Below are 72,089 nucleotides of genomic sequence, written 5' to 3' on the forward strand. Positions count from 1 at the left end.
CACCTTCACCATAATGTGTTCACCATGATACCTAGAGCATGATAGCCTGAACATGATTCTCACCATGACTCTTTCACCACCATGCGTGTTTTGATCATGATTCCTTCACCATGCTGCCCTCTTGATGATATTTCTCTAAACATACAAATTTATGCCCCTACTTCTTTAAAAAAATGGTTATTTATTTTTACGTGCATGAGTGGCCTGAATGTGTGAGTGTACGCATATTACATGTGTATCTGTAGCCCACAGAGGCCAGAAGAGTGCACCCAAGTCCCTGGAACTAGAATAACAATAATAAATAAGAGAGTTGAGTGTCGTGTGGGTGTTGGGAGCTGAACCAGGGTCCTCTACACAAGCAGCAAATGCTCACCACTGCTGAACAATGCCTCTAGATCTTTCTCTCCATTCTTCATGCATCCTTTGTGTTTTTTGATATTCTCCAAATATAAGAATTTGTATTTGCTTGCTCACTGACATGTTCATAACAACAAAATAGTCCCAGGCGCATATATCAGGCTTATACAATATTTGTTATATCCCTGTTTGGAGCTATTATTATTACAAAAGCCAAGAACAAAACATTGGTCTAGCCTAAGCTATCACAGACATTTGATCAAATATCAATGCTATAAGCTAAGTTGTAGGTTAAAGAATATGATCTTGTATGAAGCCATTTGCTTATTTGGAATTTACTGCTTATTAGTGTTCATGGTCTCTTTCAAATAACATCTGCCAAAATGTTCAACCTCATCCTGCAAGATAACCTACAGGTGGATCTGGGCATTTGTATCTCCTTGTAGTAGTTGTTTTGCATTGTTGTGATCCAACTCCAGACAGAACAACACAAAAGAAGAAAGGCTTCTGTAGTGGATACCTTTCCACCTATGACCTTGAAGTACCAGCCCCTGGGGCATGACCTGGGGACTACCCTTAAGACCTGAGAGGCATATTTGCTGCTCTCTTCTCTCCCTCATGGGCTTGGATGGTGCCAACTGACTCAGGCGACAGAACAGTGTGGGACAGGACCTCAGCTATGGAGGACCCTGCACCGATTTGCTTATTGTCTTTAGTGACTTGTCTTTTCTAATTTATGTCCTAATAAATTCATTATACCCCTTAAGCAGACTCCCTTGGATTTCTTGCTATAGGGTTCTCTCAGAGTTTCAAAGGGCTCAGTCTGTGATCACTTAGCTCCATGTGCTTGGGCACAACATCACGACAATGGAAGTTGGCGACAGAAAGCTTCTGTACCTGCCAGATAGGACGCAAAAAGGATCTGGTGGCCTGCTTTCTCCAGGAAGACCTCATCACCTAAAATTTCCAGAATCCCCCCTGATAGCATTTACAGCTGGAGACCAAATGTTCACAACATGAGCTATTGTGAACATCTCATATTTAAATCACAGCATTACTCATCTGTTCTCGATGTCTCCAAATTTCTCAGTCTTCTCTTACTAAGTCATCCAGCTTATGGAAGAAAAATTCAGCATACTGCATCCTGGAGTATAGGGAGATGCAACCATAAATATAGGAGACCTCATAGCTCATCCACACAATGACCCACTTCCTCTAACAAGGCCACACCTCCTAATAGTGCCACTTCCTTTGGGGGTCATTTTCTTTCAAACCACGGGAAGGACCAGCAGGCCCTTGTCTATTTGATGCTTTCCCTGCACCTGAGGTGAAATGCCAACTAGATACAATTGACCACCTGAGAATATCCCTATCCGAAAAACACTCAACAGAGGTTCAGAGTACTCTGCTAGCTGTGGTGGTAATCTAGCTAGCTTCTGTTCCATAGTGCTTTCTCTCTGTGTTGTCTTTGCGTGGGGTCAACTTAGCTGAGTAAGAACTGTTTCCCCACATGCCTTCTCTTCTGTGCCTCTTGAGTAGGATTGGCCACATGGGATTTGGGGATGAGTTTTAAGAGTATTTAGAAGGAATAAAGCAGCAATCATGTTCTCTGGAAACGGATATAGTCAGGAGTTGCTGTGTCTCTCACACAGTCTTAGACCACATAACCCACTTGCCGGCATGAAGAAGCACCTGACTGTCACCCCCATTAAAATTCTATCAACTCTTTATCAGCTGTTTGATCCCTAGGCCATTGTATATTTAGAAACATAATAACGAATGTCAACTTCTCCTGGAAGTCAGGCTTATCACTGCCCCACAGCTGGGTGGCAGTGAGAAGCCAACATAGCTTCACAGAGGATCTTCTTTGCTTCAACCCACACCTATCTTTCATTTCCAACCATCTACTTGTAGACTTGTTGTGGTGTCACCATTATTGTGATAAAATATCATGACCAAAAGCAACTTGAGGAGGAAAGGATTATCAGCTTATGCTTTTGGATGACAGTCCATCACTTAGAGAAGGCAGGGCAAGAACGAAAGACGAGAATCTTGAGTCAGAAACTGATACAGAAGCCATGGGGGAGTGCCACTAGCTGGCATTCCCTTCATGGCTTGCTTAGTCTGCTTTTTTTTTTTTTTAGAGCTTCCAGGAATCCCAGCCCAGGGTTTGGCATTGCACCCAGTGAAATAGATCTTCCCACATCAATCAGAAATCAAGAAAACGCACCTCAGACTTTCCTGCAAGCCAATCTGGTGGAGGTGTTTTCTTAATTAAATTTCTTTCTTTCCAAACAGCTATGGCTTGTGTCAAGTTGACATAAAACTAGCCACCACACGACTTAAGACCAAGCTTCCAAGGCAGAAACACAAACACATCTAAAGTGTTTGAATGAGGCCAGGTTCTCCAGAAAAACAGAATCAATGTCCATGTGCTTAGACAAATCCTGCGAGCCTGAGAATCAGAAAGCTACACAAGCCCATTGTAATTATCAGTCCAAGTCCCAAATCCTGAGAACCCAGGAGACCACTGCTACTTGTCCTGGATTCCTAAAGCCAGAAGACCTAGAGGACGCATGTCTAAGTGATTCGGAATATGGCACCCTGCCATTGTAAGGAAGAGGGACCACAGACAATACTGTAAATTGCTCACATGTGTTGTAGTGAGAACAGAGGCTGGGATTAAAAAGAAAGATTAAGAAAGATTAAGGCATAACATGGCAAGATCTGAGACTCTGAGAAAAATACCTGGGAAGATGAATAAGATGGCTTGTCATTGGATATGATAGCTGGGCTGACAGATTAGAAAGTAGTAAGGGATCTGAGCTAGTGACAGCAGGCCAGGTCACCCAGTCTACAGCCTTAGAGTAACATATGTGAGGAGTTACTGTCTTTTCATTTATTCTTCCTTCTAATTTAGATTGCTGTTACACCTTGAATTTTAAGTAAAGATGACTGGTAACAAGAAGCTTCCATCCTGGAGACTACCTCAGACCACTGGTAGACATAGAGCTAAATTTGAGATAGCCACAAGAGGTCCCAGCTACAACTCAGCGGCCGGCATAGAGTTCATTCTCTTCCATGATAAGGCTGATAAACTGATCATGTAAATGAATAAGAAACAGTTGTTAGAACACTATTTGTGGCATCTGCAAGGTCAGAATGTGGTCATGATGGCCAAGTGACTAAAAGGTCAGAGTTGGAATCAGAGGTAGACGAAAGGATTCAGCTATCTTTAACTTTGGGCAGGGATAGAACAACACAGCATATGGCCTTCTCCCTCCTTGGGCTAGGGGGAGGCATTCATAATGTGTGTGGGTCCTTCACTGACCCACAGATAATAAGCCCAGGGAAGTAATTAATCTCAATAGCAAGTACTTTAGGGTTGATCCAGTTTCTGTCCCTGTAAATCCCGTAAACAAAGAAAACTCAATGACTTTTTTCTTTTCCTGGAATCCACCCCCCCCACACACACACACACACTCTCAGGGCTTTCACATTTCATTAATTCCTTCAATTTTTCACTTCTCTGTAATAATTCTTTTTTTTTTTTCTTTCAAGACAGGGTTTCTCTGTGTAGCTTTGCGCCTTTCCTGGAGCTCACTTGGTAGCCCAGGCTGGCCTCGAACTCACAGAGATCCGCCTGGCTCTGCCTCCCGAGTGCTGGGATTAAAGGCGTGCGCCACCAACGCCCGGCCTCTTTTTTTTTTTTTTTTTTTTTTTTTTAAATATTTGTTTAGTTTTGTTTTGTGTGGATGAGTATTTTGCCTGCATGTCCGTATGTGTATCGTGTGGTGCCTGGTGACCACAGAGAACAGAAGAAGGCATCATATTCCATGGAACTGCAGTTACAGTTGATTGTGAGCCACCATGTGGGTGGAAACTAAACCCAGGTCCTCTGCAAAAGTAAGGGTTCTTATCCACTGGCCTTTTCAGTCCCTGTAATAATTCTGATTAACGCTTCATTCTCCTTCTCATATGGCTGTGGGAGTCCATGTCATTAATCTTCTCACTAACTCACTGTTGGTAGGCTGACCACTGATAACTGTGTCTGGCATCTTACACCCTTGAGTCATCCACAGCTGTACTGTGAAAGGTCTCATTGTACTAAAAGCTCCTGCATCACAACTGCAGGAGGAACAAAGTGCCGGGCGGTGGGAGGCAGAGCCAGGAGGATCTCTGTGAGTTCGAGGCCAGCCTGGTCTACAGAGAGAGATCCAGGACAGACAAAAGACACACACACACACACACACACACACACACACACACACACACACACACACACACACACACACACAAAGTATTCAGCTCCACAAGAAAGAGAAAGAAAGCAAACTTTTTCTCTCCCTGTTTTTATTCTATTTGGGCCCCAGACCTGTTGGACTGTCTCCCACAACGAGGTCTTGTCTTCCCAACTTTGTCCACTAAAATACAAACCTGTCTTCTCTGAAAAATCCTCCTAGATGATGTGTATCACATTCTGCCAGTTTTTAACAATTCCTTTAATTGAGTAAAGTTGACACTTAAAATTACTCTAAGAATGGCCTCCATAAGCTCATATAGTTGTATGCTTAGTCACCAGGGAGTGGAACTCTCAGACAGGATTTGATAGAATTAGAATGTTTAGGAGGTATGACCTTGTTGGAGGAAGTGTGTCACTGGGGGGTGGGATTTGAGTTTTCAAAAGGCCATGCCAGGTCCAGTAACTGTCCTCCCTGCCCGTGGATCAGGATATAAAACTCTCAGGTACTGCTCCAGCAACTTGCCTGCCTTTTTGATGCCACACTCCCCATTATAATGATATTGTACAAGCCCTCTGAAACCATAAGCAAGCCCCCAGTTAAATACTTCCTTATATAAGGATTGCCTTGGTCATGGTGTCTCTTCACAGCAATAGAAATCTTACCTAAGACAAGGAGTATATGGGAGGGGTTAAAGGGAGGAAAGGGAAGAGCAAATGATGAATTTACATGATAATGTCAACTAATAAAAATAAATATACATATACATGTATTAATAGTAGTTAAAATACTTAGCAAGATTACTTCTAATAGTTTTTTTCTCAATGGGTAGAGCTAGGCTAGGTTCTTCATGATCCTAAACAGGACCACTGAATCAGACAAGTGTGCTGGCTAAAATAATAAATACAATCATGACTTCTTAAAATCAATTTTCTGCTCAGAAATTGTGTAAGAATCTCTTTCCTTCTGTGTCTGGACACTTTCATCACAGCACATTTCTTCACACAGGTCTCTGAAATGTTATCAGTGTCTGAGATGTGCAAACACTCACTTTTTCAGAGATCTAGTCATTACTGAATAAAAGTCATAAATTTATCATCACATTTGAGGTAGCAAGGTAACATGCAAGGTTGAATTAAAAAAATTTTTTTCATTCCATCTTCTCCTGAAGTTAGCAATAATAATTTAGAAAGGAAATGATTTCTTTTCTCTTTTCTTTCTTTCTTCTTTCTTTCTTTCTCTTTCTTTCTTTCTTTCTTTCTTTCTTCTTCCTTCCTTCCTTCCTTCCTTCCTTCCTTCCTTCCTTCCTTCCTTCCTTCCTTCCTTCCTTCTTTCTTTCTTTCTTTCTTTCTTTCTTTCTTTCTTTCTTTCTTTCTTTCTTTCTTTCTTTCTTTCTTTTAAAGAATATTACTCTTGAACATCCAATTTAATTTGCTTCTCAACAATCATGGTACCCGCCACTTATACGATGCCATGAATAAAGTTTTAAGATAAGCAATTGCTCTTTAAGTCCTATTTTATGCTATTACTTCTCATCCTAATAATACACTGATATTATTAACAGCTAAATTAAACATTTTATGATAAAAATAATTCTGCCTACCTACTAAAAATTTGATGATTGATCAAATTCACATACAAATTTTTCTAAAGATATATTTCATAAGAAACTAAGCCAAGCTTTACATTTCTCTGAAGTTATCACCTCAATGTATTACAAAACCCCCTTCTCCATCAGTCAGTGTGACCAGCACCCACATGAAGGGCCCCATGGTTGGCGTCTCTGTTCCCCTGGTGAACCAACTAGATGTAAATACTGCTCTGCTACAAGGCAACAGCTCCTAACTCAAACTCATTGGAAAGAGACTTCTGCAAAGTGCACTTTGAAGAAGAGGTACTTTTTGCTTATGGAAAGAAACCAGTGAATCCTCTAAGAATAATAAAAGGGAGTATTTAACAGTTAAGCACATGATTTGGAGTGAAGAATTCCGATGTTGCTCTGCTGGTCCAGGCTGCTTAATACTCTTCTTGTTCCTCCTGTGGGCCCCCCCATCCCCTGATGTGTTTGTATTGATTTGTTTCTGGTGGTAGCTTGTCTTATGCTGTGTGTAGAAAACAGGTATTTTATGACAGATTGTTATGTAGTGCATGCTGTGTGTGGAATTCAGAGGAAAATCCAGATTTAGTGATTAACTATGCCAAAAAAAAAATGCAAGTAACTAGCTATTGTTCAAACGACAGTGGTGCTATTTCTCCTTTGTGGCCTTTTAGACTTCTGTTGCCCCCAAATTCCATTTTATTGGGAACCCATTTTTCCACCTGGTCTTTCTTGACAGGGTTTTTTCTACTTTAAACAGTTTTTAAATAAAATTCTGTATTTCAAGAGTGAAAAAAAAAAAAAAAAAGAAACTAAGCCAAGCTAAGACTGGGCATTATAATTAAGAATAAGCCTCCATGAGTAATTTATTTGGGAGCTGGGTGGCAGGTACCCCAAAAGAGAAGAAACAATAACAACAATATATTATAATTCCTTTCACAACATTCCTCAGCTCTACCCACTTTCTTAACCTTCCATCTTCAAGAGAGGGAGTTGGAGAGGAGTGGGGCCTGATTTCTTCAGACTTCAAGATCTGGTTGCTTATAGTTACCAGTGTCTTAAAGAGACAGGCCCTTAGCCTAATAACTAGTCATTTGTTTATTAAATGCATATAGGTTAAGAAGAAGACCATTTGTATAGTGCATTGAAAAATAAATTGTACACAGAAGAGTCTGTTTTCTTGTCATTAGAGAAAAATAAATGATATAAATATGTCTTACATATTTATCCTTAGCCAAAGCTTTCTCTACAGAGAAGTCCTAGAAATAATGATATCCCAGAAGATCAAGTTGTCTGAATGTTAAAGATTCTTTAGTTAAAGCATATTGAGCTCTTTGGAGAAGTATTTGATTCCAGGCCAAGGAAAGGAAAACTACAAGATGATTTAGCCGTACTTTTGTTTCAAAAAGGTAATATTGGTTGAAATTATTAAGGCCACTCCATGTAGTTAAAAGGGAGGTTTATTTTTGTGGGGTAACTTACAAGTGAAGGGATAGGTAACAGGGTCTGGGAAAGGTGTAGCGTAGTCCGGCGGCAGTGTTCTCTGGAGAACTCTGTTTGGTCTACATGCAGCGTCCAGGGTCCAAGAACCAAGAGAGCTGGTGCATCCAGATCTCAGGTCTTCAGTGTCCTCCCTCAGTCCCACCTTGTAGGTGTGACCATTACCAAAGCCTCAATGGGGGTTGGAACTTCCAGATCAAAGCTGAAATGGCTACCCACTACAAGGTAAAGAAATCCTTCTAAAAGGGTGATGATGCTTGAAGAGGTCACAGGAAACTGAAAGAGCTCCATTGACCTAATGAAAGCAATTGGTGCAAAAAAGTAAAAGGGTGATAATATATCTAGCATAATGCAGGGAACAAATTTTAAATAGCTGGTACTAGATTATAGTCCAGGGAATGGCATGACTATCCCTGTGTTCAACAGACATGCATGAAAATGAGAAGAAAAAGTGGAAGAAGAGATAGTTCTGCATTAGAGAATAAATACAATTAGAAGAAAAAAGAAATATTTAAATGAAAATTTTCTATTCTAATAGCACAGAAATAATTCTCAGGTTTAAGATATAATACTGTGCTTATGCAAATTTTGAAAAGACACGCTTTACCAGATATGTGTATAGTGCCAAAGCATCTCCTGCCATCTAGTTACAAACACAGAGTACAGAACTAGTAATTTTACAGAGGACAAACCTAGGACACAAGACAGCGACCAATTGATGCTGTTTAGTTTCACATCAGTAACATGCCCCTGGATGAGATGCATGGGAACTGTAGCAAGTGCATAACATCAATGTAGTAATATGAAAATATTAGATGAGATAATCTGGGGAAAAGATGCAATGGTGAAGAGTACAGAGATTGAGCAGCTCAGTGTATGTGTTCTCTTGAAGAGAAAGAATGTACAGGTAGTGTACTGGTGCTATGCAGAAAAATGCATCCCTGAGCTTGGTCGGGATCACTGCACTCAGGAAAGGATGAACAGGTAAGGATGAGAAAAGGGCACATACCTTTAATCCCAGCACTCAGGAGGCAGAGCCAGGTGGATCTCTGTGAGTTTGAGGGCAGCCTTGTCTAAAGAGTGAGATCCAGGACAGGCACGAAAACTACACAGAGAAACCCTGGTTCAAAAAACCAAAAAGAAAAAAAAAGCAGCCATTTTCTCCTCTCACTGGAAAATGCATCAAAAATGATTTTTTGTAGCTTTAGATGTGAACTTTTCCTTTCCACTTTCTTACTTAAAATTATCTTATTTTTCAAGATTACTTAGAATCATTTTTTAAAAACTTATAAAGACTGCCTTTAGATGTTTCAGAGGCAGACAGAGAAATCACCAAACATTAGAGAAAAGCCAGCTCATTTTTCTTTCTTTTCCAACTTCAGAAGGTGAATTGAAAGTTACCTTCAATTGAATATTCACTTTCAACATCAAGGCCCAGCGACAGAATCTGAAACTGGATTAGTTTGTATTTAATTAGAGTTAAGTTCTTCAAGGGCTTCAGATACTTTTGGTAAAGATTTAATGAAAATAGTGTTAGACTGAAGAATTTGGATAGTTTAAGTTTCATAAATAACTTGTTCAATTATTAAGATTTTACAAGAACCTTGAATCAGAATGAAGAATTTCTTCATGTACTAGCTCATGTTCACTTCAGAATATATAATATCACTTGCAATATGGAGTCAAATCCCTATCATTTATGTGGTAAATAAGCCTCATAGCCTTTGCTAGAATTTACTTGCAGATCTAGGTCAGATATACTCATTGAATGAAAAACTCAGAGCCTTGAATGATGCCTTTTTCAACTTTCAAATTAATTTTTAACTGACACACAAACATAAAAATGTGCACATAATGAATGTTATATTTGATGTGCAATGCTTAATTGTTTAAATAAACATGCCTTCTCAAACAGCCAATATTTCATGGGTTTTTTTTTTCTGCTTATTTTGCCTTTTTTTTCCTGCTTATTTGCTTTGTTTTGTTGTTTCCAGAGGCAGAGTCTCTTGTTTCCCAGGCTTACTGTATAGCCAAGGATGACCTTGACCTTCTGATATTCCTATACCTTCCTAGTAACCAGCAACGCCTGGTTCAGGATCATGCTCTGCTGAGAAGCCAATGAGGAGCTTTCTGCATGCTAGGTGAGCAGTCCACCACTTTCCTTTTTCTTTTTTTATTAATTAATTTTATTAATTAATTTTTTCATTTACTTTACATCCAAACTGCAGTTACCCCTCCCTCCTCTCCTCCTGTTCCATCCTCCTGCATTCCCATTTCATCCACTTCTCCTCTGTTTCTGTTCAGCAAGGGGCAGGCTCCCATGGGTGTCAACAAAGCATGGGACCGAACTGGCCTCCTACCCCACTCCTATTCAATACTAAATCATAGGACTAGTTTTCTAGTTCTGAGAAGAATATCATGTTTATTCTTTTTTTTTCCCAGAGGGACCACATTGAATCTGTAGATTATCTTATGTGTTATAGAATTTTAATGACATGGTTCTTCCAGTATGTTATCTTCCAAAGTCACAAAAGAATTGGAGTCATCTTCAATTTCTTTCATTGATGTTTTATAGTTCTTGTCTAGAATTTTTTCGCTTTGGTTTAATTTCTTTACAGTATGACCTCTTTTTGTTCGTTTGTTTTTGTTTTTGTTTCTCTGTGCAACATCTTTGGCTGTCCTAGAACTCTCTTTGTAGACCAGGCTGACCTTGAACTCACAGAGATCTGCCTGCCTCATGAGTTGCTGGGATTAAAGGTGTGTGCCACTACCATCAGGCCATATGTACTTTTGAGCTACTACAAATGAACTATTCTCTTCTCTGAAAACACTACTGGTTTTTTACATATTTACTTATTTTTGTATCTTGGAAATTACTGAATTCACTCAGTAATTCTAGTTTAGGGCATAAACATTTGAATTTTATTCTACATAAGATCATGTCATCCGCAAACATGAATATGACTTTTTTTTCTAGTTTGGATGACTTTTATTTATTTGTCTTGACTGCTGGCTCTGGATAGAACTTCAAGCACTATGTGACAAAGTGGTAAAAGCTGGCATCCCTGTCTTGATTTAGATCTTAGAGAGAAAGCTTTTAGCTTTCCTGTATGCAGTATAATGTTAGCTGCTGGCCTGTCAAAGCACCTTTCATCATGTTGACAAATACTTCTTGTTTGTGATCAATGCCACATACATACATACATACATACATACATACATACATACATACATACATATATATATTTATATGTGTGTGTGTATGTGTGTGTGTATGTAGATGAATTTTTAAACAGTCTTATTAAATAAGAAACACGGAGCCAAATACAGAGATAATAGCCAAAGAGATCAGGGAGCCACGACTACCTTATCTTACCACCTTGCTGTTGTTGCATCCCCAGAGAGAGCTTCTTCCTGTGTGGCTTGTGTTTTTAATGCTTTCCTGTTCTGCCTTCTCATTGACTCTAAGTCCAGCCACATGACTTTCTCATCATTGCCTGTCTATACAGACCTCCAGGTCTCTATGGTTGGTACTGGGATTAAAGGCTCATGTCACCACACTTGACTGTGTCCTTGACCACACAGAGACTCTGCCTGCCATGTGATCAGGGATTAAGGGCATGGGCTACCACTGCCTGATATCTGTTCCTGGCTCGCTATGACCTCTGGTCTCCAGGTAAACTTTATTTATTAATATACAAATAAAATCACATTTCAGCACAATTAAAATATCACCACATATATGCATACATATGTATATATGTGTGTGTATGTATATGTGTGTATGTATATGTATATGTGGAAAACAGAGCTTAGTGAAAAGATGGATTATGATAATTTATTTAGATAAGAGAATTCATAAATCTATCCTTGCACTTTCAACCTTACCATATCTACATCTAATTTATATTACAATGTCTGTCTTTTATATAAATATAGATGTGAATATATAAATAGTTCTTCAAAATGTATAGTTGAAAGAATCCCATACATGGTAACTTCTTAGTTTAGACTGTTTCATCTCTGTGAATACACAGTCCTATATTTGTACCAAAAATCCACCACAATCATAATATATGATTGCTCATGTTTAGAGATTAAATGACAGTATTAATTAAAATGTTTACATCAAGCCATTCTTTCAGGGTAAACCAAGTAAAATATCAGAGGAAACTCGTCTATAATAATCACAAATCAAACACATTTTTCTTTTAGTGAAAATAGGTAGTTTTCTCACATAATATACCAGGACTATAGTTTCTCTCCTCCCTCAACTCCTCCCAGTTCCTCCTTACCTCCCCTTCCCTTCTGGATCCACTCCCTTTTTGTCTCCCATTAGAAAAGAACAGACTTCTAAGAGATAACAGTCAAAAACATAATAAAATATAATGAGATGAAGCAAAATCTTCTGTGTCAAATTTGAAGCAGTCCAACAGGAGGAAAAGAGTCCCAAGAGAAGGCAAAGAGTCAGAGACACACTCATTCTCATAGTCAGGAGTCCCTAAAAAACTACTAAGCTAATATCTATAATATATACAGAGAAGACCTTGCATAGACCCAGGTAGGCCCTGTGCTTGCTGTGTCAGTCTCTGTGAGCTCACATGCACCTGCTGTGTTGATTCAGATGCTCTTGGTATCCTAGTGTCCTCCATCCCCTCTCTTACAATCGTTCTGCCTCCTCTTCCATGGGATTCCTTGAGCTCTAATGGAAGGGATTTGATGAAGACCTCCAATTTAGATTCTTTCTCCAAATAATGTCTGACTGTCAGTCTCTGCATATGTTCCCATCTGCTGCAGAGAAAATCTCTCTGATGATGACTGAATAAGGCACCAACCGATGAGTATAGCAGAATATCACTAGGGATCATTTCATTGATTTTTTTTTGGTCTGTCTTATTTGGTTCTATCCTAGGTCTCTAGGCTATCTATTCTCTGGTTCTCAGTCACCCAAGCAGTGCCAGGTACAGGTCCCTTCTTTAAAGTGGGCCTTAAGTCAAAACAAACATTGATTAGGCACTCCCACAGGGTTCAGTGCCTTCATTGCCCTGGCATGTATTGCAGACAGAATTATAGGTCAAAGGTTTTGTGGCTGGGTCTGTGTCTATGTGCTGTGGGAATTTGCCCACCAATGGCCTTGGGGTATTTGGCCCAATAGAGGTTTTTTTTTTTTTTTTTTTTTCTGGGTAGGTAACTGCTCAAAACTGAGGAAGGAACACACACTCTGTCTCTCTCCCCAGGTGGTCAGAGACCAAAGGGCTGATTCCATTCATACCTCAAGCCCCTACCCCATCACATCCCCACCCCCCAGGCAGAATGGAGGATGACAATGGCTGTTTACTCTGTTCTGTATCCATGAGTGTATTTCTCCTCATTTTGTATCTTAATAAATCCTTGATACCTTTTAACAGACTCTTGTGGATTCACTTAACATCCATGTTTCTCTTTTAGTAGCCTGTAGAGTACCTTCACACACCAAAGAGACTAGAATGCAGTGTTGAGGGTTCCATTTACACACCAGCTTTAATTTTCCATGTTCAATGAGTTGTATAGGAGTTGTCATAAGCAATGCAGCCCCACTGTCAGTTTTCAAAGAGAAACCTGATGAGGGATATCTTTTTGTATGCTGTGAATATACGTTGTTCCCATTGGTTAATAAATAAGTTGCTTTGGCCTATGCCAAGGCAGCTTAGAGGCAGGCTGGAAATCCAAGGAGAGACAGAAAAGAGAAAGGCAGAGTCTGGAGAGATGCCAGCCTGCCACCCAAGGAAAAACATGCCAATAAACTGGTAAACCACAGAACATGTGGCAAAATATATATTAATAGAAATGGGTTAATTTAAGATATAAGAGCTAGCTAGCAAGAGGCCTGCCATAGACCATACAATTTGTTAATAATATTAAACCTCTGAATGATTATTTTATGAGCAGTTGCAGGACCTCAGGGCTAAGTGGGACTGGAGAACTTCAGACCAGAGAAACCTTCTGACTACAGAAACCCTTTGTCTCAGCAACAGCCTGAGTTGTTTAGGAATTTCCATGAGACCTCTTGGCCAACAACTCAATTGAATGCACCCTAGTCCCACCAATGGAAGCCTTGCCTGGCTAGAGGAAATGGCAGGTTGAGACTCCATATCCCTCATTACTATGAGTCTTCGTTATGGTTACCTTCATAGACACCAAGAAGTTTCCACAGAATTAGCTTTCCACACTAAGCCCCCCCCCCAATGCTTCTCAATTACAGTCATCTTTCCCCACATTCTTTTCTTTTACTCCATCCACCCCTCATCTGATCCTCATGCTTTTGTCCCCACCCACCCCAAGTCTGCACTTAAAATCTATTGTTTCCTCCTCACAGGGAGATCTATGCAAAAACCTTTCCCTTTTAACTAACCTTTCTGGGTCTATGAATTGCAGCTTGTTTATCATTTATTTAATGGATATTTATCTACTTACAAATGAATATAAACCACATTTGTTCTTCTGGGTCTGGGTTACTTCACACAGGATGTCTTTTTTTCTAGTTCCATCCATCTCCCTGAAAATTTCATTATGCCACGTTTTTAACAGCTAAGCAATACTCCATTATATAAATGTACCACATTTTTTTGTATCCATTCTTCTGTTGAGGGACATCTAGGTTGTTTCCAGTTTCTGTATATTACAAATAAAACCACCATGAATATGATTAAGCAAGTGTTCTTGTGGTAGGAAGAATCATCCTTTGGATATATGCCCAAGAATAGTATAGATTAATTCTCAATTTTCTGAAGAACCACCATATAGATTTCTATAGTTACTATTCAAGTTTGCATTCCCCCCAGCAATGGAGGAGTGTTCCTCTTGCTCCACATCCTCTCCAACATGAGCTGTCACTTGTGTTATGGGTCTTAACCATTCTGACAGATGTAAGATGGAATCTCAAAGTAGTTTTGATTTGCATTTCCCTGATGGCTAAGGATGTTGTTTCTTTAAGTGTTTCTCAGCCATTTGAGATACCTCTATTAAGAATTCTCTGTTTAGATCTGTACCCCATTTTAAAAATTGCATTATTTGCTTTTTGAGTTTTTGAGTTGAGCTTCTTGAGTTCTTTATATATTTTACATATTACACCTCTATCAGATATGGAGTTTGTAAAAATCTTTGCCCATTCTATAGGCTGACACTTTGTCTGACTGATGGTGTATTTGTCTTACAGAAGCTTTTCAGTTTCATGAGGTCCCTTTTATTAACTTTTGATGTTAATGCCTGAGTTATTGGTACTCTGTTCAAAAGTCTTCTCCTATGCCAATGTGTTCAAGGTTTTTCCCCATTTTCTCTTCTATCAGATTCAGTATATTTGTATTTGTATTTATGTTAAGGTCTTTGATCTACTTGGACCTAAGTCTTGTGCAGGTTGATAAATATGAATCTATCTTCATTCTTCTGCATGCAGGCATCCAATTTGATCACCAACATTTGTTGAAGATGCTGTCTTTTTTTTCCCAGTGAGTATTTTGGGCTTCTTTATAAAAAAAAATCAAGTGTCTGTGAGTGTGTGGATTTATGTCTGTGTCTTTGATTCAATTTGATTGATCAATGTGTCTGTTTTCATGACAATTCCATGCAGTTTTTATTACTATAGCTCTGTAGTTCAACTTGAAATCCAGTATGGTGTGACCTCCAGCAGTTCCTTTGTTATTCAGGATTTTTTCCAGCTATCCTATAGTTTTTCTTACGTATTAAATTGAGACTTGTTCTTTCAAGTTCTGTAAAGAATTGTGTTGGGATTTTGATGGGAGTCATTGAATTTGTAGATTGCTTTTGGTATGATGGACATTTTTACCATGTTAATTCCACTGATCATGAGCATAGGAGATCTTTCCATTTTGTGATACCTTTTTCAATTTCTTCCTTGAAAGACTTGAAGTTTTTATCATATTAGTCTTTTCAGCTGCTTGCTTAGAGTTAACCCAGCATATATCATATTCTTTGAGGTTAATGTGAGGCATGTTGTTTCACTGATTTCTTTCTCAGTCCATTTGTTAGTTGTATATAAGAAGGCTACTGATTTTTTTTTGAGTTAATGTTGTATCCAGTCAGTTTACTGAAATTGTTTCTTAGGTACAGGGTTCCCTGGTGGAATTTTTAGGGTCACTTATATATGCTATTACATCATCTGCAAATAACAATACTTTGACTTCGTACTTTCCAATTTCTATGCTCTTAATCTCTGCCAATTGTCTTATTGCTCTACCTAAAACCTCAAGTACTATATTGAATAGATATGGAGAGAGTGGAGAGCCTTGTCTTATTCCTAATATTATTGGGATTGCTTTGAGTTTCTCTCCATTATGTTTGATGATGGCTATAAGCTTGTTATAAATTGCTTTTTTTATATTTAGGCATGTCCCTTGTATCCCTAACCTAACCTCTCCAAGACTTTTTTTTTTATAATGAGGGGTTATTAGATTTTATCAAAGGCCTTTTCTGCATCTAATGAGATGATCATTTTTTTAAAATTTCAGTTTGTTTATATGATGGATTACATTACTGATAATCATACATTGGCCCACCCCTGCATCTCTTGATAGTTGTAGATTATCTTTTGGATATTTATTAGATCTGATTTCCAAGTATTTTAGTAAGTACCTTTGCATCTATATTTATAAGGTAAATTGGCTGGTAATTCTCTTTCTTTGCTGGGTTTTGATTGTGCTTTTGTGCTGATGTCTTTTAATTTGGGTTTGGCATGGTTGTAGGTCTAGGTCCTGATTTCTGGATTTGCCTTTGTTGAGAGGGTGTTTTCTCACTTGATTATTATTTCCTCTTGGGATTTTCAGAGAGTGATGGCTCAGCATTGCCTGTTTTCCTGGCCTGTTCAGCTGGTAAGTTCACAGGGAATTCCTGCTGTTGGATGCTGGGATACTGGGATAAGTTTGAGCAAGGAAAGTTGGAGAAGAATATCTTTGTGGTCCATTGGAGATTGGTTCAGAGAGGAAAAGGAGGCCACAGCAGGATTCCAGCTACAGAGCTGGGGAGAGTCTTGGGGGATTGGACTTCAGAAGCAATAGGAGAGGTGTGGGTCTGACTTCAACCTGTTTGGTGCCTTAGAAGAAAGGAGATTTCTGCTTATGTTGGTAGCTGGGATACAGTAATGAGTGTGGGGAGGTAAGAAGGGGATGATCTGTGGGATCCACAGGGGATTTGAGCAGGTGGGAAGAGAAGCTGTAGCTGGCATTCTGTTGTAGTCGAGAGAAGAGACTGAAAGAGTTTGGGGTAATAGGGGGACCCAATCACTTTTTTTTATCAAAGGAAAGAAATAGTTACTAGAATGAAATCTCTGGAGGGAAATAATTTCTATGTAAATATTTTGGTCAGGCACCAAAAGATGATTGTCACATAGTTTTTTATATGGTTTGTAAAAACTTTGAATGCACAACTAAGAGTAAAGTGATTACTAAAGGTTGAGGAGGTAGATGGGGAGTAAGAGGAAAGTCTAATCAGTGGTTATTAATTATCACTAGGCAGAAGCAAAACATTGAGTGTACAGGGCCACACTATTGTGACTATTGATGACAATAATTTGTGCATTTCAAAAACCTAGGAGGAAGAGTTTTTGAAGTTTTCACCAAACCAAATAATAAGCTATTTAACTCTACATACACATTATACAGTATATGCATGTCTTACATAACTCATCTACAATAGCTGCATGAATATTTCATAAATTTAACCAAAAGTTTACAATGAACACTATAAAACACCAGTGGGGTGGGGCAGAAGAAAGCATTGCAAAGGAGCAAGGATCCTGTATTCAAGCATTTAACTATGATACAGAATCATATTAAAGTTTCCATAACACCTACTGAAATTTACAGATTTAATACAATCCCTATTAAATGACATGATGTTTCTCACAGCATGTGTGAGTGCATGCATGCACGTGTGTACACACACACACACACACATGCACATACACACAATCTAAAATTTATATGAATCCATAGCCAAAGACAATGCTATGTTTCATTTATTTATCAATTAGAATATATTTTAAGAACAACAAAGAATCCACATTTCTAATACTGTCTGTAAAGTACTTAATGGTTTGCCAGATCTTTATAAATACAACTTGTACTCCAAGAAGAGACATGGACTTACAGTGTTTCTTTAAGCTGATGTTGAGGACAAGAGTTTAGGTAAGCACAGACTTAAACAATGGCAGTAGAATTAAGTTTTAATTGCCCTGTTTTCAAATTAAGCCACTCTTAAGTGCCACTGAAAAGCCATACATGCCCAGATAATAATAAGCTTCCATATGGTGAGACCTGATCACTATTTTAACTTTTTTTTTGTCTAATTGATGATGAGTTCTTAGGTCAGGAATACATGTGATAATATACACAGTCTGTTTTCTCATACACATACCTGGCATTCTTCTTTAACCTGTTGTCCAGAGGTTTGAACAGTTATACAAGATTCAGTTAAACCTTAATTGGTAATTAAATCATGCAATTGGGTTCATTCAAAACTATATTCATACTTGGGATTGTATAAGTAGAAAGGTCCAATCTTTGCCTATTTTTGGCTCAATCTTGGAAGACAAATTTAGGTGACAGAAAACAGTGACAGATCAGTTCAATCTACTAAAACCTCAGTATTATAACTTATAAACTGTGTTTGAATGGACATATTATTATTTTAATTCAGTTGCCCTTACTCTAAAACTAAAACAATGAATTCTACTGCATGGGTTTTCATGTTCTCTGCACAAAACATCTTAATAAGATGATGAATTTCAGTGATAAGAAACATCTTTCATATATGTGGAGAAAATACTAAGGTAAATTGAGTTAAACAAATTTATCTGTGTATTTAAATGCTCATGTGTGTGTCCATGTAAATGCAGGTACCTGCACATATCTGTGAAAGCTAAAGGCTGTGTTTGGTTGTTCTCAAATTGTTCTCCACTGCATTATTTTAGACAGTCTGTCACTGAATCCTGGAGCTCATAAATTTGGCTGCATTGTCTAACCCATGAGCCCCAGAGATTGTTTATGCTCAGCTTTCCAGTGTTAGGATGAAAGGCACTTGCTATGATGCTCAGCCTTTTATACAGATGCCAAGGATTTGAAATTAGATTATCATGGTTATATTGTTGTTGGAGGTTTTTTATCTTTTTTGGGGGGAAGGCACCACCCAGTTACCAAATAAATCACACACTGAGGCTTATTCTTAATTATGAATGCCAGACCTTAGCTTGGCTTAGTTCCTAGCCAGCTTTCCTTAACTAGTCTACCTTTAAACTCTGGGATTTTCCCATTTTCTTACTTCTGTAAATCTTACTCTTACTCCATGGCTTGCTGTGTAGCTGGGTGGCTGGCCCATGGAGTCCTCCTCCTTCTCTAGCTGCTAGATCTCCAACCCCTCTTCCCAGATTTCTCCTTCTATATGTCCTCTCTGCCTGCCAGCCCCGCCCATCCTTTCTCCTGCTTTGCTATTGGCCAGTTCTTTATTAGACCATCAGGTGTTTTTTTACACAGGCACAGTAACAGCTTCACAGAGTTAAACAAATGAAACATAAACAAAAGCAACACACCTTAAAATAATATTCTACTCCATATATGACAAGCATTTTACAACCTGAGAAATCTCCCCAGCCCCCTGAATGAATTTACTTGAGTCTCTTATGCAGTCTTTTAATACACTAAACTGAATTGTGAGTCATGACATCTAAGTGAACATAGAATTTCCTGGAGATGGCTTAGCAGTTAAGAGAACTTGTTGCTTTGACAGAGGGCCTGAGTTAGATTCCCAGCTCCCATGTAGTGCTTTCCAACTAGCTCTAGTTTTGGAGGATCTAATGTCTTCTTTGGCTCCCCACAGGTACCATCTCTGTAGGCACCATCTCGGTATGTGGTGCACATGTGTACATGAAGGCAAGACACTTGAACACATGAAATAAAATAAAATTGAAAATAAAAATTAATGAAAAGTTACAGTGCAAATAATTGTTTCTGGAATATATGCAGTTTTTAAGAGGGTTGTTATACAAGTTGTGGGATTTATAGATAGTAAAGTGTCATTTCAACCAGCTCTAGATGACCTATATGGTGAAGCTATAACAATATCTTTGCTGTGGAATGTCTCCCTGCTCTATCCATGCTCTGGTGTGTGTGTGTGTGTGTGTGTGTGTGTGTGTGTGTGTGTGTGTGTAGGTAAATGAGAACAAGTTTAGGTAATTGTGCTCAACTGTTATTTGTAAGCATATTTCCTCAATAGTGCTTTTGCAACAAAGGAAAAAAAAAGAATTGTAAGAGATGAATACTCTAAATGATGAGATAAATATAATCTTCCATATAACTCATGGAAACTTTAAATACTAGTAATTGAAATAACTCTCAAGTTTTTAATAAACTCTATATGCTAGAATGTCAATTGGCTTGATCGTGCAGCTGTCCAGGATAGGAAGCCACAGCTGCTGTGAATTCAAGTTCAGGATTGACAGATAATTCCTGAAATGTGCTAGGTCTCTTAGGTGAAGATGTTCATCTAACTAAATCAATGTAGCAGTTTTCTAGTCCATCAATCTGCCTTTAGGAATGATTGACTTCCTTAAATGTTTTTACCACACTTTTGATTGTTTGTGCAATTTCCATTCCCCCAATTTCTCTGCTACTCTACTCTACCAGATAGAAATTCTTTACTGCTACTGCACTCCCAGTCTGCTGAGTTTATAGGCTTGGATCTCTTAATCTTGAAGGGCTACAAAATTAAGATTTTTCCTCTTAGTTAACCTCATAAGAAAATTGTTTTGCATTCTAAAGGTCATTACATTTTTTATAGAGACGATAACAGTTTATATCAATTCCATATCATTGTCTATAGATAGTTATCATAAATAGTTATCATCATTTTAAATTATCCCATTTTTGGTGCTCAAATTTGAACTAGAATTACCAGAAACACATTTTTTTTGGTCAGGGTGGGGATAAATTCTATAGACAATGTTTTCTCTATGAAGTGCCTCACATGTGAAACTGAGTGAATTGCTGCCTTTGTGAAGATGGAGTGTTTGAATCTTACTGTGATAGAAGCTGAATAAAGGTATAACAAACACAGTGTTGATAAATAGGGACTGTGGAGGAGAGTAAGTATGTGTGAAGCTGATCACAGGTGAAATGATAAAAACATTTCCTCCCCCATCAGGCACTTTTGAGGATAATTTTTTTCCAACAAACTAATGGGATAATCCACAAGCACCATTGACAACTCCTTAGCACCCAAGGATAAAAACATACTGGGGAATCATGGCATACTGGGGATGAGCCAGAAAGAATGGTTGTCCAGAGAATCAGCCAAGCGTACAGCACCCCAAACACAGTATATCACCATGGTGTTCAAGTCTGGGATATCATAATCCAAGAAAGAGGCAAATAAGACCATGAAAGAATTCAGGCTTGGAAATATTCCTTAAGCCCTAAACTGATCTTGTTCTGAAATCAGGGCTGTAATATTAATTCTAACTCAACTGGCTAAAGACAGACCAAAAATCAACATAAATGGCCTGCTTTGATGAGAATTCGTTCAATAGCTGCAGAGATCTGAGTCTGTGGCCGAGAAAAGCTACTGATGGCTGCAAAATAGCAGGGGGGGGGACAATGGCCTGGAAAAAGTTGAAGTCAATTTATGCAGTAGATTTTGAAAATGTGAGACACATCATTCAGGTTCACATTGGAAGAGTGAATAAATTGATTCCCCCGGATCTCACAATACATTAAATTGATAGTAAGAATAATAGTTTTCTTTTTTTTAATAGTTCATATGTGCAGTCATATATGCTAATATACATCTCTATACACACATATGTCTATATGATGCATATGTAGTAAGATTTCTGAGACAGCTTAAAGACAGAAGGCTGAGAAGGGGCCAGTCTGAACCCAGCAGAAGAGACTGTTCATTTCAAATAGCAAAGAGCAGACATTCTCTCCTGGGGAAAGGAACACCTTGTGAAGCAGGGAGGAGATATAAGGAGGGATTGGAAAATGGGAAATAAAATGCACCTTCAGTGGCTACTTCCAGTCTCCTCTTCCTGGAGTTGTTCATCCAGAGAAAGTTGTTTTATCTTTAAAAGCTACCTGCCTGGTGTTGTCAGGATGCAGAAGATAGTGGCAGACTGAGTTAATCAAAGACAGTCATCTGGGAGAGGCTGGAGTTTCTGACATGGGTGGGGTGGGGTTTCTGCAAGCCTTAGGGGAATGGAAGGTTCCTTGGTCAGGGTCTGGCAGAGTTTGTTCAAGGCTTATTCCAACATTTTAAATTAATGACCAAACTCTCAAGCCACATCCCAGTATCAAGGCACTTTGTATTATTTAGGACAAGTAAAATGCCTGATTACACTCAAAGATTGGGAATTCCAGAAAAGTCTGCATAGGGAGGTGGGGGACGGTAGAGGAGTGTAGAGAGCACCTGCCACTCCGAAACTATATCCCCAGAAGCACTCTAAAACCTCGCTCTTAAATTTAAAATCTCAGTTCTCACGCTTGGAATTTTCTAGCCACATAGTCATGGATGTGTGCCAAGGAGAATACTTAATTTCCTTCTCTTTTGCTTAGTCAATAACTGTCCTTTAGAAAAAGATGAAGAACTCTGCAAAAGCTAGCAAGTTCAATCTTCCCAAAGCATATATTTTTCAGTTTGGAGCAGCTCCCTGCCATTAAGATAAGAAATAAAATGAAACGGAGCTTTCAACCTTGCCTGTGAGGCAAGCTTTTTCCCTCTGATACTCTTTGTGAAATATAGATGTAAGAATAAAATCAATGCTTCTTCCATAACAAAGTCTGAATGAATGCATGGCACCCACTTTCAGAAGCTCCACACATACATTTTCAGCTTCATTCTAGTTTACATCATAATTAAACACAAGAAGATGCTACAATATTGTTTTCCTTTTATATGTTGGATATAACTTAATTTTTCTTAATTAGCTTACCATGCATTTTGATTTAATAACATAAAACTCATTTGTTTTCTGCCAGTTATAGAAAGGGAAAATAACCCTACAAAGTTCATGAAATTTTAATAATTTCTGTTTCAAAACAGTAAATAGAACTCGACTTCATAAATATTTAAATTCTTCTTTCTTTTAAAAAAATGATTGGTTTCAAGCAGTGCTATTCAAGCAGGCTGCTTTATAGCTAACTTTATTTGGTTTATCAAGGATAAAAGTTTTTTTAAGAAGAGAATATTTTCAGTCAATCAACTATCCTTTATCTTGCAAGGATAAGATCGCCAGAATTATATTGCAATGTATAATATATTCATATTTGTAATATTCTAGAAAGAGCATCATAATAGAGAGTTTATGAGGGTCCACACATAAGCATGTGCCAAAATTCATGCTGTCTTTTCAGTTAATTTTTATGCTTATTAAAATATGAAAAAATATCTAAAAAGGCAATTTTCTCATATTTTGTAGCAAGATGTAGCTATCTTGCTCTTCTCTTCTGAACACTCGGTTCTCATCCCCTAACAACTCTTCGTACACTTTTGGCTTTCTCCAGATAATTAGCCTTATTATGCTGCTGTTTTTCCAACTTCTAATTGTAAACAACTAATGCCTTTTGTTTTAATAGAACATGCCTCATTTCATTTACAAATCACACCCACCTCATACACAACACACAGGAGCATATACATATGATGTATACGTTCCTATTGTAGCTGGTATATTTAAGTAAACTAGCGCACAGTGCTTACCTTGTTCTGAAGAAGTTAATAATCACAGAGAAACTCAGTGGTATACCATGTTTAACTGGAACCTTTTGGTTTTTCAAAGATAGTAATTACATCAGTACTTGTCACTTCCTATCTTATAAAACTAGGTACATTTACAGATTGCAGCTAGCCTGTATTAATTTATATAAATGTGTATTTTGTACATTTATTATACTTGTACAATGTAGGCATTTTCTCAAACATTGGCTTCTTCAGGTTATTTCACTTAGACTATTTCTTCCAGGGCAGTTTTCATCTGTAACTTTCAACATTTGACAGGAAAAGATGCTAAGATACAACCCATACTTTATATTCAGATATACCCTGTGGTGGTATTAAAAGCACCACAGGTGCCATAGCCTGAAAACACAGAAAAGCCAGGTCAGAGGAGATGGCTCAGGGGGTAAGAAAGCTTTCTGTAAAAGCACAAAGATCCAAGTTCTGAAACTGAGCACTCAAGTGACCACAAAACATTTCCAAGCTTGGCCTGGCACTGTTGTAACTTCAGAACTATGGGGCACGGAGGCCAGATGACCGCTGGAGCTGGCTGGCTGCCTTCCTGGCTTCAGGTTCAGAAAGAGGGCCTGGCACGAGGGGATAAAGTGGAGAGTGGTAGAGCTAGCAGGACATCTGATGTCCTCCTCTGGCTTCTGCACACAGATACACACAGACCACAGACACAGACACAGACACAGACACACACAGACACACAGACACACACAGACCACAGACACAGACACAGACACAGACACACACACACACACACACACACAGACACAGACACACACAGACACAAACACAGACAGACAGACAGACAGACACACACACACACACAGACCACAGACACAGACATAGACACACACACACACACACACAGACCACAGACACAGACACACAGACACACACAGACCACAGACACAGACACACACACACACAGATACACACACACACACCACAAGGAATGAACATAAATTATATATTTTTAATTGTTGTCAAGAATAAAGTATGATATATATATATATAAAATCTAGTATATTCCTGGTTGCTTTTGTTTATTTTTTTTCTTTCCTTTCTAGGACTTTAAAGAACTAAGTGCCCTGCTCAATATTTGCATTCATTTTATTCCACTCTCGCTATTCTTGTCTCTGCAATTTTACATGCTTTCATTTTTCCTAACCAGATCCTTTGGTGTCAGTCACAGAAGGATGTACTCTTAATATGGTAAATCTCTGCCCACCCTTTCTGATATGGCTAAACCAGGAAAATTTGCACAGTCTTAGGTGAATATTGGATGCCATTCTTACACAAGGACAGCTGGCCAAAATTTAATTACACACGGAAAAATATTTGAGCATCGTGAATGGATCCTTCAACACAACAAAATAATACACATCCAAAATAGCTTTGCCACATCCCACAGACTCCTGAAGCCAGTCTCTCTAGAGTACTTCCAAAAGCAAATGTGACAGCATCTATATAGCGATATGTTCCTGACAACCTTGGCTAATTCACCTGTCACCAGTCTTGCCTCTAGTTCTGACACTAAATGCAGAATGTGCTGAGCATGCAACATCCTTAGATACAGAAGGCCTGTCTGAAGAAGTACTGACTCTGCCCTTGTCCCTTATAGAATAAGCATCCTAAACTCCTTGTTCTTGGTGATCCAATCGGCTCATGGGTCATAAAACTGAAGGAGTACTTCCAGGCTCTCTTAGTTGTGACATAATGTCAGGCTTTCTTAGTTGTGACAGGATGTCATGTATACATACACAAAATTATCTATCTATCCATTTATTGATCCATCTGTCCATCCGTCCATTTGTCCATCCATCCGTCCATCATCTATCTATCTATCTATCTATCTATCTATCTATCTATCTATCTATCTATCTATCTACCTACCTACCTATCTATATATCTATATATCAAATTTAATTCAAATCTTCTTTCTGAACAAATATTTTCTACTTATTCCTTTTTCTTAATTTTACATTCTAGTCCTTTTTACATTATATTTGTATTTAGTAAACTAAATCGAGTACTCTAAATTGTACTTTGTTCATATTGTACTGGTTTGTTGCTATTGTCCATTTCATCTTTTTTCAAAATTCAGCAGCTTGGAAATTTGGGCTAGATTCATTCTGGCAGGCTTGGTTGGTCTTGGCTCAGTGTGCTTGTGTATCTATAATGAGCTCTGGCATGAGAGAAGGGCTCATTTTGGTTTTATGTGTTCTTTTGTCCTCCACCCTGTGAGCCTAAGAAAGTTTACATGAAGCTGGGCATGATGATCATCTTAAATATACACAAGTGCTCATCACTCCATGTTCCCTATAATTCTATCACAGTTTTCTTGTCAAGGTTATTGTTGAGTACATAATCATAACAGTTTTAATAATTATTTGATGAAGAGTTCATCAAGCATTTCTTTTCAAAGATAGTCTTCCACCATCTTATTTCTAGGTCACCATGTTTGTCAACTTTCCCTATTACAATTCTTGTTGATCCTTCTTGATCTTGTCCTATGCTGGTGATCCTCATAGCCACACTGTAGAATATTATTGTCATAAATCACAAGTCTTTGAACTATTAACTTCTTTTCTGTTATTTATTCTCTCTGAGTTTCTTTCTCATTTCACTCAGTCTCAGGATAAAATTTTGGTGGCCTTCATGTTTATGCCTCTAATCTGAGCTCCTCAGCTGATTTCTATGTACACATCCAACTGCCAATCCATTCTTTCAGCTCAGACAGGTAACAGGGATCCTAGATATTTTAGAGGTAGATCTCTTTCAATCCCACAATTTAGATTTGTTGTTCCTGAAGTCTTCTCCATTTTCGTCAAAAGCAACCTCAGCTTTCCATTTCTCAAACCAAAAATATTAGTGTCTACCATGACTTTTCATTTTCCCTCCCAACCTATATCCAGTCCATCACCATAGAGTAGAAAAATAATTGAATGAGAACTAGACACTTACCTGCCTTAACAACAGCAGCAAAATACCGTCTCATGCTGACAGGAACTAAAGTCTTACAGTTCTGTTATAGCTGAGCATACTCGGCTGTAGGCACTCATGTATTTTTGAGAAATGTGAAGTGATGCTGTTTTCCTGTTTGGTGGAAAGCTAGAGAAGAGGTGAGGTTTGCAAATGTTGAGCATCAGTAACCACAGGGGAAGTGTTCAATAGAATACTACTGTTTACACTTGATATGAACCATTTACTGAAGTACTTATATATACTCCATAAATAGTTGACCTCAGTCTTTCAGTGTTTTGGGGATACCTAGATATATTTTGAATATTTGTATAGAATCACAGGTGAAACTAAGGCATTATTTTCTTTTTTTTATTTCATGCTTAATTATAAAATATAATATATATATAATATAATTATAAAATAATAAAATATAAAAAGAAAGCATTAAGTTGAAATGTTTTTCTATTTAAAACTATTGTCACAGAAATATTTATATAACTGTGATGAAAAGCTAAAGGCCTTGAACTGTACCATTAAAATTAAATGACAGTTTTGAAATTAAACTCCCAGTTTCCTTACATTTTTGATACTTATCTTAAGTTGGTTACTTAAACATTATCCAATGACATTTTTAGCAGCACTTCCTATCTGTCCATGTTCAAAGCCACTGAAATTCTGAATGTCCCCATGCTACAGAAGCCTCCACTGCACTTGTGAAATGTGAGCTCCTGCAAGCATATGTGTCCAAAGTCCTTATGCCTCTTTCAAATAGATAACATGGAGAATAATGTAAAGACACGTAGTCAGGAACAAGCTCCTTCGATTCGTAGTGCTTCCACGTAGATGTACCTTTTCCGTGTTCATAGAAGAGTTTTTAATTTTCAGCAGTCTTTGGTGTCATGTTGGCCTCTCTTTGACTCATGCCTTTTAGAACTTCTTGGTATGTGAGACTGAGGTCCAAACAAGTAATCATTAGTCATGCTACATTTTGTTTATTCAAGATATCTCTACATAACTACAATGTGAATGATTGCTGGTTTATTCACAGAGTTAATCAGTTTTCATTATGGTGTTTGAAAATAACATAATCTCAGATGGTGCTGTCCATTGTAAGTAGTACATGATTAAAAATATGGCTTACAGACAGAAAAAGGATTTAGAGATTCTGATGCATGTCGACATTTTTTGTGTTCCTTCCAGAAGGTAACTCCCAGTTATAAAAACAATAAAAAATAATTCTGCTTTTAATATTGCTCTAAGAATTATAGCCTTTGCTGCATATTTAAAAGGGTTGAATTCTAATGTTTATATTTCAAAATGAGTTAACAAATGACAAAGAATTATCTCTGACACTGGCTGCACCAAAATGTTTTCCTAGGCTGTTGACAATATGTTCAGTGAAAAGGCTCATTTGTTTATGCATCAAAGACTTATCAACCGAGTTAATTAAGCATATAGCAGAAAACATCTTTGTGGCAATCGCTAGGTTGAGGATAACTGCATGTGAGAAATTTGATGAGCACCAAGAGGCCAATGTTCCCAGCTCCTACAGTACTTCAGGGTATGTTGGCACAGTGGAAGTGGAAGAGGACAGTACAGAGGAGCAGAGCAAGACAGAGGGAGAACTGGTTTACAGGGCTCTCTATTTTAATTAGAGGATCCATGTAGACCACCATTTCTACTCATTTCTGCTTTTTGTAGAACCTGCTATGGTAACAGACAAGTTGGTCTCTACCAGTGGATTTTGAGATTCTGTGGTTCCAAGGAGAAGCCTTAGAAACTCCAGAAACAATACTATCAACCACCTATGAACAAAAGCACATGCTGCTAGAACCTTTAATTAATTTTATGATATTCACAGGAAGCAGCCATATCTGAAGCTTTGACAAAGTCCTTAAAAGGCTGTAATAATTAAATAATGTGCCTATCATGATTGAACTCTCACATCTTGTCAGCCATAACACTTAGCTTCTAATAAATTTCCTCTATAATTATTTTCTTAAGGAAATGTAATTTATAAAATAATATAGAGACAGATTTTATTCCACAAAGTAATAAATACTTAACTTTAGCTTTAACAATGCCATTATAATATTCTTTCTCCTTTTATAAGTAGTATATAAATATTATTTCTTTTTAGGATACTATTTTTATTAATTATTTGAAAATTTCATGCATGCATACACTGTGTTTTGATTATATTCTCTTCTTACTCTTCCCTAATTTCTCCCATATGCACTCCATCCCACCATACATGTAACTGATAAAATAATTGCAACATTTCTCAGAACACTAAAGCTTTCATGTATAGGAACATGCTTTAATCACATCAGCTAACAGTGTGTGTGTGTGTGTGTGTGTGTGTGTGTGTGTGTGTGTGTGTGTTTATGTCTGCTTCTAGAAAGGCCCTGTGATTCTTATAACCAGCCCTGACATTCATTAGACAAGTCTATATAATTAGAAACAATTACAACATCATTACTGACAGAATTAAAAAAATAGCAAATACATTATTATAGTTTCAAATTATTATACAATATTTATGAAATGTTTAAAAATTATTTTTAGATACCATATTTCTTTAGGTCTAGACACATGTAAAATGTGAAAAAACAAGCTAAGTATGGTGGATCAGGCTTTTAATTTTAACAGAAGACTAAGGGAAGTGGATTGCCCTGAGTTTAAGGAGTTCAAGGACAGCCTGAGCTACAGAGTGAACTTCAAGGACAGCCTGGGCTACTGTGTGAGATCCTGTTTCAAAACTATATAATGAAATGTCCCAAGGACACAAGTGTGTGCAGAATGCTTTTGCATGTGTGTATAGTTATGAGGACTATTAGACAGCTGAAGCCAAGAGAAGAAATCACCGCAACTAGTGAGGAAGCATGAAAGAAAATATAAAAATGAAATGTGGAGTGCTCGGGAGATGTCTGAGTGCATTAGAACACATTTTGTGAAAGCATGTGGTTCTCAGCTCAGATCCCTAGCACCCACATAAAATCTGGGGTATGGGCATGTACCAAAAACATACTTACAACCTCAGCTATAGTAGAAAGGGTGGTTGGTAGAGAGAGGCAGGTTACTGGAGATTGCTGACCAGCAAGCCTAAATAAACAAAACAAGTGAAAAAAACACATAAAAACACATGAACAAATACGAGTTTAATATTCACTGAGAGACCTGGTCTCAAGAGGATAAAGTGAAGAATGAATGACAGAGGTGCTCTGGGATGTTCTGTATGTCAGATGTGTTGCTCTGATTGGTTAATAAATAAAACACTGATTGACCAGTAGCCAGGAAGGAGGAAGTATAGGCAGGACAAGGAGGAGAAGAATTCTGGGAAGTAGAAGGCTGAGTCAGAGAGACACTGCCAGCCATCACCATGACATGTGTAAAATGCTGGTAAGCCAAGAGCCATGTGACAAGGTATAGATTCATAGAAATGGGTTAATTTAAGATATAAGAACTAGATAGCAAGAAGCCTGCCACGGCCAGACAGTTTGTAAGCAATATAAGTCTCTGTGTTTACTTGGTTGGGTCTGAGTGGCTGAGGGACTGGCAGGTGACAGAGATTTGTCCTGACTGTGGACCAGGCAGGAAAACTCAGAGCAGGTCACCTGGCATCCTTATGTGGACTACAACTCCAACCACAAACACACACACACACACACACACACACACACACACACACACACACACACACACACACACACCAAAAAAAAAATATGGAATACCTAGGATGGAAGGGTTTCGGCAGGAATGATAAGCAAGGAAATGGGGAATGGGAAGGGATGTATGAGAAGATATTCCCAAACTAAGAATGTGTGAAAATGCCATAAGGAAACTTGATTCTAGGTAAACATTAAAAATTGAGGGGTGGAGAGACGGCTTGGCAGTTAAGAGCCTTTGCTTAACTTCTGGAGGAATGAAGTTCAGTGGAGTTCAGTCTCCAAGATACACATCATGTGTCTCACAACCAGTTGTAACCTCAGTTTAAAGGAGTATGACACTCTCTTTTGGCCTCTGAAGGAACCTGTACACCCATGACACATGTGTGTGAGTGTACACACACACACACATACACACACACACACACACACACACACACACACACACACACACACACAAATAAATAAATAAAGATGAAGTTTGAAGAAATAAAGATACAGAAAGGAACTTTACAAATAAGGTAAGCACACAAGTAATCTTCAGCCAGTTAGGGGCATAAAGAGGTATATAAATAATCAATGACCACAAAACTCAAATGACATTGACATCTGGAGGCATTATGATCATTAGAAGCCATACTGACTCCAGGAAACGCAGTATTCCGTACAGAGGTGAAGCAGTCATCCCTGGAGATATTCCTTCCATCATCTCAAACCCTGCACTTTGTCATCCACTAGCACGTCTGACCCTGCAGCACTAGCACTATCTGAATGTGAATGTTTAGTCCACCTGTCGTAACTAAGTGGGTCACCATGCAATGACATTTGTGAAGGATTTTCTTTAGGTTCCCTGTTGGCTAGTTCTTTTCCTACATGGTATTCTTCTTGTTGCTATATTAGCTTCTATATCTCAGTATATGATTAAAAGAATGGTTACTAGGCAGTGGTGGCACACGCCTTTAATCCCAGCACTCTGGAGGCAGAGCCAGGCAGATCTCTGTGAGTTCGAGGCCAGCCTGGTCTGCGGAGCGAGATCCAGAACAGGAGCCAAAACTACATGGAGAAACCCTGTCTCAAAAAAACCCAAAACAAAAATACCTCTTAGGGCTGGAGAGATGGCTCGGAGGTTAAGGACACTGCCTGCTCTTCCAAAGGTCCTGAGTTCAATTCCCACCAACCACATGGTGGCTCATAGCCATCTGTAATGAGATCTGGCACCCTCTTCTGGCCAGCAGGCATACATGCAGATAGAACACTGTATACATAATAAATAAATAGAATGGTTACTAAGCTACCATGTTCTTAAATTTAACAACAGTTTACTTCATTACATGGTGTGTGGACACATGGGTACATGAGCATGGAGGCCACAATTTGATGGCCAATGTATTTCTCAACTTCTCTTTATCTAATGTTTTAAGGCAAGGTCTTACTAAACATGGAGTTCACTAATTTGCCTAGATTTGGAGATCAGAAAACTTCAAAGATCTATCTGTCACCAGCACAAGGATTACAAGGGCACATGTCCATCTCTGATTTTTATGCGGGTGCTGGGAATGATGCCAGGTCCTCATAGTTGATAGCAAGGACTTGACAAACTTAGCCATCTCCCCAGTCCCCTGTTTGCTTATATTTGCGACAAGGTCTGGTGCTATAATCCAGGCTATCTTCCAAGTTGCTGATGATGCCCTTGAACTTCAGATCTCTTCCCTCCTCCTCCACAGTGCTGAGATTGCAGATGCACCATGCCTAGTTCTTGACATGTTGATGCATGCTCAGCATTCTGAGTCTCACACTGGTCTTAGCATACAAGAAATATTCATGCAGATAAGCTTCATTTGGGGCAAGTAAGAGACATGTTGAACTTATACTACAAGTGAGTGAGCTTTAAATATTAAAGTATTGTATTTTTCCATACTGTACTTACTTGTTTTAGTTAATAGAAAGTTTCCCATCATTTGTGAGGAAGAGATCTCATATCCCAAGCATTCAAAATGCTATGAAGTATAATGTGGGATTTAATATTAAGCAGCGTTATGTCATTGAGACTGTTTTCAGGCCATGAATCACTCCTATGTGATGTAGAAGGGAGTGATGGCCTTATTTCTTCCTGCCTTCTGTGCATGTTTGTTTAATGCCCTGGAGATTGGTTACCAATGCAGCCATTTATGTACTTTCATTTTCACTTGGTCTATGTTGCTTAAAGCAATGGGGAAGAACAAAGGGTTGAATGATTTGTCTTGAACTCAGACCTTATTGATTGGCCTCAAAAAATACATGGAAATTGAAAATCGTTGTAGCCAAACAGAAAGAGGCTTTGAAAAGACATGAATATGTGTATTGATTTTGTACCTGGAAACTGAACTCTGTGGTCATTTGTCAGTTTCACCTTCTTCTTAGCCCCTGCAGAAGAAGGGAGAGCAACTCAATTCTTAGAATCCAGGATCAGACGATAAATACATTACACAGTGTATGTTCTCATATTTCCATTTCCTGATTTTGAAAAAGAAGGAAGGACCCAAATAGCAATCTAATAAAAGAAAATGGAGACGGAAGTGCAAATTCTGAAGGATTTCATAGATGTTTCCAGTTGACCCGGACATTTTAGGGGAGCTATCATTGCTTCACTCACACTGTTCATTGGAAAAGGCTACAGGAATTGTCTGAATCTGTAGTGTCCCAGAAGCATTTTCAATAGATTCCAAGAGTTTACTTGGAATAGGCTATCTGTATAACTATCTTTACAAATCCATAGGTGATTCTGCCCTGCTGTCAGGATTGGGCAACATTGATGTTAATCAGCGGAGAGTCATCTCAGGGTCTTACAGGCATGTACAGTCTGATTCCACACATCTGGGGAGCCAACAGTCTAATGAGCTCCCAGCTGAGGCCCCTTCCACAGCAGCTGCCACACACCACAGGCCAGGAACCCACAGTGCTGCTCCAGAGGCTTCCTTCTTCCTCCAGGGAAGGCAGTACAACCTGCTGTATCAGCTCTACTGCATTGCTAGGGGCAATTATTAGGTCATATATCTCTCTACCTTCCCTAAAGACAATTTCTATTTTTAAGATCATAAATTGACACAGTCAGTGTTGATCATTTAAAGTAATACTGTATCATTTGGATACAGATTTTTAAAGAATTCATCTATTGATTCATGGTATTGGGTTCCCAGGAAGCATCCGGAAAGTTATAAGGCAATTTTTCTTTTTCACATCAACAGACATGGGAAGGAAGGGAAGTGAAGGGAACGGAGGGAGTGGCAGGGAATTGGCAGTCAGGGATGCAGTCTCATCAAAGGCTAGTCAAGCCCAGACTTCCCAGGAGTTCCAATTTTTTGCCGGGGTTGGGCCCCTAGACCTGGCATTGGACAGTCATTGAGGGGCTGCATGTGACACTCATTTCAGGTTGTAACTGGATGCTCCTGTGTTTATCACTAAGATTGTGTGGAGAGTTTTAACAACCCAAGAAATGGATGAACAGATGCCACACACATTTCTCTCTGCCCTTCCCATGTGGCAGTAGCCATACTTTCTTCTGATCATGAATCACTTGCTTTTTCCCAGAAACTGGCCCCCTCCCATAGTGAGTCCATATTTCTGCAGAGCTCTTGTCTCAATAGTCCACTGAAACTCTTACTGTGTTCTTAATGAACCTATGTGTGCATGTGTTGATAAATTGGACCTTTATTTCTGTAGCATCCAGAACTCACTTGAAAATAATATCTAATTAGCCACTAATAGTGGCAGTTAGTTTTCCTACTTGCACATTTACTTTGTTCTGAAAACAAATGAGGTTCCTGCATCATAGGAGACTATTACTAAAGTAGCAAGAACTCTGGTTCCCACGCATTACTTTCCCCTTCTAAGATAATGTGTGCTGAAACCTAGACAGTGAGGTTTCTAAGTGTACAGAACGGCATTCTTGCACCAACTGTGAATTCTAAAGTTATCATTTGGGAGTTTAATTGGGATACAAACTTCCCAGCCGTTACCCAGCTCTCCAGCAAGGGGAAGCAACTTGATCTTCTTCATTCAACAAACCTTTTCTGTGTAATAGTACTCTACTATGCAGAGAGAGTGGAGCAAATGGAGGGAGGTGAGGAAAGGAAACTCAACAGATAAAATGTTACCTTTGGATAGAAGGAAGATGTTCTGTAATATGGTCAAGTAAATATCATTAACAATAATTCATTCTATATATCTCAGTCGTTATGTATTTAATAGAATAAAAGAATTTTAATATAGTATATATTCAATATAGAGAAATAATTCAGTTTAAGATGATATGCGTGTTAATTGTTCTGATCACTACTCAAAGTACATCAGACTCAAGGTATCACACTGCAGCCAGTGCAGATGAAGGAAGATGGCTGGAGCACAAATGCTGAAGGACAGATGAGAAGCAGAGTAAGAAAAAAGTAATCACACTTTGCCTCGCAGATATGTGTAAATATTATGTGTTGATCAGAGAAAGATTAAAAGTCAAATAGAACATAAAAAGCCTTTGAGAAGAGGGTGTCTCCTAGTTTTCAGGCTTTAAATGTATGGCTGACATCACTTTTTCTTATCCTTGACATAAATGGAATTCTACATAAATCATAGCCAGAACTTTACACAGTTTTAGGTAAGAAACTTTTCAGTCTCTGTGAAATGTCTCTGTCTACTGGGCCCTCTAATTTTACCCTTGATATTGGTCTCATCTCCCCATTTGTCCCCATGTCTATTGTTAACACAGATAATGTGTGTGTGTGTGTATGTGTGTGTGTGTGTGTGTGCACGCACAAACAGAAGAATATTGCAATAGTCCATGAATAGTTTGCCCAGCATTATTCAGAGCTTTCCAAGTGGACATTTCAATATGGAATCCTGAGCTAGGATTTTACATGCATAGTCATAACAAAACAATTACATAAAATATTTACATCTACTAGAAATGCAGCTATTCCAACAATTTCAAGGTCTCCTGCATGATTTCCAATATTTATTTCTTAAAATGAATTATGATTCACATTATAGTAATGAACTAAAATACATTTGCATTTATTATTTTTATAAAGTGGTAGGTAAATATGATACACTAAATACATATTTAAAGAGCTAAGTTATAATAGGATTGATACATTCATTGGCTCAGAACCCAATACATCCATTGTTCTGCTGGAAAAGTGGTGACAAGCCAGTGACACCTGAGCAGTGAAAGAACTCACCAAGAGGTCAAAGGGCAGAAGTAGAGAATTTATTGGCTGTACTAAGATACAACAAAGCGGCATGGAGGTAAAGGAAACCGTGCACACATTCTAACCCTTCTAAAAAGCTGTTTCCACAGGGTGTGGTGGCTTGAATGACAATGGCCCGCAGAGGCCTTTGTGTATAAACACTTGGCCCCTAGTGGGCAGTAGCTGGAACTAGTTTGGGAAGGGTGGCCTTGTTGGAGGAAGTGTGTCACTAGGGGTAAGCTTTGAGATTCCAAAGCCCAAACCATCCCCAGTCCCTATGTGTACCCATTTGTTGCTATGTTCCTTGTCATAACGGTCATGGACTCACCCTCTGAAACACTAAGCCCCAATAAATTTACTTCTTTACATGTCCTTGACCATGTGTCTCATCACAGCAGTGGAAAATTAAGAAAGTGATTTTCTACAGGGGTGTTAAATTGCTCAAAAACTCATAATTCAGTTACCCAAATTCCATACTCCAACAGGGAAGAATCTAATATTTATAGTTTTACGGAATGAAGAAAGTCATGCATCAAAGGAAGTTTAAAATACATTGGTGGGTACACCAGAGAAGCAGTTACAGCAAGATGTGAGAAGGTTTTTTATAAGCCCAATGTGATGACATTCTTAGATTTGGGGTTGATGGACATCAGTGGTCTGCTAAGTTAATAGATTCCAGAAGGTATGTGTTTATTAGTGATAAGTTGTTCATTCAGACACAGAGATGAACAAGTGACAGCTGTTCTGGAGGGCTGGGACTGGCTTGAGGAGAGGTAGTTAGCTTGTGGTCCTGCAACATCTCATTCTCTCTCATTACTGCAGCTTGTGCCACTTATTCAGTCTCTGTAGACACGGCAGGCATCCTCACTCACAATAATTACTTCTAGACACATTTTATGATTAGATTTTGATGTTTTTTTCCTCAAAAACAAATGTCAATAAAAATTAAGGTTATTCAAAATAAATTTGAAAGCAACCCATCATATTACTCAGATCTTTAATTGTCTGAATCTATTTGAGCTGTTATAACCAGGTGACATAGACTTGATGGCTTTTAAGCAGCAGGCATTCATTTCTCACAGTCTGGAAACTGAGAAGTTCAAGAAGAAAAAAAAGGTGCCTGCAGATGATCTGATGATGTTTGCTTCACTGACAGCCATCTAATTGTTGGCTTCACATATTCCAAAGGCTTAGGACTCCAAAGATTCCTGCGTATTGCTTCTGACACCAATTACAAACCTCTAAATAATAGAATCTACCCCATGTTTATTTTCTAGTAAGTATTAATAACATTCCAGCATATAACATTCATACTAAGAACATTTGAGTAAGAAGGCATATTAAAAGATGAAAATATAACAAAACAAACAGAAACAAAATTCAGGTTTCTATAATGTTTTGCGTGGTGATGTAATTTCAGTTGAACTAACCAGACAAAAAATATCATATTTTTTCTTTGCCCTTAGAAATGAATTATCCATTTGTTGACTATGGAATTTAGATGTTCATATATGCTTCCAGTATATCTCAATATGAGGATTCATTTGATTACCACCAAAAAGTTAAAAAAGGCAGCCTTTATTCTTTAAAAGTAGGAAATATCATTTATTAAAAATTATCATTTAATTTAGGCAGATTTTATTATCTGATTTTAATGTGATTAAAATTAAGGTTATTACAAAGTAATAATTTGAATATAATCACATCATATTTAGTAGAGTTTCTAAATAAATGTCTTGGTATATTTGGGCTACTATAGCCATAAGCAAATAATATGGTGCCTTTTAATTCACCAGATACTTAACATTTACACAATGTTAGATATGTAATCCTAAGGAAGTACATTTCTAATGTTGCTGTCTTTATGTTCACAGATAACATGCCTGTATATGTCTGTATGAAGATTCATAAAACATATTGATATAAAAATGGTTAGTTTTTGGGAAACCAAAATGCTGAAAATTTACCATCATGCAATATTGAGAGGATCTAGGACTTTTATGACTTTATATTTGGCATGATCCCACAGTCTATTTTTGTAACAGTGATATTTCAGCTTATATGCAGCCATTTCAAAAGAGTAAGTGTTCAGGAAAGACAAACATTTTCATATATTGAGGTTCTGTAAGGTGATACTTAATTATGACATATTTAAATTTCCATCATTGCACTACAACAGATAACTGAAATGTTCTGAGTTAAATATTAGTTTTGAAATAATGATTGAAAAAGAACTTTCTTCATGCTAGAAGCATGGTTGTTCTGTCTCCCCTTGAGTGATTCTCCCCCCTCCCTCTCTGTCTCTCTGTCTCTCTCTCTCACTCTCTCTCTCTCCCCCTCTCTCTCTCACACACACACACAAAACCTGTTTCATGAATTATATTGACTAAGACACTAAAATAACAGAGAAAGGGTCATTATAGCTAAGCTATAACTTCTATTTTTGTTTAATTTCGTGTCTTACTTATCATAAGGAAACAATAACACTTTCAATTATATCCCTCTAGTGATACTTAACAGAATAATTAATAATTAAGTGATGTTGTAGATTGGAGCAAGAGTCTCGCAAATGGTAGAAAAGCTTTCCACTAAGTTACATCAGTAGCTATAGTAGTGATTTAAATTTTGAAGTAATGATAGTCAACTAAATAAAGCACTAATATACAAAATAGTACATACCAATAGGCCTATGGAACATGAAGGAGTTGTGGCATAGGAAATGAATGAGAGTCCATGGAGTATATTTTAGTCTGGTTGTCACAAGAAATATAACTAATCTCATCCTGAAAAATAAATTATCAGGGTGCCTGGAAAATTAGCATGTAGATATTACTTCTAAAATTAAAGCACCATTATAGTTGGTGATGCAACTTAGTTTTAAGTAGATAGTTAAGAAAACGATTTCTTATAATTTTTCAGACATTTTTGCTGTTTTCTTCCTACCTCTCTCCTTCTGCATGTATCCCCCTAACTAGAACCCGCCCCTCCTCTACATTTCCCTACCCAGATCATGTGTACCCTGCTGTTCTCCTATGTCCTTCTCCTTCCATGTTCAGTATTTACTGCCATTCCCTGCCCTAAAGAGCCATCCCCTTCCCCAAATCCTTCATCAGGTCATCGGTACCTGGTTATTACCTTCTCTATTGCTACCTTACCCCCTAATCTCTCAATGGTCCCTTTTCACTTTCCTAGTTTCTGTGGTACACTGGATCTCTACTATATTGGAAGATTTGAAACTAGGAGCCTCCTAATAGAGAACATGTGATATCTGTTTGGAGGTTAGGATTATCTCACTGAACATGACCTTTTCTAGTTCCATTCCTTTACCTGCAAAGTTTATTATTTCATTTTTCTTTACAGCTGAATAATATTTCATGTCAGGTATGTACCACATTTGCATTATCTGTTCATTTGTTGAAGGGCATTGAGGTTGTTTCCACTTCCTGTCTATTGTGAAAAGGGCAGCAATGAACACAGCTGAGCTAGTATCTGTGGAGTAGGATGTCAAGTCCTGTGGGCATATGCCAAGGAATGGTATAACTAGGTCATATAATAGATTTATCTTTAGCTTTTTGAGAATTCTCCACACTGATTTTCATAGTGGCTGCACCAGTCTGTAACCTCACCAACAGTTACTGAAGGACCCCCTTCCCCACCACCTCCTCCAACATTTACCATCAGTTGTTTTGTTGATGTTCGTCATTCTGACTGAAGTGAGAAAAAAAATCTCTAAGTTGTTTTGATTTGAATTACCCTACCTGGTAGGGATAATGGACTTTTCAAAGATATCTGTTAGTCATGTTTTTTTTTCTTCTTTTGAGAGTTCTATTTGGGTCCCAGGTCCTCTGTTGAGTGGGTATTTGTACTCCTTCTTTTCTTTGGGATGCCAGCTCACAAATAATGACACAGAGACTTATTGTTAATCATGAAAGCTTGGACTTAGATTAGACTTGGTCCTAACTGGTTCTTATAACTTAAATTAACTCATATTTTTAATCTATGTTCTTCTATGAGGCTCATTACCTCATCTCCATACTGTCCATTCTGCTTAATCTGCATCTAGCTGGTGACTCCCCCTTTTTTCTTAGAGTTTTCTCTCTGACCAGAAGTCCCACCTATACCCTTCTGCCTAGCTATAGGCTGTTTAGCTTTTATTACACCAGTCACAGCAATACATTTTCACATAATGTACAAATATCCCACTACATTTCCCTCTTTTTGTCTAGATAAAAAGGAAAGATTTTTAACTTTAACAGATTTAAACTATACAGAATAAGAGTAGTTATAAGGCAAGAATTACATTCAAAATGTTCAATTCATTTGTATTTAATGTATTTGGAGAAAATACTCTATTATTTATCATATCTTTGTAGCTAGAGTTTACCTGCCTTGCCCACAGTCAGGACAAATCTTTGTCACCTGCCAGTCCCACAGACACTCAGACCCAACCAAGTAAACACAGAGACTTATATTGCTTACAAACTGTATGGCCGTGGCAGGCTTCTTGCTTACTGTTCTTATAGCTTAAATTAATCCATTTCTATACCTTGCCATGTGGCTCATGGTTTACCAGCATCTTCACATGCTGCTTGTCATGGCTGTGGCTGGAAGTGACTCCTCCCACCTTCCTGTTCTCTCAATTCTCCTCTCTGTTAGTCCTGCCTATATGTCCTGCCTGGCCACTGGCCAATCAGTGTTTTATTTATTGACCAATCAGAGTATTTGACATACAGACCATCCCACAGCATATCTTGATATATCTAAAGTTTTATTCATAAACCATTTGCTATCATAATTTGTATAATCATCCTAAAATATTTTTTAGAACTCAAAACTTTCTTAGATAAACAACTTAAGCTTATATGTCTCTCAACCTTTATAAACTTGATGTCTCTCATATAAGTTTCTTTTCTGAATTTGGTAACAAAGAAAACTGTAAAACTATAACTATCTACTCTTCAATCCCATCAGAGACCAGAGAAGAATACAGTATTACTTGAGTAAACAAGAAGTGCAGAGCAAGCAACTTCTAAAACTATAGAAATGACAGAAACAACTGGCTGCCTTGATAGTCACCCAAGGTTCCTCTGCAATCCATCTTCAGCCTATAGGTATTTTTTATTCTCTTTCTCTCTCTCTCTCTCTCTCTCTCTCTCTCTCTCTCTCTCTCTCTCTCTTAGTTTTTACTTTATTCTGGATGTTAATCCTCTGTCACATATGTAGCTGGCAAAGATTTTCTCCCATTTTGTAGTTATTCTTTTCATTTGTTTTTTTTTAAGCTGTACAGAAGCTTTTTAGTTTTTGAAGTCCCACTTGTTAATTGTTGACCCGAAGTCTTAGACAAATGGACTCCTATTCATGAAACTCAGTCCTACGCCTGTATCATGCAGTATACTGCCTATGTTTTCTTCTAGAAGTTTCAGGGTTTTAGGTTTCACTACAAGGTCTTTGATTCATTTAGAGTTAGTTTTTGTGCAAGGTGATAGATACAGGTTTAACTTCATTCTTGTGCATATGTGTATCCAGTTTTCTGAGGACCATTTGTTGAAGATGCTTCCATTTCTCCAGCTTATATATTTGGCATCTTTGTCAAATATTTTATGATTGAAGTTGTGTGTACCCATGTTTGGGTCTTTGGTTTTGTACCCTTGGTCTATGTGCTTGCTTTTGTGCCAGGACTATATTGATTTTAGTACTCAGGTTGTATAATGTTTCTTCAGATTAACCATGGTAATTCCTACAGCATTTTTCTTTTTCCCAGGATTAATTTTCCTATCCATGGTCTTTGGCAGTTTCATTTGAGTTTTAGGATAATATTTTTCTATTTCTGTGAAGAAGTGAATGGCAATTATTTTTATTTAGATTACACTGAATATCTGTAAATCGCTTTTGGAAAAATTGACATTTTCATGATGTTAATTCTGCAAATCTATGAGCATAAACTGTCGTTCCATTTTCTAGTGTCTTTCTTCAAAAGTTTATTAAAGTTTTTACTATAGAGGTCTTTCACTTCCAGGGTTTGACTTACTTCTAAATATTTTATTTCTTTGAGGCTATTTTAAATGAGAGTGTGTCCATAGTTTTCCTCTCTGTATGTTTGTTGGTGGTATGTGCAAAACCCATTGATTTGTGCAAGTTAGTTCTGTATATTGTCACATTGTTGAATTTGTTTATAATTTCTAGAAGTTTTTTGGTAGAATTTTTACAATTTTAAGTGTATAGGATCACGTTATCTTCAAACAGGGATTGTTTTATTTCTTTACCTATTTATATTCCTTTAATTACCATTGCTTGCTTTATTACTTCAATAAGTAATTTCAGTGAATATTTAAAAGGAGCAGAGATAATCTCCATGCCTGTCCTGTTCCTAACTTCAATGTGGTTATGATGTACATTTTTAATGTATGTTTGTATTCTGTTTGCAAGTATTTCACTGAGCATTTTCATTTCTATGTTTTCCAGTGACATTGGGCTACAGTTTTATTTTTGTGTGTGTATTTGTGTCTTTACTTGCTTTGATACTAAAGTGATAATGTCTTTGTAGAAGGAGTTTGGATGTTCTCCTGTTTCCTGCTTTTTTTTTAATTAAAGAGGGATTGGCTATAGATCTTCTTTGACCGCCTGTTAGAATCTATCAGTTGTAAATACCTCTGGCTATAGACTATTACTAGCTAGAAGGCTTTTTATTATTATTTCTATCTCCTCATTTGTTATAGGTTTGTTTAGACTGACTTCTTGATTTAGCATGGCACTTTTTATTAATCTAGAAATTCATCTATCTCTTTTTGTTTTTACAGATTAATTGAGTAGAGTTTTTTAAATAGTTTTATAATAATTGGAATTTCTTTTGGTGTCTCTTGTAATGTTTCTCTGTTCATTTCTGATTCTGTTAATTGGGGTCCTCCATTTCTTTCTTTTGCTTAGGTGGGTCAAGGGTCTGTCAGTCTTATTTATCTTATCAAAGAACCAGATCTTATCTTTGTCTATTTTTGTATTGTTTTCTTTGTTGCTATTTCATTGATTTCTGCTCTGAGTTTTGTTATTCTTTGCTTTCCATAGGGTTTGGATTTGATTTGTTCTTGTTTTCCAATGTTTTGAATTTTGTCATTTATTTGTATTCTATTATTTTTTTAATGCAAGCAAATAGAGTTAGAAATTTCCTGTGTAGGGCTGCTTTCAATGTTTCTTGAAGGTTTTTTTGTGTTTCTTTCTTTCCTTTATTTTTTAATAAGTTTTTTTATTAAGAGATTTTTCTACTCATTCTACGCCAACCACAGATTTCCCTGTTCTTCCTCTTCCCATCCCTCAGCCCCCCAACCCACTCCCCCACACCCACCTCCCCCAAAGCAAAGTCTCCCATGGGGAGTCAGCAGAGCCTGGTACACTCAGCTGAGGCAGGTCCAAGGCCCCAAGGCTGCGCAAAGTGTCTCACTATAGACACCAGGCTCCAAAAAGCTGGCTCATGCATTAGGGACAGGTCCTGATCCTACTGCCTGGGGCCCCCACACACAGTTCAAGCCAAACAACTGTCTCACCTATCCAGAGGGCTCAGTCAAGCACCATGAGGGCTCCTCAGCTACTGGTCCACACTTCATGCACCTCTACTAGTTGTCTCTGTACTTTTTCCAATCATGGTCTTGATATCCCTTGCTCATAGAATCCCTCCTCTCTCCCATCGACTGGATCCCTGAGCTCCGCCTGGGACTTGGCCATGGATCTCTGCATTCACCTCCATCAGTCACTGGATGAGGGTTCTATGATGACAGGGTATTCAGCCATCCAGTCACCAGAGTATGCCAGCTCAGGCTCAGGCACCCTTTTGACTATTGCCAGTCATCTATGGTGGAGTCCTGGGACCTTTCCAGAATACCATCCCTCCCCATTGGTGTGTTTCATTTTCATTAGTTTGAACATTTTATTTATTTATTTATTTATTTATTTATTTATTTATTTATTTATTTATTGCTTTCTTATTTAAACTCTCCATCATTCAGTAATAAGTTGTTTAATGAATTAATGTATTCACCAGAGATTTGTTTGCTTCAATTTTAAGTTTTATTGTATTGTGGTCAAATAAGATGCAAGAAGTTTTTCAATTATTTTGAATTTGAAAAGTGTTTTGTGTTCAGAAAAGCTTCTATGTATGGCGGAGTAAAATGTGTATTATTTGGTGTTGAAGTAGGATAGTCTGTAGATATCTGTCAGTCTCATTTGATTTATGATGTCATTTAATTCTTATGATTTTCTGTTTATTTTTTGTCCAGATGATCTGTCTATTGGAGAAAGTGGAGTATTGAAATTGCTTTCTCTTAAATGTTAATGTATGTTTAAAATGTTTCACAATCACAGCTCAGAGAGATATTTTAAGTGAGTCATGAGAATTGATTAGCCATAACCCATTTGTCAGAGCAGTATGTTTTTGTTTGAAGAGACGCATACTAGCTGTTATCCTGTTATGAATCTGAATTTTTTTTCTCTGATTTTCTTAATCTTCTTCTAATACAATATCATGGCAGTCTACTGTGCCCTACCAGTGACTAATCACTCACAACTTAAGATATAGGGAGGGCAGTGTCATGGAACATGATCTTATGAATGACACACCAGCGTGATGTAACTTTAAATGGTCCCTGAAGATTAATGTCTCTAATTTTGACAGGACTAACAAAGTGAATTATCAAGATATTTAAGACATATAAATTAAGATCTTTTTAGTAAAAAAGATGGAATATGAACAAATTCTCTTTTTAAAAAAGTATCAAGATGTTTAGAAACATCTAATATTGTACTCTTGTTTTTAATACCCTGACAAATGATAGTAATTAATAATATAATTGTTAAATTCATGTCATTTTATAGCTTCCTCTTTTTTTTAAATCTGTAATTTCTGAATGCAAGGATTTAATTACTGTCATTTTTGGATATTGTATTTTACTGCCTTGGGTTTATTTCTTAAGCAGTTATGGGGTTCCTCTGAAATATCTTATAAAATATTCTTGATGTGGAAAAAATCTAAATAGAATGTTTTCAAAAGTTAAAAGGAGCTAATTACTTGTCCCTTTGAAGTCTTTTGAAAACAGCTTTTAAAGCTTGCCAGATAAGCCTCAGCTTGCCCAAAAGGGGAATTCAGAAATTATTCACAAAGTGGCATTTCACATCTAGGAATCTTTCCTAGAAATTAGAACCTATTTGGAGAAATTAAAAGGCTCTGGGGAAATGGGCACAGTATTTTAAATGTTTTTAGATTATGGAACAGAGTGTATGATAATTCTCCATTTTAAATGAAGATGCTATTTTGGGAAGGAGTCAGAATGGATCAGCATGTGCTGAACAGGCTGTACCTCAGCTCTTACAGGAAACAGGCACTTATCCTGAAATTAATACTGTGTTTTAAACAGTTTCATAATTGTATATAATGTATATTATCTATATTATGCTTGCACTTGTGTCTATATTTATGCCTATATTCAGTATTTGGTATATAATGTATATTATGCATATTATGCTTGCACTTGTGTCTATATTTATGTCTGTATTCAGTATTTTAGGGTGAAACAGTTTTCCATTCAGAGGAATGCAGGCGAGGTAAACCTGTGGGTCTGGAAACTGTAAGAATTCCTGACTTGCTGCAAGTGATCAGAATGACAAGAGAAGAACCTGCACAGGGAGGAGTGGAAATGAGAGAGGTACAACAGGAAGGCTGTGTGATGGGTCTCCCGGACAGAATGCAAACAGCAGCTGCTCAGTACCCGGAGGACACACAGAAGCAGCAGGCGTTGCTGGGCTGTGAATCTCAGACGCAGAAGAGCAAGATAGCTTTCTGCTTTTCCTCGCTGGAATCTGGGAGGTGTCACAGGACATAATTAGCCAGAGAATGAGAAACAAACAAACAGATTTGATTCTCTTATGAAACAAAATCTTTAATTCACAAGAGAAAGTGGAGTAAAACTTGTTAACTTTAGCATTCTAAGAAAACACGTCCTCAAAAATAAAAGAGAATGAATGAAATGTGGTAATGAGGTGCAGGACAACGTCTTGAGCCTAAAACCACAGCTGAAGTAGGCAGCAGCAGTGAGAAGTTCATGATGCGAAAATTTAGCGACACTGGGACTGTCCAAAATTAAGGCGTAAGGAAACACCATTAGCCTGATATTTATGATGAGGCTAAGGAATGCAAACTACAAGCCATAACTGTGTGCTCCTACAAGAGCAGGAAGAAAGAGGCAGATTTCATGGAGGTCAGATGCAAATGGAAGACTGAAGGTTGGAGGCAGGGTAAGGTAAAATCTAATACTACAGGCCTTTATAAAACCAAGTAGTGATAAAATAACCCTTAGTGACATCCTGCTTTAATTATAGATCAGTGCCTTATTCAGCCATCATCAGAGAAGCTTCCTCCTGCAGCAGATGAGAACAAACACAGAGATCCACAACCAGACATTACACGGATAGTGAGAAACCTTGAAACACTCAGCTCTAAATGGGATGTCTCCATCAAATCCCTCACCCCAGTGTTCAGAGAACTCTGTGGAAGAGGAGGCAGAGAGAATGTAAGAGCCAGAGGATGGAGGACACCAGGAGAGCAAGGCCCTCTAAATAAACTGAGCAAAGCACCCATGACTGAAGACTGAAGCAGCAAGCACAGGCCCCGCACAGTCTACACTAGGTCTTCTGCACACATATCATGGATTCAGTTTAGTATTTTTATGGGAATCCTAAGTGTGTGGAGAAGTGGGTCTCTGATTCTTCTCTTGGGCTCTTATCTGTCTGTAGGTTTGCTTTGTCCAACTTCCACATGATGGTTTTTGTTTTATCTTATATTTTATCTTGTTATGATTTGTTATTAGTTTTTAGATGCCTCTTCTTTTCTAATGAGAGACAGAGAGTGGATCCTGATGGGAGGGGAGGGGAGGAATGACTAGAAGGAGTAGATGGAAAAATTGCAATCAGGATATGCTGTATGAGAAAAACTATTTTCAATAAAAAGGGGAAAGAAATATTAAATGCTATGTCAGGATCCTCTAGAGAACAAACCAACAGAGTATATATATTTTAAAGATTTATTATAGGGAACTGTAACTATGACCCAGAATCAGGCAAGTTCCCAGATTTACATGATGGGTTGACAGGATGAAGAGGCAAGGAAGCTGATGGTATAGCTCCAGCTGGGCTCTGAAAGCCCAAGAAGCAGGAAGATAAAATTCCTGACTAATAGGCTTACAACCCAGGAAGAGGCTTGGGGATGTAGCTCATTTGGTAGAATGCTGGCTTAGCATGTCTGTAGCTCTGGACTTGATCCCCAGTACCACTTAACATTAAGTGTGGTGCAAACACCTGTAATCCTAGCACTCAGGAGGTAAACTCAAGCACGTCATTGGCTACATAATGAGTTGAGATGAGCCTGGGTTACATAGATTCTGTATTTGAAAGAAGGGGGAGAAGGAGGAGGGAGAAGCAGGAGGAGGGAGGAGAAAGAAGAGGAGGGGGAGAGGAGGAGGAGGAAGCCCTGCCCCCCAAAGTGTTTAAGTTTGACTCTGAACACAAGAAAAAAATGTGAAATCCCACCTTGAAGTATCAAACAAAAATAATTGCCTTTTTGCTTGCAAAGGCTTGGCCTTGAACTGTTGAGATGATGCCCATCCATGTAAAGACAAAAAACTTTGCTCAGTCTACTGAAAACAAAACAAAACAAAAAAGAATGGCAGCTTCGTAGCTCTCAAACCAAACTAGTCCCCACTCTCCACTGGGGACACTACTGGGAGACACTGAGGTCTGTGACACACAGACTCACTATAGCAACAGAGGTCTCAGGCCTCATGCAGCTCTTCACAGAACCTGTTCTGAAAGCCTCCAGAAAGTGAGGGATGTCCTGCTTACTATTCCCTACGGAGACACCTTTCATTAAAAAGCAAATAATTTGGTGGGAAAGATAGGCATGTAAGGAAATGTGGGAAGGTAAAACAACCCTTAATCCCAAAGTCTGATTGACTAAAATCTCATGCTAACTAAAAGTGAAGAATTTCAGCACAATTAACAAAACGTTGCCTGTATAGAGGGAAATATATTTTCATATAGGCTTATATCAATGAGAATGTTAAAAATAGCAAGCTGTGTCTAAAAACAACGCATGTATGGCCTTATTTCTTTTCCAGATGTAAGCCTGCATATAGTTTTACTTTACCAGCTATATTCTATTCAATCCACCATTTACTGCCCCCCCAACCTCCCGCTAAATTAAGGTTCCTTAGCAGCCTTTGAGACATAACTTGAGAAGTCACTGTAACTGTACAACTATACGTATAGCTACCATAAGACTCTAAAGTTGGTGCTTACTTGAGAATGCCATGTACACACTTGCACAAAAACCAAGCTTGACCTAATAAGCTCCCTTGTTCTTAATGTCTATGCTTAAACTGATGCTTAAAACTTAAAAATAAACTCCAGATTTGCTTCATACTGATTGCCCTGATATTCTTTTCAGGGCACAGCCACAAATCCCTGCTTCACCTGATTAAGTCTCTAAAGAGATCCTCAGGCTGCTATAGGTAGAAGTATGAAGTTGTGCATGTGGTTCCTAATCCCTTGCCGCTGCTGACAAGATTTTTCTCACCACCATCTCCTCTCCATAAAAAGGTAAGAACTGCATCAAAATGGTTGTCAGAATTACAGCTCGTTATAAAACTACTATTCCAAAAATAATTTTATACTCTATTTTATTTATACCTGCTGAGATGAATGTTTATGTCTGCATCGTAGTTATACTAAAGGCATCTCCACCAATTTGTCAATATATGTGTATGTCTACTACTACAAACATATCAGAAGAACAAAATTGCTACTACCAAAGAAAAGTCATGAGGAATTAAAGACATCTACATTAGAGTTCAAGTTACAGTTTTTAGTAACTTCAGACTTTCAGATTCTGATGTCTTGTATGTTTAATGGGATCAATAGGGAATTAGGGTGTCTATGCTGGGGTGTGTTTTAAAACTCCACTGTGTCATAATCCTTTTACATGCTGTTAATAAGCAGTTTCTGCCGTAGAATCAGGAGGAGGTATTCAGTACTGGTCATTTATCATAAGTTTCAAGATGATGTGGATTCCATTTGAAGTTACAGTAAACTAAAATGTTGTATGTTTGCCAACAGTAAATAAATGTATGAGTAACCTTCTCTACCGGCAGGCCTCACCAGAGAGAATGCTGCTGCATGACATCTGCAGACAAATGAAGTCATCATAAATGCATGAAACCTTAATAGCTTTGCTTTAAATATGCTTCCAAAGAGCCTCCCACTTTGTATCATTACATTTAACAATCATTAATTCCTGTAGAGACAGTTTATTCATGTAGTGTGAAATAATACGAATAAATTTTAGCAAAGTTACTAAAAATTTGGAAAATTAAACACCATACCCAATAAAATTCATATGACTGTGGTCAGATAAGTGATAGATCTGAAACTTCTTTCAGAAACTGTATTAAGCAGGATAATCTTGTTATCAACTTCCCATTATTTCACCTTAGCAAGGAGCATGTGATGCTTAAAAACTTATTTATTTGACAAATATTAGATTTTAAGTGAATGAGTCATTACTAATGAACTTCTCCCTAAAATGTCTACTTCCAAGTTGAGAAAGAAGCTTTCCAGGGATAATTTATCCATTGGTTTTATTGTGTATGCTTTTTAATTCAGAACATAAGATGGTAACTTATCATATCTAAAATTAGAAAAACAACAATTCTTAGTATAATATCCATTCAGGGCATGAAAGAACAAATCACTTACCTGGTCAACATGATTTTCTTTATTCGATCATGAATCAAGATTATTGATCTTGCAATTTTTGATGCTGTAATTGGAGAGTTGCGTTTCTCCACATAAACAGTTTTTTTTCTTTTTTCCTCAAACATTGTTCTTATTCTTCATTACAGTGTGTATATCAATCTTATCTTTAAAATATATTTTTCTTGGAACTTTATCTTTAAATTTTATTTTTATTTGTACTTTAGATATTTTGAAATTTCTTTATTAAAAAAGAAAATTCAAGGTATTTTAAAATAAAATTATTAACTAAAGAAATTGGAATAAATTTCTCAAGGAAGGAAAAATACTAAATAGAAGGTAGAAATGAGTTTTAGTCACTACCGAGGATTTTTGTTCGGGTCTTTGTTCACTAACGACATATATACTTAATACATAAACAAGTACCAAGAACTCATTATGTGTACTTTCTTAGATTTGAACTTAAAAATCATGTATTTCCTCCTTAGGTGATTTAACAATCTAGTCTTCTCAAGCCTCTAATTTGGTCTGAAAATATTTGTAAGTGGAAACTGAATTAAACATTTGCTAAATTATTTAATTGGTTTTAAAAGTAAACATTATAAAATATAAATAAAACAAACACCAAATGATATTACACAAGTATTAACACACTATCATTAAATAGCTAAATCTTATGACTTTGAAACACAGCATTTATATATCTCAATTACAACAATAAGCTATGGCTTATCTACTGTTATATCTTGATATGATTTAATTGTGCACCACAAAGATTCATGTGGGAGACTCTTGGTGCCAATGGTAGCGCTATCAGGAGGTGGTGAAACCTTTAAGGGGTAAGGCCCAGGGAGATCTTAGTCACTGGAGAATGAGAGCAGAAGATATTTCTCTTGGAGCTCCTTGTGGCCTTTGGTGTGCTATTTCAAAATGAGTATGTACGTTTCCATCCACTGTGTTAGTAATTAGAAATTTAAGGATTTTGTTGTTGTTGTTTTTGGTGCTCCTAACATTGCTGTAGGATGGGGTGAGATGCAACCTGGTGTTGGAGCTCACCAAAGAGCCTGGGTTATACTGTTTGGACTTTAAAGTCCCAGAGCTATTAGTTATAAAAGTTCTTTTCTTCATAAATGGTCTCTGCTTGGCATTTCATAACAGTAATGCCATGCTGGCTAATAAAAACCATGTTAGAAGTTAATTCAAAAGGAAGATCATTTGAATATATATATATATATATATATATATATATATATATATATATTACCATGAAATCTCAAAAACATACAAAGACTAAGAAAGAAGTGGTGACTGGTTTCCCCGCCCCATCTCGGCTTATGCTAGTATCTGGATATGTATGTTTGGATTATGCCAAGTGCCATGCAAACACATTTCATCAGTGTGTTCTTTCCATTGCATACTTCATAGCATCACATACACAGGCTGGGCCCATTTGCATAATTACTACACCAACAAAATTACTTTCAGGTAAATATGTACAAACCACTTTTATCCTTCAAGAATAGTGATATTTTCATAAACTGTTTCAAATAACTTCCTAATTTCTAAGGCTCTCTGGATTCTCTATACTATTCATAATGTAAATGAAATTCATTCTTCTGAACTCAGCTACCAACAAATAATGGAATAAAACTCTACCCTTTACTCATATGAATAATTATAATTTACGTATGGTTATTTCTGGGCAGTTTGACATTCAGCTGATATGATTAAATGTCATGTTTATTTCACCTGCAGTGCTTGTAGTATCACATTATACACTGCTAGTATCAAATAAATTACATAACAGAAATTCATTGTTTTCAATACAGCAAATAGTTAAAGTATAAAATGCTTGATTAAGTAAAATTGATTAGTTGTTTTTACCATTGGACCACTAAAAAGCCTGTGATAAGCAAAATTGCACTGTGTCCTCTTAAGGGTGGGGGGACTTCCAGGACTTTCCAATTACTTTTTCAAGGATTAATTTTAATTATGTGTGTGGGGCATTGAATATACATGAGTGAAGGTTCCTACAGAGGCTAGAAGTGTCAGCATTTTGGAATGTGAGGTGCGTGAGATGAATATCAGGAACTGAACTCAGGACCTCTCCAAGAGCAGTACATGCTCTTAACCACTGAGCACTCTTAATCACTCCAACCCAGCTCCCTCACAATTATTTTAAATCATGAAACCTACTGTTTCTTTAGAATATCTCTCAACACTAGAGCAAGGTGGAACATAATTTTGAGAAGATGACAGAGAATATGAGTGAGAAACACACTAGAGGTATTATCAGTCTTTATTCACTTCAATAAATATTTGATTACAAACCCATTAAAGGGAAAATGTGGTGTATTTACACACCATATAAAATAAAATATAATTATTTCTACAATTTGAGATTTCTGAATCCCAGCACACTCTAAGCTATTTGGCAGTACTTATGAATGGCATTGCAATGTAGGCATGTGGACATAGATCTGAAGGATCAAAGCTGTGTCTTGTAAGGCATAGTCATATCTGGAGGACTGAATTCAATTCTGTGTAACATTGTAAGAGCAAACTGTCAACCAATCAGAATAAAGAAGTTAGAACCATTATGTAACCTTGAAAACATGAACTCAAAAGAATTAGAAAAAGTTTTTGGGCTTAGTATCCTACTGGAAAAAAGGTTCAAGACACATTAACATTCTACTTTAGAAAAATTATTAACAAATGAGAAAAAGATTTTTTTATAAATGAATTGGAGATAGGGTAAGATCAATTTCAACTTAATTTGAAATACTAAAATTAATATGCAATGTTAAATCATTCAAATGTATAAGATAGTACTTGGGGAACAGCAGATTTTTGGGTGGTGGGTAAAGGTGCTAGACAGACAAATCTCTACTTCTCTCTTACATGCCTAAAGGTGAAAAAGTACAAGTCCAGTGTGGAAAAATACATGAAATATATTCCAAATTTAACTTTCTGTAATTTCATGCTCAATAGATAAAATGCAAGCTTTCTATTTTTAATTCAAAAAATGGTCATGAATTCTGAGCAGGAGGAAATATAATTAGCTCACAAACTAGCCATATTTGCCCCATATTCATCTAATTTAATTAATGTATAAACTGCAGTGACAATAATCATCAAAGCCCTAAAATCCTCTAAAAGCCCCAAAGCCTCTGAGCTCTTGACCAAGTGATTCCTTCCTTCCTGTGATTTCAACTGACCTTTTGTGAAAGAACAAATCACATTCAAATTGTTAGGCTTGAAGTTACCAATAAATTGAGCATCCTTTGAAAACATGGGTAGTTTTGGTGTATTATAAATCACTGTCTCAAATAACTGGGCACTAGACATTTATATAAACAATGTTTGGGCAAGTCTATAGTCATTCAGAAAACTAGTAAACTCGGTTCTTATGAGAAAACAAGTTCAAAAGGAGAAAATACGCTTGATTTGTCTATTACCTAAATGTATAGGTAATGTAGTGGTCTAAACACAGATACTCTGAATAAAGCAAAATACAGAAAAATAAATGAGTAGATTAATAATTTTTGACTACATATAATATTTAAAAACATATTAACTACATAGATAATACCTCAAGAAAGTCAAACATCAACTTAAAGTTTATATAAATTAGTTGTCAAATGCATAACAGACAAAAGTTTAACATCAGTGAGAAGCAGAAATCATGAACTCAGACTTTCTGTATTTTTGTCCAGATGTGCTGACAAGCACTGGATCTGTTTGCACAATAGTTGGAAACATGACACAAGGCCACTTAGGATACGGGGTATTAGAATAGAAAGATTACTGGCCTCTAGAAACAGGAATGGAATAGAGTGAGCCCTTCCCCTGTCCCAGCACACATCCCAGAGTAAGTCTGCTGAAAATTGGAGGAGAAGTCAAGGCAGAGAACAATGGTCTTTCTATGCCGAAGAATTGAAATCCACAGAAGCCTAGAACATTTCACAAGACAATTTCATATCACATAGTACCAGCAAAAACAGAACATAAAGAGTATGCATCGGTGTGGAGAAGTTCCCCTTAATGTTAAAATGACTATAATAAAAGTATTCCTGGTAAATTAAGGGCAGGTGAAAGTCACTTGAACCAATTATAAGGACAAAAACCAAACAAAAAGGAAAAAAACAACAAAAACCAAATCTAGAACAGTTAAAGTTAAAATGTGCTCTCTCTCTCTCTCTCTCTCTCTCTCTCTCTCTCTCTCTCTCTCTCTCTCTCTCTCTCTCTCTTCTCTCTCTCTCTCTCTCACACACACACACCACACACATATACCACACATATACCCCCCCCACACACACACACTGAGTGTTATTGCCTCCATCTGTATTCAGGTGAATTTGCAGAGGAGGAGTTTATGGCTAAAAATCAGATGTAGTAGAAACAATAAATTGAGTATTACAATGTAACAGCATGCACATATACATCAAAGAAAAGATGGATAATTATATTCACTTAAAAGAATGAAATAGAAGAAATAAAAATGAACATTGTTATGATTATACATTGGTCAATAGAGTAGGAAGACTTAATATGCATGTACCTCTTTAGAGTTTAAATATCTATTAAATAATTAAAATTAGAAGAGATATTAGAGAAATGAACCATTTCAAAAAAGTAGTATTTGATGGAAAAACTGCAAGAATAAGAAAGTTTTGAAAATAATGTCAGTATGCATGACTTCATTGACATAGAATACTTTATTCTACTGCAGAAGTAAATATAACTTAACAAAACTCTACAGAAAAATTACCACTTTTTAAATATACTGCCCTACATACAAGCCTTGGTAAACATGAAAATAAGAACCATTACAAACACTAGCAACATAACTCCAGAAGAATTAAAATGATTTTTACCGTTGTAAGAAGGCTATAGGTAAGAAGATGAATAGATAAAATTGTATTTCATCAAATTGGTTTCTATATGCAAACAAAACAACTAAAATTGAAACAAAAATTTTACTAATAATAGAACAGGTAAGATATCTACATATTTAAGAAAGGATGGATAAGATACTTGCTGACAATGACCAAATGCTACTTCAAGAAATTAAATATCTGTGTTCAGGGAAATTGTTTTGTGGGTAAAAATGCTTATTGTCCAAGTATGTGAACCTCGTTCCAAATCCCCAGAACCTATAGAAAAGCTGGGAGTGGTTGTATACATCTGTAAATCTCAGTCTTCCTACTGTGAGAAAGGAGGTGGATATGGGTCAGCAAGCCAGATATATGAAGTGGTGAGCAGCAATAAAAGAAGGGATATCAATCAATTTGGAAGGTGAGGACTGATAGAAGAGATTATCCTCTGACGTCCACACAGGCACATGTATGCCTGAAATGATACATAGAGGTATACATTCATACCCTCAAACACATACACACAAACAAATATCATACATTCATGCCCAAGTGTATGGACACACAAATGGGCACAGAGGCAGTGCCAGTTGAACTCATTGAGGTATAAAAGACAAGTGGACAGAGAAGCCCTAGAGATGATTCAGAAGTTAAGAGCACTTTCTGCTCCTTCAGTAGACCAGAATTTGATGTTCAGAACTAATGTTGTGTGGGGTGGGGGAGGGAAGACTCACAATCACCAATAATTCCATCTCCTAGGTACACACATCTTTTTCTGGTCTCTGAAGCCACACAAATGTACTTGCAAAGACCTTCACATACATACATACACACACATAGATAAAAAATTTAAAAATATAATTTAAAAAATGAAAGGTGATATGATGTTGGAAGGAAAATATGTAAAGGTGATTGTGTGAAGAGTTGAACAGGTGAAATGAATAGACATGATCAGATTAGCTAGATAGACACACAAAATTTCCAAAGAATAAATAAAGTATTATTAAAAATAAAATAATCGGAGGTGGTAGCACACACATTTCAGGACCTTGAGTTTGAGGTTAGCCAGCAATACATAGCAAGGTCCTATTTCAAAGAATCCAACACATACTCTCAAAGAAGTAAACACACACACACACACACACACACACACACACACACACACACACACACACACACACATTAGAGACATAAATAATTGAAGAGCAATGTTATGAGTAACTGGTAGAGTCAGTAAGTGTTTCGAAGTAAATTTTCTTAAAAATCACTTACAGAATTTATACAGTCCCGGAGAAATTCTGATGGACATTTTCCATGAATCAACAAATTGACTCTAATCTAAAAGTCTCATGGAGATTCTAGGATAGATTATAAATGAAACAATGTGTAAAACAGAGGATTAAATTTGGAAGGTGTGTAATTTGATTCTAATGTACACTGTGAAAAAATCTGAGATGGTACTTCTTCCAGTGAATTAACTGGCATATTTGGAATACATCAACTGGTCTAGTGCAGTTTTCATTTTTAAATTCCATATTGCTGCATTAATACTTGTGCACAGGAAGAAGATTTATGCTTTTATTATTTCAATAAATGAAATGGGAATAACTGAGTTTTTAAGTAAATAAAACAACTATTTTATATTGTGATTTATATTTCCTTAATTTTATTATTTTAATGCACAAAGTGTTAATGCTTTGGGGGTAGAGACATGACTGGTTTAGTGAAAATAATGGAATTAACAACCACCAATTTCTATCCATTATAATAAATATTAATGTAGGCAAGTATCATCAGCTGACTTTGTGGCTAAGGAAGAAAAGAGAAAACTAAAAAAAAAATTAAAAGAATATGTTTTATAAAAATTGGCATGAGTTCCTCACAAATATCATTTAGAGTTGAACAGATAATATTAGATTAAAAAGAAGTAAGAGACATGACAGCTCATTTCAAAGCATGATTATGAAGAGGGTCCTTGGCCCACGGGGAGAAACAATACCATGAAAGAACGAGGCTGTGATGGCTGTAACAGAGACCTGTGAATTATACATTAAAGTACATTTCAATGTGAAATTTAATGAACTTTATAATTGCATTGTGATTATTTAAACATTCACAAGAAGAGCTTAGAAATAGACACAGAAGTATTAAAGGGTAAAGATGAAATGATTAAGCAAATATACCAAAGCATTAACAATTGATGAAACTAAGTGAAGGATACAGTGGGATTTCTATGCATTATTACCTTTATTATACTTTTAACCAGTTTCAAACTGCTTCAAAATTAAAGCTAAAAATATTAATATCTATATATAGATAGCTTAATATTCATGGTATTTAAACAGACTGAGGAGCAAATTTTATTCAAAGAAAATAAATTCATGAAAGAACATACCAAAATTAAATTTTTAAAAATTAATTTAAAAAGTCTTTAGGAAACATTCAATTACAAAAGTAAAAGCATAATTTCTATGTGAAAGAAAACAATCAGTGAAAAGTATTTTTTTCTTTTCATAGGGCTGAGCAATCTGTGGATGGACAGATAAGATAAAATAATTAAGGATCACAGCCAAAGTCATAGGTTTATATTCCATGTGAAATGTGAATTAAAAAAAATAACAGTTAAAAATGAATACAAAGGACTTTCTCATTATAGTTTTCTCAGGAAGAACATTGTATAATTCATAAATTAAAGAACCTGCCTTCTCCCAGTTGGCCTCCAAACCATCTGTTCTAGGATGCTTCAGAATTATGTACAGAAACAATTAGTTTGGGATGAATAATGCATACTGATAGAGACAGTGCTAGTTGAAACCAGGTATTTTAATCTGTTAATCTTTATACTAACTATGGAAAACTTTTGAAACTAGGAGTTAGGGATAACAGAAAAGGTAAGATTCTCAAAATTATAAGACAAAAATGTAATGAAGGACAATATCTCTCTGATCTGTCAATATTTAGAAAGCCTTAACAGTAAGTTTAGATTTAGAACTGCCTTTCTGCAAGCTAATGAGGTTAAATGTTGAAATCAAGTACATTTCCACCAAACAAGGCAACAGGGAAAACAAATGTGTGCCCTATTATGAACTCTCTAACCAATGCTTACTTTTCTTTGCCACACCAAATACAAATATACTCTAATATAAATTTTCAATAAATAAGAGGCCTACGGCAGGACCATAAACCTGTAATCCTAGTGCTTGGGAAACATTAGAATCAGGAAATCACCTTTGGCTATGCCAAGAGTTCAAGGCTAGCCTGGGCTACTTGAGGCAGCACATTAAAACAAAATACTACCAAACACCAAACCAAAAAATATAAACACTTCTGAACTTACTTATTCAAGTTCATTAATATTTGTTACATCATAAATCAAGAAGATATTTTAACTGGATTAAGTACTTATAATAGAATTTTGTGTACACATTTAGGAAAATAAACTTAAATAGTCAAAGCATTCTTAAGAAAATTACTCAAGGTCAAAGCGTTATAGTACTCAGTGTCTGACATCAAAATCTTTTAAAAATGTAGTAAACAAGATGTGAAATTGATGTTTAAATACATACATAATCTAATGGAAACAAAATAGATATTCCAGAAACAAGTCTACATACTTGGAGCCAATTATTATTTGCATATTAAAACTATGTGACAGAGAAGGACAGATTGCAATAAATGGTCCTGAGAAAACTAACCACATGCAGAATGAAACTAGACCCTGTATTGTACTACACACAAACATCAACTCTAAATAGATTATGAACTTAAGTTTCAGAATTTGAAATATGAAATTACTGTGAGAAAATTGGGGAGAAAATTCAACACAAAAGTAGCATGGTCAGTGACTTGTTTAACATGAATCTAACCTAACTGAAATGCACAAATGTGATTACATCACACTAAATAGCTTGAACACAACATGAGAAATGATCAACAGAGGGAGAATATATTTGCAAACCAAACATCTGACAAGGCACTACTATCTAAATTATATATGAAGTGTAAGGGATTTTGTAGTAAGAAAACAAATAACCCAATTTAAAAATTGGCAAGGTTGTAGGATGCATAAACACACAAATATCAGTAGCATTTCTATTAGTGAAATGTCTGAAAAGACATCAAGGAAACAGTTCCATTTATAACAGCTACTAGAATAAATGAAATATCTAGGAATAAATTTAACCATGACAATGAAAGATTCTTACAAGAAAATTATCATATATTTACTAAAGAAACTGTAGAAAATAGTGCCAAGTTATTACACTGAGACAAAAACAGCCTCTTCATTAAACGAAGTTGGATAAGGCAGATAACCCAAGGTAGAAGACTCAAATTGGAGTCCAGTCTCTCACCATGTACTAAAACTAATCGAAAATGAATAAAAATACTTTGATGTAAGATGAGAAACTATGAGACAGCTATCATAAAACACAGGAGAAATATTTCAGGATATTGGCACAGCAGCTGTTTCTTGCTTGGATCTCTGAAGGCATAGAAAACACAAACAAGTATTGACAAATTGAATTTCATCAAATTAAAAAACTTCTGCATAGCAAAGGAAACAGTCAAAGTGAAGGGACAATCTTCAGCAAATGAAGACGTATTCACCAGCTATTCACCTGGCAGAGTATTAATATTCAAAATGAATAGGAAACCCCAGAAATAATAATTGCAAAAAATAATTAATCCAATTAAAAGTGATTAAATAAAATAATATGAATACTCATTTCCCTAAAGAGGAAATCCAAATGCACAAGAAATATATGAAAAAAATTCCCATTACCTATAGTCATCAGGTAATGCAAATAAAGACTATCATGAGTCTCTATCTCACCCTAGTTAGTTAGGTAACTATTTCCAATCACACAATAAAAACAACAAATACTTTTAAGGATGTGAAGAAAAGGAACTCAAACACTGTTGATGGGAATACAAATCAATTCAGACATTATAGAAAATAATATGGATAATTAAATTATATTGTAAAATAAAATAAGAAAATAGTATGAAAGTTCCTCAGCATTCTAAAATAGACTATCATTTGATCAAGCCATATTCTTGGGTATACATTACAGAGGAGATGCCATCAGAATACTAAAGAGATACCTGCATCCTCATCATCACTATGGTATTATTTACAATAGTCAAAATATGGAATCAACCAAGGCGTCCATCATCAGATGAAAGGAAAAAGAGAATATGCTATATATACACATTGAATGCTCATATAGAGCATTCTGAAATAGACTCATGTTCAATTATTTGAAAACTGAATACTTTCTTGAATACTTTTGGTGAGTTATGAATAAGGTCCTTCTTGCTAGTGATTTACATGCAATATCTTTGGTGCATGTCTGTGTGATTCCTCTGCTTGTCATTTAAAGCATCACTGTCAAGCCAAAGCCTATCAGGTCACTTCCCTGTACCCATTCTATTGCACATAGCCCCTCATTCAGAAGTTGGAAGATTTAACTCTATTTTTTTAACCTGCCCTACTATGGTTCACAAAGCCCTATTCATTACTTCTCTTGTGAGTTCTGTTTGGACACAACACCTTGCTTTGTATGGGAAAATGAAAATACTTGCTCAAAAACATAAGATGCTTAGTTTTCAGTCTTTAGCCCTAAATCAAAACTGGGGAAACAGAAGGCAAGCACAGGTTAATATCATATGAGTAGTGAGAAAGAAAGAAGCAACAGCAAAGTTAAAATTTCAGTGAAATGTATCAACTACTGTCCTCTAACACTAACGTTAACAACGCAACCACTTGATGTCTGTCTAGGACCGAGGAGACCAATGGTCAATAAAAGACATAACAAGTGTAGTTCTAGAATCTCTAGAGCATACATTGTCGCTTCAATCTATGTGTTAGTGACTTATGCTTTGCTTAGAATGCTTGTTTATGGTTAATTCATAAAATTCAATTTTCCACTAATATGAGAGTCATAGGATAAAGTGTGATTCCCTTACCACACCACAGATAGCCTTAATATTAGTTTTCCTATTGGATATGCAACAAACATATTCTGGGTGGAAAAAAAAAAACATTAGCCTGGTCATACATTTTATAAATGTTAATGTTCACATACTTGTGGGCAAAAGTTTTACCACTTCATTATACAATTCTGTATTATTTAGGTATATTTCATAAAATTGTAAATATGATTTACATGTTAGCATCAAAGACAGGAAATCTCACAAATCATTTTAATAATTCTCTAAAATAAACTCACTAAACTGACTAAATTTCACATAAGTACCTGCTTATCTTAGCTTTCCAAGATCGGATAAGATTGGGTGCATTCAGGGTGGTATGGCCATAGACACTGATTATCTTTTTTTTTTTTTTTTGGTTTTTTGAGACAGGGTTTCTCTGTGTAGCTTTGCACCTTTTCCTGGAACTCACTTGGTAGCCCAGGCTGGCCTCGAACTCACGGAGATCCGCCTGACTCTGCCTCCCGAGTGCTGGGATTAAAGGCGTGTGCCACCACCACCCGGCCGACACTGATTATCTTTTTCTTGGCAACCTAAGGTTTTATAATTACAGTATTTCAGGTCACATGACCTAACTACAACTTGGAGTGAATGCTAACTGAACTGTGATACATGTTGGTTTTCTCTGAATTTTTCCATTTCTGATAGTGTTTTCTTATAACAACCGGTTAGCAAAATTGGTATATAAATTTCTCATTGATTAAATAAATGCATACTTTTTATTATTTGATAAACTGGCATCAAATGACTGCGAATCACTTTTTTTTTTTTTTTCAGAGCTGAGGACCTAACCCGGGGTGTTGCGCTGTGAATCACTTCTTATCAGTCTATAAATTGTTTCTTAATATAAGCTAATAAAATTCTATATTCTTAGATCTTTGAATTTACAAGAAGCTATAATGAAAACATATTTTTCCTCCAGTCCATGGCTTTTTCTGAAGCTCACATGAACTAATAACTTGCTTAGGTGCCCCCACAAAGTTGTATCAGGGTACTTTATGTTGTTATTCCTGACTTTTCCCTTCCAGTTTTGGATCCAAAATTTACTTTTACCTAAACCCAAAGTTAGTTAATTGTCCAGGCCCATTTCATTCTTAAAATGACTTCCCATACCATGAAATATCTTAGCCAGTTTGTGCACACGGGTCATAGGACCTATCAGTCCACCATCTATGTACCTATCACCTACATGTCTGTTATATAGTGTACCTAAAAATTTCTTCTACCTTGTGCTAACTCCTACACGATACGTCATTATTATTATTATTATTATTATTTTTTGGCTACAAATGCCCTTTGACTTAGGTAGGTTCATTTGGTTAGAATGAGAGGTTTGTTTCTCCACTGTTCCCATTAAAAACATCATTCAAGTATAGAAATATAGAATGATCACCAGAGAAACAAGGTGATATAGACAGAAGAAATTGACAAATCCAACTCCCATGTGTTTTTTTTTTTCTCTTTGACTTTCCCAATATTAAACTTTATAACCACTCTGCCTTTGAGATATTTTTAAGTGTGTGATATTTTTAGGCCTTTCTACTCCTAAATTTGCAGTGGTATTTTCATTTCTTAAGGAAAGGAACATCTCTTAAATATTATTGTACTTCATACAAGTAATATATATAACAAATACTAAATTAATATTTTTAAGTAAATATATTTATTTTTACTTTCATGGATTATAGGTTGGTTGATTAGTTTCATGGATTCTTAACTGTAGACATTACTAAGCATATATATCTGCTCAGTTGGTAGGGGACAAAAAGAATGTAATCAGCCATCAACAACACTGATATATGAAAACACTCATAAAATATCCATTAATAACACAGAATTAGAAGACAACTTTGAAGTATACGTTTGTAATTAATCAATTTAAAAATAAATGAGATTCCATAGATAAAGATTCCAATTAATTTCTATTATTTTTGGCAAATATATATATATATATATATATATATATATATATATATATATATATATTAAGATTTCATTGGGTGATGCTTATTCTACTAGATTTCATTTGAATTTAAAATCAGTGAGGTGTCTCAGTGGGAAAGGTACTTATCAACCTAAGCACCTAAATTCCATCCCTGATATACTTATGAATATGGCATAGGCAAGCTTCAGCAAATTTTCCTCTCATCTTCATGTGCATACCTTAACAGCACACACATACTTACATACACACAAAAATAAATATATAATATACCTAGTTTTTAAAAAATGTTAATTACCATAAAAGTAAGTATTTCTGAAAAGCTAGGAATCAAATCAAGACCAGATGTTGTCAATTTTATTTTGGGGAAATTATTATTGACGGGAGAAGATGTTGCTGCTTCATATGACATGTTTAAATGACATTTCCTTAGTTGGCTCATGTAGTAGGAAATGATTCACAGTTTTAAATAACTCTTCCTTGTTTCCTACATATAAGAATGTGCCAGCCCCCATGAGGAGCTGTAGCAAGAAAGCTCTGAGCTATTTATCTTTTTCAGCCTATGAGCCAGGACTCAAAAAAGATAAATCAGTGTGATTTCAGAAGACAAGCCTTTAATTAAATGATGTCCATAACTCATACTTTCTATTTTCTTGGAGTTCTTCGTGAGAATATCTTTAATTTGGCTTTAGAGCTTGAAGGTATGAACACATTCACTTTAACTCCAAATTACTTCACAATTTCACTCCACCTTTTCCTACTTATTGAAAATGCCACCATTAGGATTTCTAGGGAATCTTATTAGGCATTTTGTTATTACCTAGCTACATCTTCAAAACTTCTCAACTATTTATAATTAAATAAATCAACTCTTTTTAAAATTAGTTCTTTGAGGATGTTGTGCAATGGGTTTCAACTATATTCACCTCTCTCCCAACTTTTCCCAAGTCCACTCTCTTTCCTTACAAAGCCAAGGTACAAGCAATTCTTATTATAAAATAATTTTAAACTATTACAATAGAGAAACAAGCAAGAATGAAACTTTACTAAAGTCATATCAGATTTAGGAGGTTTGGAAAGGATTTTGCTACTGTGCTATGAGAGAGAGTGTCTTTCATGTCAATTTGGGGAGAGGTTTAAATGCCTTTGTTTAGATACTTTTTACTCATCTGGATAACTCTGACAGCAATTCTATGATGAGTCAGTTCTGAAATTAGTGTTAAAAGGAGTCAACACAATAAACACAAATCTCGTACATTGAAAGAGACAAAAATAACAACAAACAAATAAAAAACCCAGTCTACTCACAGGTGTTCAAACCATCTCCTAAGATCAAGCTGACATTAAACTTCTCTTGGATATTAATAGATGACACACGTTGCTGTTTATGTTTGAAGTCAAAAGAAATGAATCTCAGAACTCAAATTAAGATTATATGTCAAATATATTTGCATTGCTATAACTATAGATCTGTGCATCTCTCAACCCTCATCAGAGATGCTTCTTCTTGCAGATGATGGTGACTAACACAAAAACCATAACCAGGCAAAATGGAGAGAGAGAGAGAGAGAGAGAGAGAGAGAGAGAGAGAGAGAGAGAGAGAGAGAGAGACAGAGACAGAGACAGAGAGACAGAGACAGAGACAGAGACAGAGAGACAGAGACAGAGACAGAGACAGAGAGAGACAGAGACACAGAGACACAGAGACACAGAGACACAGAAAGAGACAGAGACACAGAAAGAGACAGAGACACAGAAAGAGACAGAGACACAGAGAGAGACAGAGAGAAAGAGTTAAAAAAAAAACCATCCCTAAATGGGATGTCATTATCAAACCCCTCCATCAAGGCTCAGAGATCTATGCAGAAAAAAAGGTAGATAGGTTGCAAGAGCCAGAGGTGGTGGATGAACCCATGGAAATACCAACTTCCAGATACAACAGTACTAATACACATATGAACTCACAGAGACTGTGGCAGCATGTACGAAAGCTGCAGAGTTCAAACCAGATGAAAGTCACCGAATTGAAAAGGGGAACTGAATGCAAAGTTCCAAACCTAACCAAATGCTATTTGGAATTGCTACTTGCTGGAAAAGGGAAAATTGGTTTTCTACAATGGAGTGACATTGTTTATCCGCACACTCCAAATCTGATTCAGGACCAAGAGACTCCCTGGATTTTTGTGTGTGCTTTTCTTTCATATCGATTTGGTATTTTTGTCTTACTGAAATTTCTGTTTGTTTAGATTTTCATTTCTGGGGATATTTCGTTTTTGAGAGAGAAACAGAAAGAACACAAAGTTGAGTGGGTAGGAAGGAAGGTATCTAAGTGGAGTTGGGAGTGGGGAAAGAATACAATCAAAATATATTATATAAAAAAATTTTAAACTCCTGCTAGGGAACCAGATAGGCTGACAGTAGATCTTCATCTCTCCTTTGGTTCCTCCAGACCCAACTCCTCAGTCTGACCCTCAGCTCTGCATCAGAACACCTACTGCAGCCTTCCCTGTCCCCTGCTCCCATCTCCTGTGGATCACACAGATCCTCCCCTTTTATCCTCCCTCCCAGAACTTACTGCTTTTTTCAAGTTCCCAGTTCCATCAGGCAGCCCCTGCTGACCCACAAGCCACTCTTTCCGGGGACAGATAGACTGGCTGCGGGTCACCTCTCCCTTTGTTCCTCCTGTCCCACTCCCCCAGGCTCACACTGAGCTCCTTAGCAGAACACCTGCTGCAGGCACTATTTCCTCTCTAACCCCATCCCCAATGGATCAGAAAGATCTTCCCCTCCCAGCTTCCTTCTCCCAACACATCTCCTTATTCTAGCCTCCAACACCAGCAGGCATTCCCTGAAAACACACCAACCGAGAAGGTCAAGGAAACATATTCAGTCCTCCAGTCTCACCACGAGCACTACAGCGTATCTTCTGCGGTTACCTGTCTTTTTTTTTTTCCACTGTCCACCTCCATTCCAAGGAGACTAAATAAGGAGATTGTGATTGAACATTTTGCTGTTCTTACTCCCGTCAACCCCTTTGGCCCTTATACTACACTTATTTCTACATGGTAGCTGCCCAAACCCAGAAAAACATTTTACCCAGAATCCTGAAGGGCCACACCTATCAGTTCACAGAAAATTTCCTACCAGGCAACACATAACCATCACATTCTCCTAAAAAACACAGAAAAAAAACCCCAGAAACTAAGGACAAAACACCCACCCAACAAAGACAAAACCAGAAATCAGCATTTAGACCTATGGTCATCCAAATCCCAGATGCCTATATGCCATAGTCATAAAAACAATCAATAATAGCCTGGACAATTCATCTCCACTACAGCCCAGCAATCCTACCACTAAAGATGCAGAATATTCCAACATAGCTAAAGCATAATTAAAATATCATAAAACAGGCCCCATGAAGATGATAAGAGGTCCACAAACAGGAAATGAATAAATCCCTTAAAGAAATGCAGGAAAATGCAAACAGTGCAAGGCAATGAATAAAATTATTCAATACCTGAAGTTGGAAGTAGAATCAATGGAGAAAACCCAAGCTGAGCAAATTCTGGAAACTATAAATTTGGGAATTTGAACAGGAACTATAGAGGCAAGATTCCCCAACAGCATATAAGAGCATATATATAAGAGAGTGAAGAGTCACTCTCAGTTGAGGATACAGAATAAGTAATGGATGCATTGATCAAAGAAAATGTTAAATCTAAAAAAACTCTGACACACAATATTCAGGAAGTCTGGCATAGTATGAAAAGATCCAATCTATGAATAAGAGAAATAGAGAAAGGAGAAGAAAGCAAGTTCAAAGGCCAAGAAAATATTTTTAACAAAATCATAGAGGAAAATATTCCTAACCTAAAAAAGAAGATGCCTATAAAGGTACAAGAAGCATACAGAACAACAACGAGATTGGACCAGAAAAGAAAGTTCCATTTGCACATAATAATGAAAACACTAAATGTACAGATCAAAGAAAGAATATTAAAAGCTGAAAAGATAAAAGGCCAAATAATATATAAAGGCAGGCCTATTAGAATTACACCTGATGTCTCAATGGAAATTCTAAAAGCCAGAAGGACTTAGACAGATGTGTGCAGACTCTAAGAGTTCACAGATGCCAGCTCAGACTACTACATCCAGAAAAACATTCAATCACTATAGATGGTGAAAATAAGATATTCCCTGATAAACTCAAATTTCAAACACATAAGGTGCTAGAAAGAAAACTCCAACCTAAGGAGTTTAACTACAACCAAGAAAACACAGGAAATAAATAATATAGCAGCAAAATCAAAAAAGAGAAGCACAAACACACACACACACACACACACACACACACACACACACACACACCACAAATCACCACTACCACCACCACTTACCACCACCAATATCACCACCGAAAACAACAACAATAAAAAAAAGACAGGAATAAATAATCTTTGGTAATTGATATCTCTCTATATCAATGGTGTCAATTCTCTAATATAAAGATACAGACTAACAAAATGGATGCAAAAAGAGGATCAGTCCTTCTGCTGTATCCAAGAAACACACCTCAACCTCAAGGATAGACTTTACCTCAGGGTAAAGGGTTTAAAAAAAGATATTGCAAGCAAATGAACCTAAGAAGCAAGTTGGTGTAGCCATTTTAATATCTAAAAAAATAAACCTCAAACCAAAATGAATCAAAAGAGATAGGGAAGGTCACTACATACTCATAAAAAGAAAAATCCACCAAGATGACATTTTAATTCTTAATATTCATGCCCCAAATACAAGGGCACTCAAGTTTATAAAAGAAACACTATTACAGCTTACATCATATTCAGATGCTCACACATTGATAGAGGGAGACTCTAATACCCTACTCTCACCAATGGACATGTCATCATGTCATCCATACAAAAACTAAAGAAAGAAAGAAATACTGAAAACAATAGACATCTTAAATCAAATGAACATATCAGATATTTGCAGAGTAAATTTACACAAAAGAATATACCTTCTTCTCAGCACTCCATGGAACCGTCTCCAAAACTAACCACATACACATACACAAAGCAACACTCAACAGATATAAGAAAATTGAAATAAGGCTCTGCATTTTATCAGACCACCATGGATTAAAGCTGGTTATCAACAACAATATAAATAACAGAAAGTTTACCAACCATTGGAAGCTGAACAACTGCCTACTGATTGAAAAATAGGTCAAGTCAGAAATAAAGAAAGTAATTAAAGACTTTCTAGAATTCAATGATAATTAATACACAACATACCAAAAGTTATGGGACATGTTGAAAGCGGTTCTAAGAGGCCAGTTTATATCAGTTAAGTGCCTACCAAAAATATTACAGAGCTCTCACACTAGCAACTTAACAGCATACCTGAAAGCTGAAAGAAGTAAGTATACCTGTGAGGAGTAGACAGCAAGAAAAAAAATCAAACCCGGGGCTGAAATCAATAAAACAGAACCAAAGAAAACAATACAAATTATCAACGAAACAAAGAGTTGATTCTTTGAGAAAATCAACAAAAAGGACTAGTCCTTACTCGATTTAACTAAAAGGTGGAGAGAGAATATCCAAATTAACAAAATCAGAAACAAAAAGGAAGCTAAAAGAAGCGACACTGAGGAAATACAGAGAAACACAAGGACATACCTTAAAAACATGTGCTTCACCGAAATTAACCAATGGATAATTTCCTCAATAGGTACCATTCACCAAAATTAAATCAAGATCAGAACAGCAATTTCAACAGATCTATAACCCCTAGTGAAATAGAAGTCATTAAGAGTTTCCCAACCAAAAAAAAAAAAAAAAAAAAAAAAGCCAGGGCTTGATGATTGTAAGGAAGTTGGGCCTTTAGTTTCAAAACTGTCATCCAGTTTTATCTGTACAGCTTATTGACTGTAGCTATTCATCACAGTGATACAAATATTTCTTAGACAAAACTTTAAATAGAAAAAACCATTCAACTTAATACTTTCTTCATTATATAATTAAGCAAGAAATAAAACAGAAAATGATGCCTTCGCAAATGGTAGGAACTAGAAACAAAATCATCCTGAGAGAGGTAACTCAGATCTAGAAAGATGAATACGGTATGTATTCACTTATATGTAGGTATTAGCCATTAAATAATTGATAATCAGCCTATAATCTGAAGACCCAGACAGACAGGTTAGATACAGAGGAAGGGACTAGGCAGAACACGTGGATCTCCCCAGAAGGGTAAAACAGAATAGATTTAATGGGTGTTCTGGAGACAGTGAAGGGTTGGGAATGGAAGGATCAGGTGTGTGTGTTGGGAGGGGGGATGGGACTGAGAGAATGAATTTGGGGAGAGACAGCTGGAATTGGGGGGCATTTGAAGGATTCTATGGAATGCAGTGCTAACTTCCAAAAATATATGAAGATAATCCTAATGAAGTCTCCAAATAGTGAGGGGGATGAAGTTTTAAAAGGCCATCTCTTGTCACCAAAGGAAGATTCTAGTATTGGGACTGGGTTACATCCAATTGAGGTTTTGGTCAAAGGTGTCCCATGGAAGTCTCCAAACAACCCAGGCCTTTTCTGAGACAGCAAGTTGCTCTCTGTAAACTGACTGCAAAGTCCCTTGTTGAAGACAACACCCACACAACTATTGAACATGGAGAGGTGGAACTAGTGCCTACATAGAGCCTTACTGCCATGTTCTAGGGTCTTTGATATGAAGGTCACCAAGGGAAGGTTAGCAAGCCAGCCGCAAAACATTTTTTTTCTACAATCTGTCCTGCTTGCAAAATATGTTAGTGCAATGGTGGTATAAAGCTTGTGGGAGCAACCAACCAATGTCTGATTTGACTTAAGGCCCATCCATGACATGGAGCCCATACTCAATAGTACTTGGGTGACCAAAAACCAGAGACTAGATAGCCCAGAGACCCATTGTAAAAACCAAATACTACTAGTCTTTAAAAAGTAAAAAGTGAAGCCGGGCGGTGGTGGCACACGCCTTTAATCCCAGCACTTGGGAGGCAGAGGCAGGCGGATCTTCATGAGTTCAAGGCTAGCCTGGTCTCCAAAGCGAGTTCCAGGAAAGGCGCAAAGCTACACAGAGAAACCCTGTCTCAAAAAACCAAAAAAAGTAAGAAGTGGTGATAAAATGACCCCTAAAGATATTCTGCTGTACTCATAGATCAGTGCCTTACTCAGCCATCATCACAGAAGCTTCCTTCTGTAGATAAGAATAAACCCGAGATTCATAGCTAGACCTTACACCAAGTGAGACAGTGGAACATAAAGCTCTAAATATGTGCACATCTCCATATGCCCTCCCCTCAGATTCAGGGGACCCCACAGAAGAGGAGGCAGAGAGAGTGTAAGAGGCAGAAAGGATGGAGGACATCAAGAGAACAAAGCCCTTCTTAATCAACTGATCAAACCTCATGTAAACTCACAGAGTCTGAAGCAGCAAGAACAGGGCCTACATTCACCTGGTCTTTTGCATGTATATTATAGCATTCAGTTTAGTATTGTTATGGGACTCCTGAATGTGTGAATGAGTGTCTCTCTGATTCTTCTGACTTCTCTTGGGGCTCTTTTCCTTTAGTTGGTTAGGTTGCCTTGTACAACTTTGATGTGGGAGGTTTTGTTTTATCTTACTTTATTTTATTTTGTTAAAAAATAAAAAAATTAAAAAGAAACAAATTAAATAATAATTTTAAAGAAAAATTTTTTTTATATACTCAACAGAACACACTTGATTAAACAAGATGATGGTTTTTCCAATGGAAAAGGAAGGTTTGCTGCAGAGCCCTTGCAGAGAGTACTGTTGGACATAGGCTTTAAATAGACACATGTTGAGATCAGTCTATCTAAACACTGTGGCTATAGGTTGACTCAGTCTTTTCTCTGTTATGTATCATTTCCATACTGAGGAGCATCCTGTGATGGGCCATCTTGGTAACAGAAGCCGAGGTGTGTACACATGCATGGTTATTCCCCTAATGTGCTAAAGGGGTACATTTTCACTTGAACAGATTATTTATTATGCATATTGCTCTTCCTGAACTAGCTAAATCATGTGGAATATCTTTTCAAGTGATATGCATATCAAAATAAACTTTGTAGAGGTACACATAAAAATAATCCTAGGAAAGTAAAAGTTTTATAAATAGTATTTACCAAAAGAGAGGTGGTAAGCTACTGACATTTCTGGGTTGTGAGCTGGCTACTTGGCATCACTGGGGTGCATGTGTCAGAATCTGTGTACTTCCTGAAAATCATGAACTAACAATTCTCAGACGCTTTCACTTCCTCAATACAGTAATTATGTCTGTACCTAATTTCGAGCTTGTTACATATAATATTTTGCCAAAGATGATCATTTGGAGTCATTTTGACACTAGCTTAGCATCATAAATATTGACTGTGAAAGAATGTTGACTGCATTTGCCTAAAATATGTGGATTTTGATCCAATTATATGAGAATTTGAAATTGAAAATATGCACAAATCTCTGTCAGTCCAGGATTTGCAGAGGCGGATGTGAGCTGTCATTGCCAACATGCTCAGTGTTGTCTCTGGCTTTTAGTAATGGACTAACATCTACCACATGTACCATTATAGTGAACAACTGAATGGCAATGATCAACATATCAACCCAAACAACAACAACAATAATCCTATACTGCTGGGGTTGCATATCTGATATCCTACATATCAGATATTTATATTACAGTTCATAACAGTAGCAAAATTACAGTTATGACGTAGCAAAGAAATAATTGTATGTTTGGGGGTCACCACATGAAGAACTGTATTAGAGGGTGCAGCATTAGGAAGGTTGAGAACCACTGAAGATGAATGTGAACTTCCAGACTCTCAAAAAGATTTAAACCTTTCTTTTCCAAATATTTTCCAGTTCATTACAAAACTACCACTTTTGTCATAGCCACTGCTTTCTGAAAGCTGAAATTCCATTTTGCATTTGAAGAGTTGAAACAAGTGACATCAACTGGCATCGGAAAGATGCACACAGCAACCTGCACCGGATCATGGCTGTTTTCTCAAAAGCCTCAATTATTCATACAGTTCCCTTCCTGGATGATCTTTCTTTCTATTTTCCAAAATTTCCTTGTTGCTCTACTCACATTTAGTCTGAAAACTCATATGTGGTCTGAGCAAGAGAAGAGTCTATGGTGGACACAAGGCAGTAACATATTTATGATGGCTGGACAGTAACATCTGGGAGGGTACGCATCAGAAAGTGTGTATATGCAGCCAGAGCCTGAGCCAGACAGTGGAGCTAGACAGTGTAGGGTCCCCAAGCCTGAGCAAAGCTCAGACAGAGAAGGAGAGTGATAAGAGTGCATTCTAGTTGGTAGTCCGAACCCAAGTGGAGGAAAGAATTTCCTGTGCAGAGACAATGGCCACAATGACAGTGGAGCATGGCTAAATAAAGAGGGTACTGATCCAATAATAAGGATGGGGAAGGGGGGGATGCTAGTATATTTGCTAGTTGCTATCAAGGGAGGAATTATAAATACAATGAAAAGTAAATTATGAATCAAGTATGCACTGGAAAAGGTATCTGAGATGTTAATGTGAAAAGGAGACATTATATTGGATTCATGACTTTAGAATGGGGGGCGGGTACAGAGGCTTTTGGGAAAATATTAACAAATATAAAAAAGCAATAATGTGAGACAACAAAAGCACATTTAACAACAACCATAGCAAAAAAGTATTTCAGTCAAGAAACAATATGCATACAACTTAGTCATTGAGACTTAAACAGAAAATAGGATATATTCATCTTCTCAAACTTCATCCCCACAAAATACCCATTAAAAAGGAGACAACTGAGTTGGTAATAGAAGAAATAATTACCGATTAAATCAAATAATTGAGAAATGGAAAGCATGTGCCACCTGAGGGGAGCCATGAGCAGAGCTCAGCATCATTCTAGAAAACCACTATCAAAGATGCAAGACCCCCACCTAATATTCCAGGAGCACCACGTACACCCACTTGAAGCGTAGTCCAGTGAATAATTGTTTCAAAATAAAATCTTTGAAAGTGCCCAAGTTGTGAAAATTAAAGAAAGACAGAACTGTTCAGACAGCAAGAAGTTAAAGAAAAATAAAACACTAAATGTTATCTATAAA

At 36.9% G+C, this 72,089-nt stretch overlaps 1 long non-coding RNA gene across 2 annotated transcripts; it reads right to left on the reverse strand.

The window, feature by feature from the left end:
• Positions 1 to 7,659: 7,659 nt before the first annotated feature.
• Positions 7,660 to 31,325, reverse strand: LOC121822295 (uncharacterized). 2 transcript variants are annotated; one of them, XR_013044252.1, is made up of 4 exons: positions 31,194 to 31,325; positions 26,428 to 26,574; positions 9,097 to 9,148; positions 7,660 to 7,990 (listed from the first exon to the last, which is right to left on the reverse strand). It is a non-coding gene; the product is annotated as an uncharacterized LOC121822295 (long non-coding RNA). The 2 variants fall into 2 exon arrangements; XR_013044251.1 differs by lacking the exons at positions 7,660 to 7,990; positions 9,097 to 9,148 and adding an exon at positions 23,591 to 23,814.
• Positions 31,326 to 72,089: the final 40,764 nt, after the last annotated feature.

Source organism: Peromyscus maniculatus, chromosome 14 (genome assembly GCF_049852395.1).
Source record: "Peromyscus maniculatus bairdii isolate BWxNUB_F1_BW_parent chromosome 14, HU_Pman_BW_mat_3.1, whole genome shotgun sequence".
In the NCBI taxonomy this organism is placed as follows: Eukaryota; Metazoa; Chordata; class Mammalia; order Rodentia; family Cricetidae; genus Peromyscus; species Peromyscus maniculatus.